The 53,410-nt window shown below is 40.7% G+C and overlaps 1 protein-coding gene across 1 annotated transcript; it reads right to left on the reverse strand.

The window, feature by feature from the left end:
* Nucleotides 1-9,007: 9,007 nt before the first annotated feature.
* On the reverse strand, nt 9,008-47,106 carry SDAD1 (SDA1 domain containing 1). The gene is made up of 22 exons (XM_066384652.1): nt 46,866-47,106; nt 43,895-43,999; nt 43,329-43,427; nt 41,470-41,580; nt 38,629-38,700; nt 38,452-38,552; nt 36,317-36,374; nt 35,626-35,700; nt 33,524-33,625; nt 32,225-32,294; nt 30,387-30,490; nt 28,812-28,869; nt 24,113-24,171; nt 22,854-22,930; nt 21,802-21,899; nt 21,621-21,697; nt 20,777-20,906; nt 18,861-18,955; nt 18,531-18,721; nt 18,343-18,427; nt 17,038-17,199; nt 9,008-12,836 (listed from the first exon to the last, which is right to left on the reverse strand). The coding sequence occupies exons 1-22, from the start codon at nt 46,953-46,955 to the stop codon at nt 12,789-12,791; spliced, it is 2,067 nt and encodes a 688-aa protein (XP_066240749.1). The 5' UTR covers nt 46,956-47,106; the 3' UTR covers nt 9,008-12,788.
* Nucleotides 47,107-53,410: the final 6,304 nt, after the last annotated feature.

Here is a 53,410-nt window from a genome sequence, read left to right on the forward strand (position 1 = left end):
GGGTTTGCCTGGTCAAGGCACAGATGGGAGTTGATGCTTCCTGCTCCTCCCCCCCTCCTCTCTAAAAATGAATAAATAAATAAAAATCTTTTTAAAAAAGAGCTAAAAAGTTACTAACATTTACGGGTGGAGTATTTTTGCTGACTGTCTCATTTGACCATCAAAACAAGCTCAAAGACAGGTTCTATTACTGCATCCCCGTTTTCCTGGCGAGGACTGTGAGGTTTATAAAGGTTAAGTAACTCACCGAAGGTCCCAGCGTCCCAGCGCCGGTGGGCCTTTGCCCTGGCTGCGGAGCCAGGCTGTCAGAATGCAAACTCCACTCACGGTCTTGAACCTGAAGAGTCCTCACTGACTCTTTGCATCTCCAATAACTGGGAGCCAGAAAACTTGTCTTGGGAAAATCACCTGACTTAGTAAGGCCAGGACGTTTTTAATGGTTAGCAGAGTTGTTGGGTAAAATAGAGTGAGTGGATAGAGGAAACTTGAAAAGTTCATTTTTACCAGGGTTTTTCTCCCTGTCAAATAGAATATGCCATCACTACCTCGGATTTTTACCCTAGTCGTATGGCCTGTGTGTCACTGGGCTAAAGTTTCACGTCTTTCTTCCTGGTCTTTGCTTAAAAATTTAAGTCAAGACCCAGGTCTTAATTTGTTTACTTGCAAGCTTGAGTAACCGTATGTACCTGCTTAAGCCATGGGTTCCTGAAGAGAAACACCAAGAGGACAAACAGATTCGCGAGTTCACACGGGTATGCTTGCATTAGAAAAAGGGGAGGAGGATTTTCAGACACTTCCAGACTGACACTAAAAAGATTAAAAGTAAAAACAAACCCAAGATTTTAAAAACAACTGTGATAAAATGTATTGAGTGAACAAATCTAGTGTGGTAAAATAGGCGTTATTCCCAATTATGCTGAGCTAAATATAATTTTATATAATCTATTTCTTGATTATTAAAAAGTTATAATATGTTACAGGACAATTTAAAACAAAGATTACAAAGGAGATCTGAAATTGCAAAACACTGAGCTGAGCAGATTTTAGAGACACGATATGCTGAGGTCATGGCTTATCTATGGACCAGAGCCTACAGTTAAAAAAATACTTTTGTGGGGAATGAAAGAAGGTAGATTATTGTATCAACACCATGGGATATAATATTAAAACCAAAAAAAAGCTGGCATCTCTTTTGTTAAGTTTTAAAGCAGTCTGGTAGTTTTAAAACACATCCATATATTCTTTAATACTCCTCCCTTCCAATGGGTAGCCTAATCCTCTCCACCTCCCAATATGGGTTATACTTAGTGACTTGCTTCTTATGAATAGAAAAAAGCAGAGGTGATGATGTTGATGTTCAAAACCAGGTCACAGAACACTGCAGCCTCCTCCTTGCACTTTCTCTTGGATTGCTCGCACTGAAGGGAAGCCATCTGCCATGTTCTGAGCACAGTAAGAAGTCCTATGAAAAAGTCCCTAATTTGAAGAACTGAGACCTCTACCAAGGGCCAGGAGAGGAACTGAGTCTTCCTACTAATATGATCACGCACCACTTAATGTTCGGTATACATTTTGAGAAATGAGTTAGGTGATTTTGTCCAGACAATAGACTATTATTCAGCACTAAAAAGAAGTGAGTGATCCCACCATGAAGACATGGAGGAAACTTAAGCACATACTAATAAGTGAAAGAAGCCACTCTGAAAAGGCTATGTACTGTTATGATTACTACTCTGTGACATTCTGGAAAAAGCCTCTTAAGGGACAGCACTCTAATACAGCCGAAATGATGAGAGCTTGTCAAAATGTAAGTACCGAATTACATTGAGCCCAGGTACAGGCTGCCACATTGTGGCCACAAACTTATTACTGTGACAAAAAAAATTTTTTTCAGAAAATTTGCAGGCAGAGCTGAATGACAACTTTGTAGCTTGGCTTTTGTGTGTGCCTGGGGGGGCTAATTAAAACTCAATCTGAAAATTCCTTATAAAGTTCCAGCAAAGCAGATTATAAAAAGCTATTATGATAAATTGTTATTCTGGTTGTATTTATGCAAATTATCAGGCAAATTAAAACTGGATTTAATACTGTAACTAGGATAATCTTAATTTGGTTTTTTAAAAAAACAAAAGGTAGCCCTGGCCGGTTGGCTCAGTGGTAGAGTGTCGGCCTGGCGTGCAGGAGTCCCGGGTTCGATTCCCGGCCAGGGCACACAGGAGAAGCACCCATCTGCTTCTCCACCCCTCCCCCTCTCCTTCCTCTCTGTCTCTCTCTTCCCCTCCCGCAGCGGAGGCTCCATTGGAGCAAAGTTGGCCCAGGTACTGAGGATGGCTCTATGGCCTCTGCCTCAGGCACTAGAATGGCTCTGGTTGCAACAGAGCAATGCCCCAAATGGGCAGAGCATCACCCCCTGGTAGGCATGCCAGGTGGATCCCGGTCGGGCACATGTGGGAGTCTGTCTGACTGCCTCCCTGTTTCCAACTTCAGAAAAATACAAAACAAAAACCCACCCAAAAAAACACAAAGGGTAATTTTAGGTAGAAAAATTGTATTTCAGTAAAATCCATTAACACACAGTTATGAATACCAGAAACTAAACTGGTTGCTGAATTTTTCAGATTTTCTTGAATGTTTTGGCTACTTCCCTCTGAACTATTGTTTTGTTTCCTCCCTATTCTTTGCCTTGAAATTATTCCCAGACCAGGGGACCCTGGAGGATCTGACTACAGTACTTCCCAAGGAGCTGCCGAGTGTGTATTTACTCATGGAAATTCTGCTAGTTTCATCCTCCAGGGCCCTGGTCACAAAACGCCCTGACTGACAGTGGGCAGGCATCTTTCTGGTCTGGTTGCACACTGAAATCCCGGGTTGTAATATCACATAACAGTTTAGAGGTTCCTCTCTGGTTTGTCGGATTCTCGTTTCTGTTTCAGTTTTTGTCTGATATTGTAACAGAATAGGTAACACACCATCCATTCCTAAGAATAACCCCCCTAGGGTGAATTCTGGCTCTTTAATAGCCCTACGCTTATATATCTATGAAATAATATCAATTTAGGATAGCCAAGATATGGCTTTTTAGAGGCTTAAATTAAGTTCTTGCATGCAACAATCGGAAATGCCAGCACTAATATTAAAATAAGTAAAATAGTTTCATTCCTGTATTTAAATGCTCTGGGCATTGTTGTTTTAAAACTGAAATATGTTAGGAGCACTCATTTAAACTTAACTAGAATGGAACTTTGGATCCTAAACTGGTTTGCTTTGTACTCTGTAGGGTCTTGCCATCTTAATTGCTGTGCTCTGTGTTCATTGTCTTCAGAGTTAAGGGCCAAGTAGCACCTCTGCTATTAGGTTTAATCAGGTTTATTTGTGTCATGCACATGTTTCTGTAATGTAATTGTCTTATTTGTATGTCAAATTATACCAAGGTCTGTGAAATAGGAGTCAGTTTCAGTCTGAAAGCTCTTGTCTGTTTCGTCTGACTGAAAGTTTTACTGTTCTATATGCACTAGAAACCCTCCGCCTCCACCATTGGGTTCTGTCCCTCCTAGACCTTGTCAAGGTCGTTTACAGTACTGGTTAATATGGAATAAGGTTTAAAGACTAGTGTCTCAGGCCCTCCTTCTAGAGAATTTCTTGTATAAATACCTTTTGTATGAACTTTGTCTTTATTTAAAATTTGGTTATGTTATGCACCAGCTTTCATGTTGTTCATATTAAAGATTCTACTGAAAAAAAACAATTAGTTAAAAATTCAAAGTATGAAAAAGATCTCACTCTTCTTTCCAGACAGTAAAACTCAAAAAAAAAGGAAGGGAAAAAAAAGAGAAATCAGGTTGTAAGGCCAGTGGATGCTGCCGTCATGGGCACACATGTTCTCATTGGATTCGGGCAGACAGTAAAGAAATAGTGGAGCCAGAAATGGTGGGCCATTCAGTTTATTAAAGTCTCATACCAGCAGATGAGCACACAGGTAAGGAAGACCGCTTCCCTCTCATTCAGAGCTCCCAAAGCCCTGACGCATTCTCCGGTTTTACAACCCGGAAAATCTCCAGTTCCTCCTGGAATGAAAGGCCCCCACCAGCCTCCGCAGAGCTCCCCAAAGTCCCTCAGCCCCAGTTCCACATCTGCACTCCTTCTCTCCCTGCAAAACCCAGGCGGAGGAAAAAATCCCTTTTCCAGCAGACCTTAGCCGTACAATGGCCCCTCCCAAGCAGGAAGGTAATTCTCAATTTGTACTCTGTTGCCCTGAGGGCAAGCACCGCAGCCTTTCACAGACTGCATACACATGGTGCTGCCTAGGCCAATGCAGAATATAAATATAAGCGAGCAAACCTAGAAAACACATTTTACAAACTTATTTGCCCAACATAGGTCATTTGAATATCTTAAAAGCCTTCTCCTGGAGACCTGGGAATTATTGTAACCCTGAGAACAATAGGAGAATTAACAACTATCCAGCCCCTATGCAGGCTGTAAAATTGGGAAGGGTCATACCTCAATGTAAAGAAAAGAAAGGGGGGGCACCTTTAAAATCTAAGCAGCTCAGTAGCCCATCCCCTCCCTTCTCCTCAGTCATCCTGAAGGCTGCCAAGGACGAATAGTCTTGACTTCTCTGCAATTGTTTTTTTTTTTTTTTTTTTTTTTTTTGTATTTTTCTGAAGCTGGAAACGGGGAGAGACAGTCAGACAGACTCCCGCATGCGCCCGACCAGGATCCACCCGGCATGCCCACCAGGGGCGACGCTCTGCCCACCAGGGGGCGATGCTCTGCCCATCCAGGGCGTCGCTCTGCCGAGACCAGAGCCACTCCAGCGCCTGGGGCAGAGGCCAAGGAGCCATCCCCAGCGCCCGGGCCATCTTTGCTCCAATGGAGCCTTGGCTGCGGGAGGGGAAGAGAGAGACAGAGAGGAAGGAGGGGGTGGGGGTGGAGAAGCAAATGGGGGCTTCTCCTATGTGCCCTGGCCGGGAATCGAACCTGGGTCCCCCGCACGCCAGGCCGACGCTCTACCGCTGAGCCAACCGGCCAGGGCCTCTGCAATTGTTAATACTGTAAAATACAAAAGTATTTCAATTTTTTTTTAAACCAGGTGGTCTAGAAAAGCATTTGATATTACTACTAGCTTAATTTAATTAATGTCTTTTAAAGTTCTTAACAGAAAATGTTTGTTTTGCCTGGGGTTACAAAAGGTTCCTGTTATCTCTGTTATAGCTTTTTAAAATGTATGTTTGCCAGTGAAAGAACCTATTGCTAAAGGTCATGAAATATGTTCATAAAACTATCAATCCAAAATTGCTAATTACTAACTTAATCCTCACTGAAAGTTAAGATTTTTGGAAATTGAGAATTCTGATTAAGTAGAAATTGTATGGTTTTAATGATAAAAGTGTATGGTTTTAATTGTATGGTGTATGGAAGTACTTTTGAAAGGAAAATAGAAAGGAACCTTGAGACATTCTTGGGGGCCTCAGGAGCTTGAGAAATTCATTCAAACTTAACAAGTAGCGCAGAAAGAGTCAATGGTCTTCTTAAGCACCAATTGCACAAACAAAAAAGGAGGAGTCAGTACTCACCCCACAAGAACAATTGTATAAGGCCATTTTTACTCTTAATTTTTTGAACATTTCCTCATCTGGACTTGCTGCAGCCAAGAGGTTTTTTAACCAGTCAAGCAATGGCCTTAGTCTCTGTGTTGTACCAGGATATATTAGCTGGCCCTGAGTGGCAGAGTGCAGTTGAATTGCTAACTTGAGGGCAAGGGTATGTTGCAATTTTGTCATCAACAAGTCTTTTTGGGATACCAGCAAGGAACGTGAAGCCTTATCATAAGTTGGCATCGGCCCCTAGGAAGCAACCCAGTTCCAGAGATTTAGAATCTGATAGTGAATCCACCTCCAGGAATGAACCCGTAAAGGAGACCTAACTCACTCCCAAGCACTCAGGGAGCACCTGATGTCACCTGCAGCGCTTTGAAGCATCTAACTGGGTGTGTGAAGTTTTGCAAAATACAGGCACACCTATGACCCCTGAAAACCTGTTTCTCTCTATACTTGATGTAGGTCAAATAAGTTTGTAAATATGATATATATGTTTGCTCGTTTATAGTTTGCATGGGGTGTGAAACAAGCTGTAAGCTGGCAAAGTCATTATAGCCTAAGGAAGTGGTTCTCAAAGTGTGTGCCAGGGCACACTGGTGCACCCTAGATTTCCAGGTGCGCCGAATGGTATTCCAGAGAAATATTTGCCTGTTGGGGACCAAAAAACCAACAGGGTTTTTGGAGTTTAGATTTTGGGGGGACAGAGGTATGGGGAATTGGCTGTAAGCTGACAGTCTGCCCAACCCCCCACCTCACTTGCCTGATTAAGTTGCAAAAGGCTGTTAAGCTGTGGTGCTGGATTGTTTACACTACCCCCCCCCCATGTACCCCAGAAAGACTGGAGGCAAGTTTCTTCTATCCTTTGTTTGGTGTAAAGTTAAGATGATATGTATGGTGGGGGTTTTCTGCACTCAACACAATTAAGAGTAAAAAGAGAGGAATTCTTCAATGTATTGATGAGGAAATGAGAGTTTACCTTTCAAATATATGCCCAAACATTGAAGAAATCGCTAGGACACATCAGGCTTATGTTTCTCGTAATCACAAGAATGAAAAAAAACATTCGCGCTGGGACCTGCTGAATTTACTAAATCTTACTAAGAATGTATCTATATATATATAAAGATACTTTTGTCATCTTTAAATTTTTTAATTCCTTTTTTACGAATTCTAAAAAGCATAACAAAAATGTTTTTTAATGTCATAATAAATTTAATTTTGTATTTATTTTGTTTAATTACCATAAAAGCACACTTGGACTTTATATTTTTTAATACTTGACTTAATTATTATAACATATTTCTCAGAAATTTGTATATAGTGTACCTACAATTATTTGTAGGATTTCAAATGCACCGCAACTTCAAACAGTTTTGAGAATCACTGGGTTAAGATAACCTTCTCGTTAAGAATTAGACTCTTCTGAATCATCCTGCTTGACATCAGAGATGCCCAAGATTTCCCTCACCTTACTCTCTGTGCTATTAAGAACCTTGGTGTTGCAGCATTACCTGAGTTCTCTACTCAAAAAGGTGGGGTTCCAAGGTGTTAGTAATGTTCTGTCTTGATCTGGGTGCAGTGATGTTTTCAACTTTTGGAAATTCAATAAATTTAAGAACACTTCATGGTACTTGTACTTTTATGAATGTTATACATCAATTAAAAAATTCAAAATTCAAAAAATATCCAATTTTTTTTCTAGAATTTTCTTACAAGCTACTGATTTCCCTTCTGCAATTTTGATTCGAGTCCTTGCTTTATCTTATCAGACGCCAACTTAAGATTTTTAGACTAAGTTCATGAATGTGCAGGCAACAACAATTATGTGAAGACTATCATTTGGTTGCAAAAAAATTTTTTTTTTTGTATTTTTCTGAAGCTGGAAACGGGGAAGAGACAGACAGACTCCCACATGCGCCCAACAGGGATCCACCCGGCACGCCCACCAGGGGGCGACGCTCTGCCCACCAGGGGGCGATGCTCTGCCCCTCCGGGGCGTGGCTCTGCTGCAACCAGAGCCACTCTAGCGCCTGGGGCAGAGGCCAAGGAGCCATCCCCAGCGCCCGGGCCATCTTTGCTCCAATGGAGCCTTGGCTTCGGGAGGGGAAGAGAGAGACAGAGAGGAAGGAGAGGGGGAGGGGTGGAGAAGCAGATGGGCGCTTCTCCTGTGTGCCCTGGCGGGGAATCGAACCCGGGACTTCTGCACGCCAGGCCGACGCTCTACCACTGAGCCAACCGGCCAGGGCCTGGTTGCAAAAATTTTGAGACATCCCAATTTCATTGACTAAAAGTGTGAAAAATGTCTTAAAATTATGATATACATTGCTTTAAAAAATAATAGCACAATATTTTCAAACTATAGTATTTACCTTAAATACTTTTTATCAGTAATTCTTTAATGGTTGGATATTCCACTTAGTAACTATATCCCAAGTGGCTTAACTATTCCATTTTAGTAATTTTCTTGCACCCACTTTTGCCACTATAAATTATGTAGCAACGACTATTTCCATACAAATAGTTTGTGATAGACAGTGCTAGTTGCCTATCCAAAATCCATTTCCCTCTCTTCCTTACTAACAGAAGCCCAGTTTTGTTGAACTGTTATGGTGTATATAAGCTGAGAGGCCAACAATCCCATTTCTTGCTTCCTTGGCTTCCCTTGTTGGTAGGACAGCCATGTAACCCAGTTCTGGCTCATGAGACCCAAGGGAAGGTTGTTACAGGGATGTTGTAAAAGCTTTTGCTTTCCTAGTAAAAGGAATATATGTGGCAATGCCCTTTCTTGTTGCCTTAAACACAGAAGAAACCTTAAACACTATGAAGATAAAGGCACTATCTCCATTTTTACAGATGAGGAGACTATGACACAGAAAAGTTGAGTAACTTGCCTATAGTCATACGACTATGCCAGAGTCAGCGTTTGAATCCAGGGTCTGGCTTCCACACACTAAAAATGGCAAAGCAGAAAAGGAGCCCAAGATTCTGAAAATATCATTGAGCTCAGAACAGCAACTGTCTTACCTCCAGATTTCTCATGCGAGACTCCAATTTGGTTAGACTGATTTTAGCAGGTTCTGTTACTTGCCCCAGAACAGCCCAAACATCTCTTGCCATATTTTGGACCATCTTCTTTGATGAGACTTTCAGACATGGGTTTGAGTCAAAGGTTTTTTAGGCTCTGGGTACATACTACAGATTATATGCCCTAAGAATCATCCTAACATATAGCACTTTCACTAACATAGGTTATTGCTGGGTAAAGAAAAGGGTTCCATCAGTAAGCAAGTGAAAGAGTGATTTAGAAGGTGAGACAACTCCTCTGGCATATCTGCACATCAGTCCTGGCCTTGCTTTACGTGCATTCCCCTCATTAAAAAAAAAAAAAAAAAATCACAAGTGAGTCTTAAGGCACCTTTATTCTCCAGCCTCAAACAAAGCTGGTTCTTATACAATGACATAAGCAAAAACATGTACACTGTAAAATATTCAGAAACTAAAGGAGAAAGAAACCCTCACGATTCCAACATCAAAGGAAACCATGCTTAATATTTGGCATATTTCTTGGACTTTTATTATTCCCTATTCTCTCACGTGTAACTGGATTATACTATAAATATTTTGTATTTTCTTCTTTTCATTTATTAGCATTTCCTATTGTGAACATTTATTTCAATGGCTACATAACATTCCACCACATGGATATACCATAGTTTAACCATTTCCACACTGAGCTTAAACTGACAAAACAATGAAAGCAGAAGGAACATTACCACATAAGGAGTGTCCTACACGAATATACGGAATTTAAATAGTACACAATTAGCTGTGCTTTCTGTTCTTGGTTTCATTTTAAACAAGTACAGACCAAAAACAGTGCAGAGAGAAAAGGTTATTTCCTTATAAAAGAGAAAGGATCCATGTCAGTAACTTACCTTCCTGCTCATATTCAGTATCTTTTAAAAATCTGGTAATACATTCTAAAAATATGTAAGCAATAATTTTTAGTTTTACTTACTTTTATACAATGAAAGAATGTCATTTAGTAGAACAGTTTTTTAAGTGCTTATCTGAAATAGTTTGAAGATGAGAGCATAGCCCTCAAGACCGGGATTGGACCCTTATAAAAAGAGACCCTGGGAAGCCAGTCACTCCTTTGCCATGTGACATTAGTGAGACCCTCATCAAACTCCAAATCTACCAGTGTCATGATTTTGGACTTTCCAGCCCCCAGAACTGTTAGAAATAAATGTTTACTGTTAAAATAGTTTAAAAAAACAGAATATACCAACTGCTTAAACTCTATACTCTGGTTAATACTGAGTTGCCATATAACAATCTACATAAATTATAACTTTTCAAAGAGTTAGAATATGAATAATGAAAACAAAATACATATTAACCACAACCTTTTAAACCATAACTCTTTCTTGTATGGTTCAATATATTTCTTACCGCTGCCCTACTCATCCTAAGCATCAGTTTGTCAGCAAACAGGCATTTTGCCCTCCTGCCAGCTGATATGCCCCTTCTTCAGGATGCCCCAACCCTAGCCTGTGACTTTTTTGATAGCTCTGTAAGTGGCTTTGTATTATAGTCATTTTGTAAGTCTATGTCCTTCATTGGATTAAAGTTTCTATAAGACACAAACGTGTTTGCAACCCACACAGCATCTAGCAGGGTGCTTTGCATATAGTGAATTTTCAGTATACATTTTTATATTTCAAACTAAATAGTTAAACCCAAAATGGATGAGGAGCAAAACAAATCTTTGTAGCAACTACAATTGTCACTTCAAGTAAATTAAGCAAAATATAAAATAAAAACTTAACATCTAAACTTTGATGAGAAAATTTACTGAATGTTTACTTTGTGGCAAATACCATGCTAACTTCTTATAAATATTAGTTCTCAAAGCAATCAGGGAGGTGGGTCATGTTTCAAGTATTTGCTGAGCACTGTGGATATAGCAGAGAACAGACTGCCTTTTGTGCTCATTTTCTAATGGAACTTGCTAAGATCACGTACATAGCACATCAGCATTCTAGATTTATAAAGTACTTCATATACATAATGAGCTTGGGCAATGTGAGTTCATCCCAGAAATAGACCCAATCAAAAATGCTGACAAAAATTTGAGACTGAAAAGCTGAAGCTGAGCCCCTGGTGACTTCTTCAAGGTAAAAGTCACCTTAAAGGTCATTTCTGCCTTTGCTAGCGGCATCCACCCCTGTGAGGACCTGATGTTTAAATTTCTAGTAAACAGAAAATATTCTCAAGAGATTTATAAAATAAGCCTGATCAGGTGGTGGCGCACTGGATAGAGCGTCAGACTGGGATGCAGAGGACCCAGGTTCAAAACCCCGAGGTCGCCAGCTTGAGCGTGGGCTCATCTGGTTTGAGCAAAGCTCACCAGCTTGAGCCCAAGGTCACTGGCTTGAGCAAGGGGTCACTCAGTCTGCTGTAGCACCCCACCCCCACCCCCAGGGTCAAGGCACACCTGAGAAAGCAATCAATGAGAAACTAAGGTGCAGCAACGAAGAATTCATGCTTATCTCTCTCCCTTCCAGTCTGTCTGTCCCTCTCTCTGTCTCTGTCACAAAAAAAAAAGAGATATGAAATAAAAGGAACCACCTAAAGATAAGATACTAGGGGATTAAAGAAATAAAACAGTGTTAAGACTGCACCTTTGTAAGCCAGATAGTTTTCTATCTTGCAGATAAATTTCAGTTAAGAGCAGAGTGAAGCCACAGCAGGGGACCACAAGTCAGGACACAGAATGGACTCCGGCCTCTTGGCATCTAAGTGGGCTGGGGAAGGCTAGCGGAAGGATGAAATTTTCAGGCACCATCACAATTCATGCAGCAAAGCTGCAGACCCTAGCTGCTATGCCATTTTGATTTTATTTGCCCCTCTCTGGAGTTAGATGCAGGAGACACTCAGTTCAAATATGCAGAAGGAAAAGAGCAGTTTCCAGTCTGAGCCGTTCAAATTTGCATCAGCCATGTTCTGTGAAGCGCTCAAGTTGCTGAGGTTAACTCTGAGGCTCCCCTCACTAGGCCAGTGCCATCTAATCATTAAACCTCTAGGTCTTCACAACTAATCCCAGCATCTTGCGGAACGGCATACAGTTTCATTCAAGTACAACTGAAGTTGAACTTAGAAAGTAAACAGAAGATACTGGGAAGAGAACAAGAAAAGTGATTTAGAGTCTGCTTTTAGAGTGGGCAATTACTTTTTACTTTAAAGTAATAGAGAGTAATTTTCTCAGCTACCACAGTATTATCGAAGAAATATGAGGCAAAAAGACCAAACTTTCCAAATGCAACAACTTGCAAACAGAGAGACTGCGCAGGCTTTCCTGTCCCCTGAGATCTCCTCAAGCACACCTAGGGCAGGGAGACCAACGCAGCCACTCAACCCATACATAAGTTTCTATCTGATGTTAGAAACATTTTTATGGACACAGGCTGAAAAAAGGCTAAGGAAACCTATCTGATTTCTTTTTTCTCTATGGAAGAGGGAGCAGCCCAAATGATAAAGACACTCCAAGATTACTATTTATACTTAAGGCAATATAGAAAGTGAGGTTTTTACCTGGCTTTCAAAAAAAAGAATTTTTAATCTTTTGGATAGACTAAAAGAGCTAAATTGTCTACTCCAAATCTATACAGCAGGGACCTGTTCTCAGCAGGTAAGCCTATTTACAAGTAAGAACCTCTTACTCTTGTAACATTGTCCTGTTTGAAGAGAATATGAAACTCCCAATCCCCTGCAGAGCTAGCCTCTAAGGCCTCCCCCGACCCACAGAAATACAGACCGATCTCTACCAGAGCGGTGCATACCCTGCACTGGAAATACACATGTACCCCAACCCCCACACCCTCCACATAGGCTGTGAATGCTTTGAATGAGGGATTACGATTATTTTTACATCTATAGACATTCAATAATTTATTCTTCGTATAGATGCTAAATGAAAATGATTTTACATCACTACTATCTACATTTCAAACATTACCCATCTCCAAAATAAAAATACCAAACCTCTACCAAATTTACTTTGGTTTTCAAAATACAGTGTTTCTGGACTTTTTAATGTAAACATTCTTGATTTATTATTATAATTTTCAGAGTAATGTCACAGATTTAGCATTCTCTTTGGAATGGAAAACTTGCTTGTCCAGGTTACTTCATTCTTTTTCTCTTTTTCAATAGTGCATCGCGTAGTGCCAACTGGAAGAAAAAATTAAATACCTAAATATGATAACTCTTGGGTACCCAATTATACTAACATGGCTTATGAAAGTGTACCAAAATGGAATCACTAAGTCAACAAATCTTCCTCAAGAACTACAAATAGTGAAACACTCCATAACGGATCGGATCTGTACCCAGGCTAGGGCCCCCTTCCTGCTAGGAAACAGGCAAAGCTCTTGACTGCTGCTCCCACCTCATGGGACAAAGGCTCAAAACAGAAGCAGCTACAGAATACAGAGATGGAGCATTACCTGTCTGCAGGGATAATACAGGCACTTCTCTGGTTATTGCAACTCTTAATATTCTAGAGTTGCAGGTGGACCACATTATCTAAATTAAAGCCAATGAGAAAACAGATTTTTTCCAATCACCTTTTCTAAGATCACATATATTCCATTAAACGTGGCACATATGGCCCTTCTACATAACTCATAACGCTATAATATATGGGAACACAGAAAAAATGCTCTCTCATTTGCAGATTTTCAAATGGGTTTGTTTAATGCAGTCAATAAACTAAGAAAAAACCCCACTGTTTTTTAAAGTGAGAGGAGAGGAGATAGAAAGATTTCTGCATGCACCCCGACCAGGATCCATCCAGCAACCCCCGTCTGGGGCCGACGCTCAGACCAACAGAGCTATCCTCAGCATGCCAACCAACTGAGCCACTGGCTGTGAGAAGAGAAGAAAGAGAGAAGGGGAGAGGGAGGGGAAGAGAAGCATGTGTCTGCTTCTCATGTGTGCTCTGACCTGTGATCGAACCTGGGACTTTCACATGCTGAGCCAACATTCTATCCACTTACCCAACTGGCCTGGGCCTGAAATTTTTACAATAATGACTAACACAATCTTTATAATCTTTATGAATTTTAAAATATGAATCTTTATAATGGATCAAATATGAAGAAATTAACTCAGAATGAAAACCCTGACAACTGTGTTTTAAGACAAGAATATTTATTCTTGTTACTAGGGGCTAATTTGTAAGTTAATTATCTTGTATTGGACGTGTGAACTTTGAGAAAGAAGGCACCCAAGAAGCACTCCCAGTGGTTATCTGGGTTAGATAGATAGTGTTTGGGCTAGATAGATAGATAGATAGATAGATAAATAAAAGAGCTTATACTGGGCCTTCCATTGCAAACTGCATTTCAGGAGAAGCCTGCACTGAACTATCTCCCTGCACTGTTTCTGCCATGTGAGCCAGCCCTTATAAAGCTTCTGGAATCCTATTTCAAACAGTAGGACTGAGGCTTTCCCCATCCAATCAGAGCTGTGCAGCTCTGATCAATCAGAACGGCTCTATTCTGACCAAGGACAGTGCCACTTGAACCAATCAAACTTTGACGATTTGGAGACCTCATTTGCATGAAGACAAACCAATCAGGGACCAGGAGTGGGGATCTGCCCACATAAACCATCTCCCCTTTGGCTCTGGAGCCCACATTCCCTTTCCACCCAACACTGAAGACTGAATCTCACTGGCTGAGCTGAAACACGGAAGATATCCTGCCAGAGCAGTGAGTGAAGTAAACCACTGTGGAGCTGAGCTGAGTGGAGCAGAACAGCGCAGTGCAAAGCAGACCAGCATGAAGCAGGGCAGAGCAGAACTTTCAGGAGCTGGGCACAGCTGTCTAGTTGGAGAGGGGCCTGGGCCCAGGGTTGCCCCACAGCCGAGCTGTTTTCACAGCCATACTGTATCACAATTGAGCTGTTTTGCACTGAATCAAGTTTCCTTCTCATAGCACCCGAAATTGGGGATTCCTGTTGGTACCAATGACCATCAGCTGACAGACGACTATGTCAGATAAATGGATGTAGTGAATTATGTATTCTAATTTGACTGGTTCCAGGCTTTAAACCCATGTTGTCCTTCCCTGACCACAGGAGCTGGGTTGAAAATGAAGAGTTTAAGATCTGAAGAAAAAGATGACTGCAGGACCAATGTTTAAAGTGAACCTATGAAACCCCTTATAAAGTTTTACATTTTCCAAAGGAAAATAAACAAAATATGAAATAAAACATTAAGAATAAACCCAAACTTAAAAAAAAGATAACCAAATCCTGGCTGGCTGGCTCAGCTGGTTGGACCATCATCCTAATATGCCAGGGTTACAAGTTCAATCCCTGGTCAGGGCACATACAAAATCAGCCAGTGAATGCATAAATAAGTGGGACAAACTGATGTTTCTCTCTTTCTCTCTCTTCTCCATTTCCTCTCCCAAAAATCAATAAATAACAATTTTAAAATAAATAAATATAAATAAAAAATGATAACCAAGGTCATTGTACACATCTTAAGTGTGCAATGTATATTATTCTACTAAATCCCAAGCACTACTCTGATTCTTAGAAACTTTTAAAGTCTCTAGCTTTTGAATTTTAACAAGATAGGTGTACATTTGAGGAGCGGGAGGTGGAAGTTGCCTGGCTCTACATCTAAATTTTTCAAATTTTGTAATTTTAAGTTATTTACTTCTTGCCTTTAGCTCATATCTGGGTCTTGGTATTACTTTGTAGATGAGCACAATAGTTAACACACTTAAAGTAGAAAAAACTAACAAGTTCATTTTAACCTAATTTGCATGGCTTAAGGAAGTATTTCTCAGACTCATCTCTCGGTCTTACTGTCTCACTTGTAAAATCAGTTTGGTCACAGTACCAGCTCATATTGCTATATGCTGACTAAATTAACAAGCTGACAAGGAACAAAGCCAGGCTTCTCTATCATGCCAAAAAAGGTATGCAAAAAACAGAGGAAGTAGGAGGTATAGGAACACCCCTGGCTAAAATTTAGCAAGATTCCACACGAACCTCATAATGAAACAAGACCTATCAACTATTACTATTTCCTCCACCATAAACTCTTACAAAGAGCTGGTGAAGGATAAACTAATGGGATCAATACATTCAACTGTGAATTTAAAGTGAATCGGGAAATTTTAATTATCAAGTGGCACTTTTCTTTTTACTTCAATTTCAACAATTTCTATTCTAAATGCTGTCACTTTACTATTTACATAATGTTGTTAAACACAGTTTGGCTCTGGCCAGTGGCTCAGTGGATTGAGTGTCAACCCTGCATATGGATGTCTTGGGTATGATTCCTAGTCAGGGCACACAGGAGAAATAACCATCTGCTTCTCCCCCTCTTCTCCCTCTTCCCCACCCACAGCCAGTGGCTCCACTGGTTCAAGCATGGCTCTGGGTGCTGAGGATAACTCCATCGAACACAACAGCCTCCGGAGCTGAAAATAGCTAGCTATTCAAGCACTAGCTCCAGGCAGGGTTGCCAAGTGGATCCTGGTCTGGGCACATGCAGGACTCTGCCTCACTATCTCCCCTCCTCTCACCTAAAAAACAACAGCAGCAAACACATTTTAAAACTACAAAGATTAGACAGTAGTCTTTAAATGGCACCTTAATTCAGTTCATACTGACTTGGCTCCCACGCAGAGCACTACCCTGGAGAGCTGGCCATTGCATTCAGGCCTGAAAGTCTTGTCCTCGACTAGCATTTTGGAACACTGGTTCAGAATCTGGGACTAGTTCACCCTTGACAGGATTCATTGGAGAGTCTTCAGAATACAGTTAGATATATTCTGGCATACCCCCAGTAGAAAAAGACATTCAAATATAAAGTTTTACTATAATGAATTACTAAAATAACCAAGTCCAGCCTAAGACCAACCATCAAAGAAGAAAATGGGTAAAATGAAATCCAAAGGCCTGTAAACACAAAGGCTTTGCAAAAGGACGCATACCAACAGCAGACCTATTTAGTTTGTGCTGCTTTACTAAAACTGTTTCTGAGGTATTATCACACGTAACTACTGCTTTTTAAAAAATTACCAGACAGGTAATAATCACTCAAAAATTCTCATTCAGTTAACTGATACTATATTTTGCATAAACGTGAAGAGAATTCTAGCAAGGGGATGATGTGCACCCTGTTACTTACAGAGGAGAGCAACAGACCCCTTGTGGGTCAGAGATGAATCTCAGCCAAGTCAGGTCTAGGGTTTACATGTCCACCTATGTACCTTGCACCTCCTTAACACTCCCCATTAGTCCTAAAATACACATAACGCAAGGTCTTTAAAAATCCATCTCAAATGGAAAGGTGACTTAGAATGACAATACTATTCTAGCCAGCCAAGGTTCACGTTGAACTCACCTGCTTCTCTCGGAAGGAACGCTTATTTTTCGAGCGCACATTATGGCTATATCGCATCATCATAAAGTTCTTCTGTTTTTTCTTCTCTTTATTTGTGGAACTGGAAAATGGATTCATTTTGGTTTTCCTCCTCACAAATTCTTTTCGGTCTGTCTTTCCAGCCTACCAGCACACACAAAAAACACTTCAGGAGTTACTGAGTCAATATGCACGTCTCCCCTGTGCCAGGTGCTCTGGAGGTGCCAAGGACACAAGATGACTGGAACACAACCCCTGCTCCCCAGCGACGCAGTCCAGGGGAAACGGACCGTGATGTACGTAACGGGGCAAGGGGAACTCGGTGGGAGAAGATCCTAATTCAGCCTGGTGCAGTCTGAGGCACTTCCTAAAAAGGGAGACCTGTGCGCTGTGTTTTGCAGGATGAAGGCACTCATGATGCGTGGAAAGGAGAGGAAGGGGTAGAGCATTTCAGAAAGTAGGAATAACAGTATATGCAAAGGTGTGGAGGAGAAAGAACATGGGTTTTTAAACTTCTCCAGACAGGCTTCAGTGCAGATGGAATGCAGAGGGTCACGTGCAGCCCACCCGGTGTGAGGCCTACTGGAGCCATGGAGACGGAGATGTGTGTGGGGTGCTACCACGCAGTACCGGTCAGAGGCTGACTCCAGCTGTCTAGCTTCTCACTAATGACCGTACACACTCCCCTGCTTTTCTGACAGCTCTGATAAATGTACTGAGCTCCCACCCCCATGAGCATGGAAGAGCGCTTTCTGTGCTCTACATGTTTTAGATGGTGGTTACATGACTGCCTAGTTGTTCAACTCATCCGACTGAATACCTCATTCCTGTGCATTTTATTCTATGTCCAGTACATCTTTATTTCAAATGTTAAAATACTACCATTCGCCTGACCTGTGGTGGCGCAGTGGATAAAGCGTCAACCTGGAAACGCTGAGGTTGCTGGTTCAAAACCCTGGGCTTGCCTAGTCAAGGCACATATGGAAGTTGATGCTTCCTGCTCCTCCCCCCTTCTCTCTCTCTCTCTCTCTCTCTCTCTCTCTCTCTCCTCTCTATAATGAATAAATAAATAAAAAAAGAAAATGTGTCAGACTGAATAAAGATGTAACTCACAGCATTCTTTTTTTTTTTTTTCATTTTTCTGAAGCTGGAAACGGGGAGAGACAGATCACAGCATTCTTTATAAAAAAAAACAAAACTACCATTCTATGCCTATACAAGGTCTCGGTCATATTTCATTTCCCTGTTTTCTGTTTAGGGGGCAAGGGAAGGGTATGCCTCACTCACCTTTGCAGTTGCTAATCTTGTCTCCTTGTCAGACTTTGGCTTTTTATGAAGGCGTTCAATGTCCCGAAGAGACAGCAACTCACCCCTGGGATGAAAGAAAAATGTAACGTGAAAGAAGGGTGGCACCCTCTCCCTGGCACTGTCACTACCCTGTGAGTTGACTGGAGACCTGGCGTGGGCTGCTGTACCTGGGATCCTCATCACTGTCCACCTCGATATATTTCCTCTTTTGAGCCTTCCCCGGGGCAGCGTCGAGCTCTTTCCTCATTTGGGCCAGCCGGATCTTCCGGAAGTCTTCCTGAGTTAGGACTCGGCTGGTGCTGACGGCGGCAGCTCTGGCCTTCCGCTCCTCCGCAGGCATGCTGTCCAGCTCCTTGGACTTCAGAGCGCACAACAAAGACTGACATGGCTACTAGCTCAAGTGACAGCTCAGTCCCCCAACGGGGCCCAGCATAAATTTCTGAAGTCTTCATAAACATCAGAATGATGCACTTATAAAAGGAAAAACGGAAACTCACAATTTCTTGCTGTTCTTCATCGGAAGAGTGGTGCACGTCAACCCACTCACCGTCGTCGTCTGCCTCGTCGCTGAGACTGGCACTTTCCCACGCATCTGTGGGAGAGAGAGCACACTGCTAGTCACCACTTTGTGCTGAGTGCTCATGGCAAATAGAGATAAGTGAAGTGGAGGTACAGTAAGGTTATGAACCTCAAACAGATCTCTACGAACCAAGGACTGAACAATATTTATTGCTAAATAAGCCGCATCAATTTAATTGATTTAAGAAATGGAAAATGAGCACTGACCAAGTATCTACCCTGAGCCAACACCTGAGGGTTTCTCTAACCCTCAGGACTCAACAAAAGAGGAACAGACTCTCCAGTTAAGTAACCTATCCTAAGCCAGTTAGAAAATGCAGACTACACTGAGATCATGAAAATCACATGACTCCAGAGGCCACATTCTTTCCACCAAACCATGTACATCAGAACTGTACTTCCACAGTGATCTTGGCTGCACAGCAAGTATCTAACTCTCCTTAGCATACTAATAAATGTTCTCAGAAACTAGTTAGAAACAGTCACTCAGAGAACTGAGGGGGAAGATTTTGGATGTTAAAAAACCTTGCAGACACCACAATAAAGGAGTATGAGAACAACCTCAATGGAGCCATAACAGTAGATACCTGAAATTTCAGTTGGTCCCACAGTCTAGAACTCAGTGGCCCAGCCCTCTGGTATGGCATGAACACAGCCACTCATGCCAAGGCCCACACGCAGTCTCCAGGCTGTTATTTGGCTATATTCCACTTTGTATCCTGTACTATAACAGCTTCCTAAATTCTTAAGTACTTTGCTCACAGTTTGCCTGGAAAGTCTCCATTGTTCTACTATTCCTCACTTATAATTCAAAATACAGCTCATGGGTTACAATCTCGCTGAGGCCTTTTTGAACCACTGAAATGGACCTGACATTTTTCTTGCCCTTTGACCCACTCCAGTCATAAATCCTGGTAATACTTTATTCTCTGCTCTTTATGAAAGGTCCTTGGGGCAGACACCATATTCACCTTTGTACTGACAGTGGCCAGCCCACAGCCAATGCTTAAGAAAGCTTTGTTGAAATCAGGAAGAAGACAGGCCTTTGACAAGCAATGTAATAAAGGCTAACCCTAGAAATCAGAATGGAGTTCAAGTATTCTTCAGCAAATTCAACAAGCACTCTTTCAACAGGAGAGTCTTAGAGGACTGGTAAGGACTAATCCTCACCACTCTTTTCCAGGCAACAAGCTAAACAGTCCTTATCTTTCCCAGGTGATAAGCATGCCCTTGATAAGGGGCATCCATCCTGAAGGACGTGAAGATACATCTCCTGCACTAGAATGCAAGCTCCCCAAGAGCAGCAATCAAGCCCATTTGCTCCCCAGCGCTTGTAACAGTGCCTTGCATGTAGTCATTGCTCAGTAAATACGTGCTGCATGAATGTACAAACAGCATAAAGATCTCAAGGTCAACACAGATATAGGAGTGATTATATCCTGAGTAAAAACAAACATTAAGTCTGACCAGGCGGTGGCACAGTGGATACAGCATTGGACCAGGACGCAGCAGACCCAGGTTCAAATCCCCAAGGTCACAGGCTTGAGCATGGGTTCATCTGGCTTGAGCGTGGGCTCACCAGCTTGAGCATGTGGTCGCTGGCTTAAGCCCAAAGGTTGCTGTCTTGAGCCCAAGGTCACTGGCTTGAGCAAGAGGTAACTCGCCCTGCTGGAGTGAGTCGAGACACATACGAGAAAGCAGTCTAAGAACAACTAAGGTGCCGCAACAAAAAATTGATGCTTCTCATCTCTCTCCCTTCCTGTCTGTCTGTCCCAATCTGTCCCCCCCTCTGTCTCTTTCTCTCTGTCACAAAAATAAATAAATAAAAATGAACCTTCATCATCTTCAGCATTCTCATCTTCTTTTTCAACTTCCAAAATCTCTGCTCCTGGGATGTAATCTTTAGCATCTAATTCTCCATATTCATGTACTCTTGCTTCTACGGAGGCCTCTGTAGGCTTACCCTAAAGGAAAGGAAATTATTATTTTTTGTTTGTTTGTTTTGGGTTTTTTTGCATTTTTCTGAAGCTGGAAACGGGGAGGCAATCAGACAGACTCCCGCATGCGCCCGACTGTGATCCACCCGGCACACCCACCAGGGGGCGATGCTCTGCCCATCGGGGGGGGGGGGGGTCGCTCTGCCGCAACCAGAGCCACTCTAGCGCCTGGGGCAGAGGCCATGGAGCCATCCCCAGCGCCCGGGCCATCTTTTGCTCCAATGGAGCCTCAGCTGCGGGAGGGGAAGAGAGAGACAGAGAGGAAGGAGAGGGGGAGGGGTGGAGAAGCAGATGGCCGCCTCTCCTGTGTGCCCTGGCCGGGATCGAACCTGGGACTTCCGCACGCCAGGCCAACGCTCTACCACTGAGCCAACCAGCCAGGGCCTAGGAAATTATTTTTAATATGGTTCTGAGACTGTAAAACATTACTCATCAAAAAGCTTTCAAGATGAAAGAGCCTGACTGGTCTATAAGACTCAGCCATCATCAAAGAGCAGGTGTCAACTACAGGATATTTAATGCAATGGCATTCAATCAACTGTACTCTGATCATAAAGAATAGAACTATGCATATCACCAATGCTCATAATGTAAGCTCAAATACTAAAACTCAAACTATAGGACATTACTCTCACCTCTGAGACCATATCCATTAGCTCATCCTAAGCATGCCTCACCTACCCGGAATTTCTTCTGTAACATCTGAGGATTCAGTGTTCGGAAGAGCTGAATCAAAGTCCTAGCAGCCATCATTACATCTGTAAAATAATGCCTTTAATTTAGAAACCCCAGAGAAAAGGGCCTATGAAGATAAAATATGGACCACTCTATATCCTCTGGTCCACAGCGACATGCAACTTACTCTTATCTTTGTGTGTTTTATACTGAGCCAGGTCTTGGAGAAGTTCTTCAGTCATGGCCAGAGGACATCGAGCTGTTATCTCTTTTATAGCATTGATCCTAGAAAATAAAAACTGAATTAAACAGCAATTTCATATGGTTCAACCTAAGGTTTCCTAAAAAAACTAAAAAGGAAGAGAAACTGGGTTTTACAGAGCTCACTGCAGCACGGTAGAGAATGTGAGGGTGCACAGTCTTAGAGGTTTTTGTTCCAGATCGTTTACTGCCATTTCCTCCACTAGTGGAAAACAGCATCTTCTTTGTAAAGTAAACAATGGCAGCATTTACTCACCAACTCTAAGGGGAGAAGGCACTAGGTCAAATAAGAAAAGCTAAAGGTCTTTAGGGCTGTTATCCCAGCAATAGTTCCATAAAAAGCAGTTCTTAATGTACTACTTAGTTACCAGGACAGGTTAGATAATTGTTAAACCAGTATTCACACTCATTAGGTATTTCTGAATGAATCAAAAGGGCTACTGAACTGTCTGGGAATTAAAGAATGGATCAATCATTTGTTCCAGGGAAAGATAAGAATTCAGAGTAGAGACAGGAAAAAAACACTTAGATTGCCAATCATTCATTTGAAACAGTAAAACTAGTAAAAAAACAAAATGTTGATTAGAAAGACAAATATCTTTTCTCTGACTCCCTCTTTGAAATTCTGACCAATAAAATAACAATATCAAGCCTCCTGAGCAGACTTAAGTATATTTTAAACTGCTTTCCCCGGGGCCACATTGCCGGCTGAAATCTTACATCTTGGTCATGTAAAGCAACCTAGTACATTAAAAACATATCCATCCCTGGCCAAGTAGCTCAGCTGGTTAAAGATTGTCCTGGTATGGCAAGGCTATACCAGGGTTTGGTCCCTGGTCAGAGCACATGCAAGAATCAACCAATGAATGCATAAACAAATGGAATAACAAACTGATGTTTTTCTCTTCCCTCAAATCAATAAATTTAAAATTACAAAAAATAAAAACACATCCAGGGCCTCCAGCCACATCTACATACCCTACTGTCATGACTTCCCCAGAGTTCTTGTCGGTCACAAAATTGTTGGCCACGGTCATGAGCAATGACTGAATGATCTGAATTGGGAATAAAAGAAGAGTGTTGTTAAACATCTGTATCTACTCAAACATGTGAGGATGAAGAACAATATAGTATTCACAGTAGGAAAACAGCATTCCACCTTCAGTTTGGGAGCTGAAAGGAATTAAGACTGAGGAAGACAGATAAAAATACTCCACTCTGGGATTTCATCTTCTTGGCTAACTTCAGGTTAAATTTTACTCTCCTTTGCCTGACCTGCAGTGGTGCAGTGGATAAAGCGTCAACATGGCACGCTGAGGTCATCAGAGCAAGGCCCAGAGCTTGCCTGGTCAAGGCACATGTGAGAAGCAACTATAAGTTGATGCTTCCTGCTCCTGTTCCCCACCCCCTTTCTCTCTCTCTCTCTCTCTCTCAAAATCAGTAAGTAAAATCTTAAAAATTTTTTTACTCTCTTTTGATGAATAGTTTTCAATATGGATTAAAAAAATTGCTTTGATCCAGGATAATCCAATCCAAATACTGTTTTAATCAAAGAAAGGAATTATCAGCTTTGAAAAACAATCACTATAAATTTGCTGATATTCTTGACTTATCATAAAACTCAGCAATTAAAATCAGAATTCTCAACAATTTGTCCAAAACAAAGTTTACTTTCTATAGTAAAATTTTTTTCAGTTTTTTAAACTGAACTTCTCTGTATATTTTCTTAAGGAGTTAATGTGGGTTCTGGTCAGTTGTCTCAGTGGTAGAGCACTGCCCAGTGTGTAAAGGTACTGGATTCTATTCCTGGTCAGGACACACAGAAGAAACGACCATCTGATTCTCTTCCCCTTCCCCTCCCCCTTCTCTCTCTTTTTCTTCTCCTCCTGCAGCCATGGTTTGATTGATTTGAGCGTGTTGGCTCCAGGTACTGAGGATGGTTCTATGGGGCCTCTGCCTCGGAGCTAACAATAGCTCAGTTGCGAGCATCAGCTCTAGATGGGCAGAGCATTAGTCCCAGACAAGGGTCGCTAGGTGGATCCTGTCGGGGTGCATGTGGGAGTCTATCTCCCCCCCACACATAAAAATAAAAAGTTAATGAGTCTTTTACTAACTTAAAAAAATGGGAGGACAGTAATCACTGTGGGAAAAGCCACCATGATATATCATATTTAATAGTAACATTGCTATGCACCATGTACTAGATCCAGATAGAAGTAAGGTTTAACAGTTCTCACCTCTGGGGGTACTAAGTGATGAGACGCTTGTGCAGCAAACAGAAGGATCTTTGTTACTTCTAAAAATGTAAGAGGTCAGAAAGGTCATAGTTGGTTTATTGCTCTGCTCTCCAAAGTACAGCAAACATGGCAAGGACATTTTAGTCTTAACGCTACTGCTGCTTACTCCACATGGAACCACCAACCCCAAAGCCTGCATGGCTCCCTTGCTTCCTTCAAGTCCCTCCGTGGTTGCTGCCTTATCAAAATGTCTTTCCTAACCACGTAATCTAAAAAAGCACCTGCCCAGCACCCTCAATTGTCTTTATTTTGCTTCCTCTTCCCTCAAAACTCATCTTCACCCGGACACATAAACAGCAGTTTCTGATCTCCCTCTAGAATGTAAGCTATGTATTGCTTCTCGGACTTTTGGATAAGGTCAAGTTTAGAATATAAGCTATATGAGCCCTGGCCGGTTGGCTCAGCGGTAGAGCGTCGGCCTAGCGTGCGGAGGAACCGGGTTCGATTCCCGGCCAGGGCACACAGGAGAAGCGCCCATTTGCTTCTCCACCCCTCTGCCGCGCTTTCCTCTCTGTCTCTCTCTTCCCCTCCCGCAGCCAAGGCTCCATTGGAGCAAAGATGGCCCGGGCGCTGGGGATGGCTCTGTGGCCTCTGCCTCAGGCGCTAGAGTGGCTCTGGTCGCAACATGGCGACGCCCAGGATGGGCAGAGCATCGCCCCCTGGTGGGCAGAGCGTCGCCCCTGGTGGGCGTGCCGGGTGGATCCCGGTCGGGCGCATGCGGGAGTCTGTCTGACTGTCTCTCCCTGTTTCCAGCTTCAGAAAAATGAAAGAAAAAAAAGAAAAAAAGAATATAAGCTATATGAAAGTAAGACTGCTGCTTCATGTTCACTGTGGAATTCTTAGTGTCTAAGGCCATGCCCAGCCTAGAAATCAACAAATAAGCAAATAAATATAAACATGCATATACACACACATTTTTCCTAAAAAAGGGCAGTATATATATAAAGAACAAGGCCTCTGGCAAAAGAAAGAAGTGAGGTAAATCCTAATTTGCCATTTATTTGTTGGGTGACTGGCCCCCTTAGCCCCTATACTTTGCAGAACTGAAGAAAGAATTAGATGAGATCATGTATGTAAAACACTTAGCACAATGCTTGGCTCCTGTTAGTCAATAAATGTTCAGTTCCTTCCTACTTTGGTCTAAGTTCAAAGGCAAAAGCAATTATCTATTCTTTCTTGCTTTCATGTTGTTTTTAATTGAGAATACATGAGGGCAATTAGAACAGTAAGATAAAATCCTAATATCTTTTACAAAATTACAGCAAAAGGTCACACTTTTCTATTAAGTAAGAGACAGGGAGACAGAGAGACAGACTCCCGCATGCACCCGGACCGGGATCCACCCAGCAAGCCCACTAGAGGGCGATACTCTGCCCATCTGGGGCCGCTGCTCCATTGCTTGGCAACGGAGCTACTTTAGTGTCTGAGACTAGGCCATGGAGCCATCCTCAGTGCCCCGGGCCAAACTGCTGGAACCATTTGAGCCATGGCTGTAGGAGGGGAAGAGGGGAAGAGAGAAAGAGAGAGAGAGAGAGAGAGAGAGAGAGAGAGAGAAAAGGGGGAGGGGCGGAGAAGCAAACAGTCACTTCTCTTGTGTGCCCTGACCAGGAATTGAACCCAGGACTTCCACACACCAGGTTAATGCTCTACTGCTGAGCCAAAAGGCCAGGGCCCAAACTTCTTTTTAAGAATTTTCCCATGAGGCCCTGGCCAGTTGGCTCAGCGGTAGAGCGTTGGCCTGGCATGCAGGAGTCCCGGGTTTGATTCCCGGCCAGGGCACACAGGAGAAGCGCTCATCTGCTTCTCCACCCCTCCCCCTCTCCTTCCTCTCTGTCTCTCTCTTCCCCTTCTGCAGCCAAGGCTCCATTGGAGCAAAGATGGCCCGGGCACTGGGGATGGCTCTGTGGCCTCTGCCTCAGGCGCTAGAATGGCTCTGGATGCAACAGAGCAACGCCCCAGATGGGGCAGAACATTGCCCCCTGGTGGGCATGCCGAGTGGATCCTGGTCGGGCGCATGCAGGAGTCTGTCTGACTGCCTCCCCGTTTCCAGCTTCGGAAAAATGAAAAAAAAAAAAGAAAAGAAAAAAAAAAGAATTTTCCCATGAGTATTTACATATTATAGTAATCCCATCTTATCTGCAGGGGGCACAGTGGATGCCTGAAACCTTGGATAGTTCCTGATCCTGTCTGTACTATGTTTTTTCCTATAGACAGCTAACCCTCGAACAACATGGGTTTGAACTTCATGAGTACACTTATATATGAACTTTTTTCAATAAATATAGTAAATGTACTTTTTCTTCTTTATGATTTTCTTTTCTTTCTTTTTTTTTAGTTTTTCTTGGACTCTTTACTGGGATTGGAACTTCATTCTTTCCTCTTTTGCAATGCAGTGATCTTATTTGTAAATCAAAAATAATAAAGCCATGTAAGTAAAACAAAGATAATATTTAATGCTTCAAACCTCTTTCCCTCAGAACCTAGGGGAACTTATGTGGCTTGTCTGCCTTCTTTCCTTTGCTCCTCCCTTCTTAAGTTTCTAAGTCACCAAGTATCATGTGGCTATGCTACTTTGCCACAAAGTTTAGGTTGGCAGTTTCAAGGATAACCTATACTTACTAGATATTGTGGATTTTCTTACATCCCAGGTGGTGGGAGATTAGAGATAGTGTGAATAAAAAGGGGAGAATCTCTCTACTCTGCAAGGGCTCTCAGCCAAAGCCCTTTCCCATGCAGGTAGAGGAAGGGAGAGCCACCTCCTCTGCCATCCTTATACATAATTTTTTATCTTATTAGCACGTGTGTGCACGGGGGGTGGGAGGAGAGGGAGAAATAAGAAGTGTCAACTCATAGTTGCGTTATTGATAGCTTCTCATACGTGCCTTGATCAGGGGGCTCCAGCCGAGCCAGGGATCCCTTGCTCAAGCCAGTGACCTTGGGCTATAAGCCAGCAACCTTTGGGTTCAAGCCAGCGACCATGGGATCATTTACATGATCCCATACTCAAGCTGGCAACCCCATGCTGAAGCCAGATGAGCCTACACTCAAGCTGGCAATCTCAGGGTTTTGAACCTAGGACCTCAGCATCCCAGGTCACTGCTCTATCCACTGCGCCACCACCAATCAGGCTATAATTTTCTTAATAACACTGTCTTTTCTCCAACTTAGTTTATGTAATATAGTATATAGGCCCTGGCCAGGTAGTTCCAATGATTAAAGTGTTGCCTCGATACACCAAAGTTGCAGGTTCGATCCCTGGTCAAGACACATATAGGAATCAACCAGTGAGAGAATAAATAAGTGAAACAACAAATAGATGTTTCTCTCTCTCTCAAATGAATAAGTAAAAAAAAAGAGTAATACAGTATATCATACATATAACATGCAAGATATGTGTTAATCAACTATGTAAGTTATTGGTAATGCTTCTGGTCAACAGGTTATTAGTAGGTAAGTTTTTGTAGGGTCAAAGTTTTACACAGATTTTCAACTGTGTGGAGCGTCAGTGCCCTTAACCCTTTCATTGTTCAAGGGTCAACTGCATACGCACCTATGATAGTTTAATTTATAAATCAGGCACAGTAAGAGGTTAACAGAACAATTATAACACAGACGGTCATAAAGTTATGTGAATGTAGTCTCCTCTCAAAAGCATCTTATTGTACTGCACTCCCCTTCTCACTTACAGAAAGTACTCTCAGTGCTCTCCATCCTGGGGGGACGTCGTGCCTTTCCCCCTCTCCCCTCCACTCTTCCCCACAGGCGTGTATCTCCTAAACTCTAAGGGTCCCCACAAGACCTGCAACTAGGGCAGCAGTGGGCAGCAGCAGCTCATCCCAGGCTAACCCCGAACCTGTCTCCCAGGTCCCCCTTTTCTCCGACTTTGTTTCTTTCCCACAGGTTTCTAGAGGCTAAAGAAGCCCTTCCTAGTCTTTTTCCTGCTGCTGCTTCTACTCCAGGCCCTGCCTTGTTTCACCATCCCTAGCTTTATAAAACACTCTCAAAATCAAACAAACAAAAAAAGGACTTTCACTTAAAAGTAGCACTTTACAGCACTTTTCCGGATCACCACCCTTGTGCTTGGGGCCATTAAGTAAAATAAGGGTTACGTGAACACAAGCACTGTGACCCCCTGACAGTTCATCTGATAGCTGAGAGCTACTAGTGACTAACGGGCGGGGAGCACACAGTGCAGGCGTGCCGAAAGAAGGCACGGCTCGTGTCTCAGGCAGGACGGGACGGGGCAACGCAAGATGCTACTCAGAAGGGTGTGCAATTTAAACTTATAAATGTTTATTTCTGGAATTTTCCACTTAATATTTTTGAATCTTGAATAAATGAAACTGTGGAAAGCAAAACTACAGATAATGGAGGGGTACTGTAAAAAAAAAAGACTTGCTTTGAGAAACCAATTTATTGATCCATCCTCCCCACCCCCAATAATTATTTTTTAAAGTTGATGAGCGGAACAATTAACCCATGGCAGATTCTGGAAATAAAATAAAAAGGTTTCTCTTCCTTTCTGTGAAAAAGAATACATTTCACTCCTACCTGTCTTTACTAATTTCAGAACAAAAAACTCTGGCTGGTTATTTTAACCCCAAGGCCACCGAAGGAACACGGCAGGTGGTAGGCTTACCTCTCTGGTGGGGCTGCAGAAACCTTTGCACAAAGGGATAGAAGTTGAAGAGAAAAAGCTGTGGGAAAAACAATGCACTGACTTTAATATTTATGTAACTAAAGCTATATGTTCATTTTCCCAAATGCAATTATATCACCAAGTTCAACTATCTGGGAATCATTTATTACTCCCCCCCCCCCAATAGCATTCACACCCCAGAATAATTCAATGTGCTATATTAACTAAGAAAAGGAAGGCTATGCTGCTATCCTTATTATGTCAAGGAAGAAAAAACAGTTTATTTTGTATGCAGAATAAAACAAAGGAGACAAAGGCAACCAAAATGCAACATTCTACTTTTAAAATTGGTGTGGCAGCAGAATTAATTTTTTAGTCTTCGAGATAAAGAGACTCATAGAAAGAAAAGGCACTGATATTAAGGCTCCAAAGCAAGAAACAGAACAGTAATTTAAATCTGAATAGCATCGAGTATAGTCACCAATAAAATGCCACCATTCTGGTTTTATTATTAGATACCAGACCAACCACTTTGGAGGAATTACGCTGAGCTCTATTTTAGAGAAAAAACACCACCATTCTAGAGGCTACCTAATGAAGGTGACATGGCTCCAGTTATCAAAGCAATTGCAATTTTGAACTTCAAGAGAAACTTTAGAGATGGACTGGTCTTTTTCAAAGTTCATCATGGGAAAATAAATTTATTTTTCTATTTTAGCCACAGAGCAAAACCAAAGCCAGAGAAGTAACAGGGAAGGCTTAGGCTCAATATAAGGATGGAGGTTCGATTTTAGTCAGTTGTAAAACTCTGGTATTTTCCATCAAACCACATTTAAATTACAAATCATTTCTTTAAGCGAGAGAGAGAGCAAGAACCAGAGACAGATAGGAAGGGAGAGAGATGTGAAGCATCAATTCGTAGCTGCAGCACCTTAGTTGTTCATTGATTGCTTTCACATGTGTGCCTTGACCAGGGGGCTCCAGATGAGCCAGTGACCCCTTGCTGAAGCCAGTGATCTTGGGCTCAAGCCTGTGACCTTACGCTTGAAGCCAGCAGCCTTTGGGCTCAAGCCAGCAACCCCGCACTCAAGCTGGCGATCTCGGGGCCTCGAACCTGGATTCTTAGTGTCCTAGGTTGACACTCTATCCACTGCGCCACCATTAGGCACAAACTACTCTATTAAAAAAATTTTTTTAACTTTTATTTTGTTTAAGAAAGCTATGAAGAAATAAACTGTAAAACAGTAATGTCAATAAATATATGTAGGTTATGTTGGCTCAGAAAAGTGTGTATGTGAAATAAAGTTGAATAAAAAGAAAGTAGAAAAAGAGAACACAAAATAGTCTGCCCATAAACTGCATATATACACAATTTAACATCCATATTAACTGATAAAACAAAATGATGAAAACATATCTTCACAGAAAAAGATTTTATTCTTTTCTAAATTATACTGATGTAAATATTTTGGAGAAATAAAATTAAGTTACTCATCTACCTTAGTGGCTTTCATTTTACCAAGAATAGGTCTACATATTTCTAACATCCACCAAAAGAAACAATGTAATTCAAACCTCGTGAATTCCCACCAATCTGGAGATGAGGTTCATGAGCATCATCTTCACTTCAAACCTCTCCTTAGAGCTCTCTAGCTGCTTTAGCAGTTTTTCTGCAAAATCTAGAAAAGAAAGTATCAGAAGTACACCGTGGGGCCATGGTGTGTACATTAACAGATGAAGAGAAAGGCAGTGGTTAGACCAGCGACTCTGGCATGGCTGTGCCTGAAATCACTCTGCTGACCCAGGATGTTAAAACAGCAGCATGACAAAAGGTGAGAAGACCACACACAGGTCAATACCGTCTCAGCAGTGCCCAAAGTTAAGGAAGGAGTCCCAAGATTTTTAGCATCAACAGTTTGAGCGACTGTTTAATAGGTGCTTCATTTAGCATTTCTACAACTGCAGCTTCTCAACTTGTGGTCCCAGCAGCAGCTGGTCCACATGGTGGCTTATTAGAAATACAGAATCTCAGCCCCCACCTCAGGCCTACTGAATCAATCTGCACTTTAGCAGGGTGCTCAGTTGATATGTACCTTAAAGTCTGAGAAACACTGACCTAGAGAAGAAGCCGGCAAACGCTGCTGTACATTAGAGTACACAGAGCATTTAAAAGTCCCAATGTGCAGCTCTAGTTGGTTAGCTCTGTTGGTTAGAGCGTCGCCCCGATACACCAAGGTTGTGGGTTTGATCTCCAGTCAGGGTACATACAGTAATCAACCAATGAATGCATATATAGGATATAGGTGGGACAACAAATCAATGTTTCCCTTTCCCTCCTTTCCTCTCTCTCTATGATCCATAATAAAAAAAAGTCTCAATACCAACTAACTAGCCTCTGGAAATAACAGGATCCAAACACCAGTTTAGTTCATAAATTTTCTAAGTGATTCCAATTTGTATTCCAGTTTGAGAATTAGTGTTCTAGAACTGGTTTCCACAGAGCAGTTTAAAAAAATAAAAGGACCGCCTGACCAGGCGGTGGCGCAGTGGATAGAGCGTTGGACTGGGATGCCAAGAACCCAGGTTCGAGACCCTGAGGTCACCAGCTTGAGTGTGGGCTCATCTGGTTTGAGCAAAGCTCACCAGCTTGGACCCAAGGTCGCTGGCTCAAGCAAGGGGTTACACGGTCTGCTCAAGGCCTGTGGTCAAGGCACATGTGAGAAGGCAATCAATGAAAAACTTAAGGTGTCAAAAAACCCTGATGATTGATGCTTCTCATCTCTCCGTTCCTGTCTGCCTGTCCCTGTCTATCCCTCTCGCTGACTCTATCTCTGTCCCTGTATAAAACACACACACACACACACACACATACACACACAAACTAAGCTTCTAAAAAAATAAAAGGACCAACAAAAGATTGCCAATTTTTCATTTGTTCGAGCTCAAGTTCCTACCACTATTGTGCTGTTAAAGATAAAAATTTTAGCCTGACCTGTGGTGGCACAGTGGATAGAGCGTTGACCTGGAATGCTGAAGTTGCTGATTCAAAACACTGAGCTTGCCGGGTCAGGGCACATACAGCAAGCAATCAGTGAACTAAAGTGAAGCAACAATGAGTTGATGCTTCTCATTCTTCACCCCTCCCTCTCCTCTCTGTAAAATCAATAAATAAAACCTTAAAAAAAAATTTTTTCAGAGAGAGCTGTTCTTTCATATTTTTCTCATTTTGAGATGAACTCAGATTTACTACTTCAGAACATAATTCTCTAGGCTACAGCCAACTAGTAAGAACTAAGTATTTACTGATTGTCTATTAAGCACCAGGGATCTTAAATTTCCTGGTAACTCTGAATGTAGAAAACTAAACAGGGAGATCAGACTAACAAGAACTTGAGAAGTCATAATTATAGTACCTTGGGGATCATGAATCAAGTGAATAGCTGAAAAGTTAAACACCTCTGGTTTTTTCTTCTTCTTTTGTTTCTGAAAGAAAGGGAGAGGAAAAATATTTACCTTCTGAATTACAGTAATGAGGCCGTGGGGTTAAATGTGCTAAAACCTGTTACCAAGTCCACCACAGTATTTAAAAAGAAAACACAAATCTTTGTTCCAAAAACCTTTCTTTCAACTAGAAATACAGATGGTTTTTGTCTTTTAAGAATCACCTATTAGCACCTATAAAACTTAAAGGAATTTGGAAAGAGAAACATTAAAATCTACATAAGGCCTGACCAGGTGGTGACACAGTGGTTGGAGGGTCAGACCAGGATGCAGAGGACCCAGGTTCGAAACCCTGAGGTCACCACCTTGAGCGCAGGGTTATGCGGCTTGAGCACAGGCTCACCAGCTTGAGTGCAGGGTTGCTGGGTTGAATGTGACATCATAGACATGACCCCATGGTCACTGGCTCGAGCCCAAAGGTCACTGGCTTGAAGCCCAAGGTCGCTGGCTTGAGCCCAAGGTTGATGGCTTGAGCAAGGGGTCACTTGCTCTGCTGTAGCCCCCCCCCCCCAGTCAAGGCACATATGAAAAAGCAATCAATGAGCAACTAAGTAGCCACAACAAAGAACTGATGGTTCTCATCTCTATTCCTTCCTGTCTGTCCCTCTCTCTCTCTGTCACACACATACACACACACACACACACACACACACACACACACACACCCCAAAACACCCACATAAGGGTCAAAGTAATGATTTTCAGAATAATCATTACAAAATATTAAATGTACTTTATTGGTTTATTCTTCTGAGAAGACATGCATACCCTAATAAAGGGCATCACAATCAGAACAAGTGAAAAGTAAATTTAAACAAATTAATTCATTCAGGCACAGCTAGAGCTGAAAACATTTATTCATGTGAAAATCAGCACTTAGCCTGGCCTGTGGTGGCACAGTTGATAGAGCATCCACCTGGAACTGCTGAGGTCCTGGGTTTGAAACCCTGTGCTTACCGGGTTAATGCACATACACAGCAAGCAATGGACAACTAAAAGGAAGCACCTGTGAATTGATACTTCTCACTCCCCACATGCTGGAATATCAATAAATATAAATAAATTGAAAAAATAAAAATCAGTGCTTAAAAATTCATTACACATTTCTAAGTCTTTCAAAAATGTAATTTATTTCAAATTCTTAAAAGCTTTTAACGGAAATCTTTTCTACATTCTGATTCCAACCCTCATTCCCCAGGTACAAGTCTCACCTTGAGCACTTTCATAGCCTTTTCCAACTTTTTCTTGTGTTTGGAGCTTTTCTTCCCTGTGGCATACTGTACTAGCAGGTCTCTTGCTGTTGGTCCTTCATCCTAAAGAAAGACTACTTTGTAAAACTGTAAATAAGAAAGATTTGCGTGGAGGCAAACAGTAATCATTTCAACCATTTCTTTGTATTTGTACTCTTTGCACATAGCCATTAAAAATGAACGTGACTTCGCCCTGGCCGGTTGGCTCAGCGGTAGAGCGTCGGCCTAGCGTGCGGAGGACCCGGGTTCGATTCCCGGCCAGGGCACATAGGAGAAGCGTCCATTTGCTTCTCCACCCCTCCGCCGCGCCTTCCTCTCTGTCTCTCTCTTCCCCTCCCGCAGCCAAGGCTCCATTGGAGCAAAGATGGCCCGGGCGCTGGGGATGGCTCTGTGGCCTCTGCCCCAGGCGCTAGAGTGGCTCTGGTCGCAACATGGCGACGCCCAGGATGGGCAGAGCATCGCCCCCTGGTGGGCAGAGCGTCGCCCCATGGTGGGCGTGCCGGGTGGATCCCGGTCGGGCGCATGCGGGAGTCTGTCTGACTGTCTCTCCCTGTTTCCAGCTTTAGAAAAATGAAAAAAAAAAAAAAAAAAAAAAAAAAAAAAAAAAAAAAAAAAAAAAAAAAAAAAATGAACGTGACTTCTAAAATTAAAAAAAATATTTTCCCATGTGCATAGGCACATATGAACACTTTCACTGCAGCACTGATTTTTATTTTTGACTTTTCCTTTTAATTTTTACTGCAGTATAATATATTGACAGAATGCAACTTCATTTTTATTTAAAAAAAATGGGAACAAATACCAACAAGAAAATGCTTAAACTATAATACATTCATATTCAGAAATATCACGTGGAGATTAAAAGCATAAGGTCAACCTATATATCCTAACAAAATATGATATAAGTAGATTGGTACATCTATATATATCGATACAAAGAAAGCAAGCTGTAGAACAGTATGTATGTTATTTACATGTTTTAAAAATCTATGCATACAAAATTATATACATATATACATAAATATATAAATGCAAAGGGAAATAAAATGGTTATTTGTAAAGAAAAAAATATAGAAGTAGAAATAAAACAAGGTCAAGAAAACTTGTTTTATCTATAGTATCTGAAATGTTTTACAATAAAAATGTATTGTTCATACACCATTTAAAAAGATAAAACGAATTATAAGATATTATTATATATTCCAGTAATCTTGTTATCAAGATGCTAAAATGGGAAGGAAAATATTTTCTCCTTTTATATTTTAATTAGAAAATTTTTAATAAAGAAATTTCATAACCTCATATATCTTGATTTTTTCCTTTAATTAAAAGATAGCACAATATTACTCCTCTCCATTCCCCCGCTCTGAACTTCAATGTCATCGACACTCACCTCAAAAATGTTGGCAGCAATTTACATTCTAAGTTTATATAGTGAGATATAGGTATTACTTTGGAACTAAGAACAAGGCTGAAGGAATGTAGGTTTTATTAGTTACTTTATCTTACTAAAAGTGACAAATTCTAAACAATAAAATCTCGGGCCCTGGCCAGTTGGCTCAGCGGTAGTGCGTCAGCCCAGCGTGTAGATGTTCTGGGTTCAATTCTTCATCAGGGCACACAGGAGAAGCGCCCATCTGCTTCTCCACCTCTCCTCCTCTTGCTTCTCTCTCTATCTCTCTACCCCTCCTGCAGCCATGGCTCAATTGGAGCGAGTTGGCCCCAAGCACTGAGGATGGCTCCATGGCCTCCACCTGAGGTGCTAAGAAAAGCTCAGTTAAAGCAACAAAGCAATGGCCCCAGATGGGCAGAGCATCACCCCTAGTGGGCTTGCTGGGTGGATCCCAGTTGGGGCACACGCAGGAGTCTGTCTCTGCCTCCCCTCCCCTCCTCTCACGGAAGTAAAAAAAAAAAAATCTCAGCATGGCAGAATACAATCAAGGATAAAGGTAACATGCAAGCTTCTTTCTAACTTAAGCAGTCATAGATTTTACAATTTGTACTGAGTGCAATAATGACATCTATTAACAGTACAATTCAGAGGCATCTATGGTTAAACTAACCTCAGATTCTGAGTCACTGTCTTGTTTCTCCTCTTCATCTTTCCCAAGGAAGAATGTCAAAGCAGCAACTAATATCTAAAGACCAATGAGAACAAAGTCAATTACTCATCCTACCTTACCACAAAGAATAAATACTTCAGTTTACACTTTGTACATGTGTATGCACTAGAACCTGAAGAAAAATATAAAAAAGTGATGGGGTTGGGTTCACTTCTTTAATTTAAACAGAATGTTTTTACAATGTTACTTGTCCTACAAATATATAATTTTTAAAAATCTTTAAATAAAAACATCTAGGCTCTACATAGTTATCCACCAAGTATACTGTCATGAATGTCCACATCCCTGACACTGCAGTCTATCTAGTAAAAAGTCAAATATATCCTTAAATTTCATTCAGTTGTGTCTGAACCCAATAAAAGAATAATCAAGAATTATAGGAGAAACATAAAATAAATGCTAAGGCTATTGTTTAACACATACCATTTTTAAAAACTCATGATAATTTTGTTTGACTCCTCTAACGCACAGATTGATGAGCTGGAAAAGCAGCCTAAACACAGAGGGCATCAGTAACATGACCCCACATTTGCACATTCCCCATTCCCTTTTCCTCATATACCACCACCTACACCCTCTATCTGAGAGGCAGACCGCTCAGACGTACCTTCACAGCCCTACAGGCACTCACCTTGGTGACCTTGGAGAAACATGCAGTTGTGATCACATTGACAGTTTTGGCATCATTCCTGGGGAAAGACAAATGAGTATTTTATTTTATTTTATTTTTTTAATGAGACAGAGACAGAGAGAAGGACATATAGAAACAGACAAACAGGAAGGGAGAGAGATGAGAAGCATCAATTCTTCATTGCGGCATCTTAGTTGTTCATTGATTACATTCTCATATGTGCCTTGATGGGGTGGGGTGGGGGGCTATAGCCGAGCCAGTGACCCCTTGCTCAAGCCAGTGACCCTGGGCTCAAGCAAGTAACCATGGGGTCATGTCTACAATTCCACACTCAGGCTGGCGACCTTAGGCTTAAGCTGGCAAGGCCGCACTCAAGCTGGATGAGCCAGCGCTCAACCTGGCAACCTCAGGGTTTCCAACCTGGGTCCTCTGCAACCCAGGCTGACGCTCTATTCACTGTGCCACCTCCTGGTTAGGCACAAATAAGTATTTTAAAGTAAATTTTCATTCTACTGTATTTGACAGCACAGACAATGGCACAAAATAATATAAGAAATATTTCTGCCATGTTAGAATTCATAGCTGTAATCTTATAAAATGTCTTAGGTTGTTACCTAGTCAATCACAGTTTGACTATTTAATTTAATTAAGTTAAATTTAATTAAGTTTTAGCTAATCTTACTTCAAAAAGTTACACAGCCATTAAGGTGCACTTATGAAGAATTTTAATGACATAGGGAACTACTGAGGGGAAGTGAAACAATAAACACAGTATAGAAAATTATTAACATAGCAAAATTCTAACAGTGAAAATTCATGCTAAAGAAAAGACAGAAGGAATTACCATAAACTAACAACAATGATTGGCTCTGGGTGATGGATCTATCTTCCTATATATATTTTTTTTTTAGCAAGAGAGACAGAGAAAGAGAGAGACAGAGAGAGGGACAGACAGGAAGGGAGATGAGAAGCATCAATTCTTTGTTGCAGCACTTTAGTTGTTCATTGATTGTTTTCTCATATGTGATTTGATGGGGGGGGGGGGGCAATGGGGATTTCAGCTAAGCCAATGACCCCTTGCTCAAGCCAGAGACTACTGGGTCATGTCTATGATCCCATGTTCAAGCCGGTGACCCTGCACTCAAGCTGGTGAGCCTGTACTCAAGCCAGCAACCTCAGGGTTTAGAACCTGGGTCCTCAGCATCCCAGGCTGACACCCTATCCACTGCGCCACCGCCTGGTCAGGCTCAATACTTTAAAAATTTTTTCTAGTTTCACCGAATTCTCAGTTGCAATGAATATTACTACTTTTATAGTTGGAAAAAAAAAGCCTGATCAGGCGGTGGCACAGTGGATAGAGCGTCGGACTGGGATGCCAAGGACCCAGGTTCGAGACCCTGAGGTCACCAGCTTGAGCGCGGGCTCATCTGATTTGAGCAAAAGCTCACCAGCTTGGAACCAAGGTTGCTGGCTCGTGCAAGGGGTTACTCCGTCTGCTGAAGGCCCACGGTCAAGGCACATATGAGTAAGCAATCAATGAACAACTAAGGTGTCGCAATGTGCAACGAAAAACTAATGATTGATGCTTCTCATCTCTCCGTTCCATTCTGTCTATCCCTATCTATCCCTCTCTCTGACTCTCTCTCTCTGTCTCTGTAAAAAAAAAAAAAAGAAATAAAGAAAGAAAAGCAAAAGACATGAATTGGAGGCACTGTACCAAAGTACATAAAACATGGTATTTTATAAAAACAGGATAAATTAACTTGAAAATCTTCAGCATGGCAAATTAAAAAGAGCAGAGGCTTCAGAATCAGACTGACCTGGGTTTGAATTTCAGCTCTGAACTTAAACTCTATGAACATCAATTTCATTATCTGTCAAATGAGAGTAATTCCAGATAAGTTGCATTACTTTGTTCTGAAGAACAAACAGGTAATATAAAGTATATGTGCTGAACAAATGTAGCCAGTGCTGCTGTCAGGTATCTGGATGGCCTCTGTATTGTCACTTCCATCTTAATAGATGACAGATGTATATTAAAGAGCTCAAGATCAAGAACAATATTTGTGTATGTGCTCTGTGGTAATTACAAAGAAACAAAAGATTCTATTTCTCAAGAGACAAATATATATTACCAGATGTTTCTTCTGTAGAGTTCAATCATGACATCCAAAGACATCTTTGCTGCAGTTGCATTGTTGTCTCGTAACATGGTGTACATGAAATTCTGCAACACCTAGAGGAGAGGAGCAAGCGGCCTTAATACCCTGGAGGTACAACGCTGCAAACATGGATAACAAAAGGGTACTTACTACATTCACTTTATTGTTCTTATGCTTCGCATTTATATTCTTGATATCAGTCACGATATGTGTGTATAAAGTCTAAGGAAAAGAAAACATATGCACATTAACCAACATTTCAAACTTTGCTTAATCTGGAGAAAAGTACAAATGTACAGGAGGATTTAATATTAACTACTTTTCATTTTATCACAGAAGAGACAAAAATTAAAACCAAAAGCAGCAGCTAAAATGCAAAAGGAAAACTGCTCTGAAAAGGTTACCCATGAAGTTACCATATAACCCAGTAATTCCACTCTTAGCTATATACCCAAGAGAAATGAAAATATATTTTCTCACCAACGCTCACACAAATATTCATAGCAGCATTATCCATAATAGCCAGATAATGAAAAGAAACCAAATGGCCATTAAAACTGATGAAAGAATAAACAAACCTCAGTATAACTATACAATGAAATAGTATTTGGTGATAAAAAGGAAGGAGGAAATACTGATACATGTTACACATGGGTAAACCTTGAAAACATATGATAAAAAGCCAGATACAAAAAACTACAACCCTCACAATGCAGATCAGTTGGCTACGATATGTCAAGGTTGCAGGTCCACTTCCTGGTCAGGGCACATACAAGAATCAACCAATGAATGCATAAATAAGTGGAAGAACAAATTTCTATTTCTCTCTATATATATCTACCTTTCTTCTCTCTCTAAAATCAGTTTAAAAATGTTTAAAAAGTTATATACTGTACGAGTCCATTTATACAAAATATCTAGAGCTGGCAAATCTGTAAAGACCAAAGGTAGATGGGTGGTTGCCTAGGGATGGGAGAGATAGGGGATGGGGAGTGACTGCTAATGGGAATGGGGTTTCTTTTGAGGGCAATAAAAATGCTCTAAAATTGATTGCTGTGAGTTGCAAATTCTGTGAATATAAAAAAACCACTGAACTGTACACTAAATGGATGGATTGTGTGTGAATTATATCTCAATAACATTGCTATTTTTAAAGAAAGGAAAGGTGCTCCATTTACTGACAACTCCACGCAAGATGACACTGGCAATACAAGTATCACTGGTACCCAAAATATGCTTGCCTGGACAACGCTCATCCCACAAGTTAGACCAACAAGTACGATGGCTAAAATCAAAAGGTGGCAGTCTCTAAACACTTTGAAAAAAAAATCATTAAGTTAATGAATAAGAACTTAAGTTTTTCTTTCTTAAATTTCTTTCATAAACCTTCAGCTTCTGACCTTACTTATATAAGCAAATACAAAGCCATAGGAAAATAGTAATAACAAGATAGATTAGTTTCTCGGGGGCTAAGCTATGAGTGTCCAGTCCATGCTCTGGATTTTAATCAGTACAGTGCAGTGGAAAAAAGGTTGGGTTCTGGAGAAAGACTGCCTGAGTTTATATTCTTGCGCCACTAAGAATCAGTGTGACTCTGGGCACGTTACACTACCTCATCTGTAAAATACTACTATTACTACGATTACTACTAATAGTAAATCTCATATTGTTTTGTGAGTAACAAAAATACTTAAAAGCTCTGAGAATGGTATCTGGCAAAAAGTAAGCATTCAATAAATGTTTATCTATTACTATCATATTGTATGCACACAACGGTCAATTTTTTTCCTATTAAAACTATTCTTAACTGTATAATAATATGAAGCATCAAGAATTCACTCTACTGAAGTGAAGGCAAAAATTAATGAATGGGACTACATCAGACTAAGAAGTTTTTGCTCAGCAAGAGAAACTGATAACAAAATAAACAGAAAGCCAACTAAATGGGAAATGATATTTTCAAACAACAGCTAAGGGCCTAATATCCAAAATATACAAAGAACTCATAAAACTCAACAACAAACAAACAAACAATCCAATAAAAAAATGGGAAGAGGATATGAATAGACACTTCTCCCAGGAAGAAATACAAATGGCCAACAGATATATGAAAAGATGCTCATCTTCTTTAGCTATTAGAGAAATGCAAATCAAAATGGCAATGAGATACCACCTCACACCTGTTCAATTAGCTGTTATTAGCAAGACAGGTAATAGCAAATGTTGGAGAGGCTGTGGAGAAAAAGGAACCCTCATACACTGTTGGTGGGAATGTAAAGTAGTACAACCATTATGGAAGAAAGTATGGTGGTTCCTCAAAAAACTGAAAATAGAACTACCTTATGACCCAGCAATCCCTCTACTGGGTATATATCCCAAAAACTCAGAAACATGGATACGTAAAGACACATGCAGCCCCATGTTTATTTCAGCATTGTTCACAGTGGCCAGGACATGGAAACAACCAAAAAGCCCATCAATAGATGACTGGATAAAGAAGATGTGGCACATATACACTATGGAATACTACTCAGCCATAAGAAATGATGACATCGGATCATTTACAGGAAAATGGTGGGATCTTGATAACATGATACGAAGCGAAATAAGTAAATCAGAAAAAACCAGGAACTGTATTATTCCATACATAGGTGGGACATAATAGTGAAACTAAGAGACATTGATAAGAGTGTGGTGGTTACGGGGGGGAGGGGGGAATGGGCGAGGGAAAGGGGGTGGGGAGGGGCACAAAGAAAACTAGATAGAAGGTGACAGAGGACAATCTGACTTTGGGTGATGGGTATGCAACATAATTGAACGACAAGATAACCTGGACTTGTTATCTTTGAATATATGTATCCTGATTTATTGATGTCACCCCATTAAAAAAATAAAATTATTAAAAAAAAAAAAAAAAGAATTCACTCTACTAATCTTATGTCACTGCAAGAAAAACGGGATATATGAAAAAAAAGCAATACTGCTCTTTACCTTTCGCAGAAGCTTATCATGGCAACGCAGAAGTTCAAAGAAGAGTTCCAGCAAACTTGATGGATTGAGAAGATTCTTATTTCTCAGCAAGATCAAAGCTTTGCAAAATGTCTCAGGAAGGAAAAGAAAACATATTATAAGATAATGATAAAGTTAAGAAGGTAATATAACCGATACACTGTGGCTACTTTACACAGGGAGGTCAACAGAACCCCCGGCTATCAATGAATCCACAAAGATAAAAAGGTGGTGTAACAATAATATCATACACTAAACAAGAATAATCAATCAGAATTTGTGACTTTAGAAGGCATTCTTTAGGAAGTATTAATACCAAGAATGGCTCAGCAGTAGCTGAAGCCCTCTTGTTTACTACCAACTTTTCTGAGTACCCTTATTGCCCCAGTTTTTCTCTATTAGTCTTCTCTACTAGATGGAACAAATAATCCTTGGAGAATACTTGATTCCAAGCCTTGGAGCAGAAAAAACATTACGAAAGGGTTTGTAACTATATATTTCTGCCAGAACACAAGGATGCTTTCAAAAACATCAGGGGCACTGCTGAAAAGAGAAGTTCCCACTGGCTGGTTTGGTGGTGACAGTTTGAACACAAAGTAGTAAAAATAATAATGCTTTAATAAGAAATTAATAAAAAGTATAGGTAAAGGTAGTTATAATGTCAAAGAAAGAATAACATAAAAATTTATTTTACTAATTTTATTAAGTAATAAGTTAATATATATACACAGACATTTTTTTTTCTTCCACTAAGAAATACAGTCTGTTTCTGTCTGTATAAGCAGGAAAAAGTGAAGAAAAACATGGGAATGATTAAAAAAAGTCCTGGAAAAATAGCAAATACACTAGGTTTTGTAGAAAGTCCTGAGGCTGGTAGGATTGGTGGCCATCACAATAGCCAATTAAAAACAGGATCCAGCAGTGTGCTCTAAATCAGTAGTTTTCAACCGCCAGTCCGCCAGAAAGGTCAGGCCAGTCCGTGAGAGAGTCAACCACCCTGATGCTATATGAAGTGGTGGTTGAAAAACATTGCCCTAGAACAGAACCCAGTTCTTTAGTGATTTGTCTGGGGTGTGCTCTTTTCTAGAAGAGAAGCAAGACAGCTGGATAGGGCAGAGAAAAGAAAGGCTGGGCAAGGAGGTGTCCCTGGCTGGAGACCAGCTTTAGTCTGATCACAGAGAAGTCCTGGAGCACATAATGCACCTGGGACCCACCTTGAGGGAAGGGGCTGGGCTTTCATACCACTGGCTTGATCAGGTACCAGCCGAGGGGCAAGGGCAACCTCCCAGGTGCTAGGTCTCCCACTGTGCTGAGGACAGTGCTCCAGAGAAAGGACAGCCATTAAGTAAGGGAAATGGGTGCCCTGGTTTGGCAAAGGAGATCTAGGCCAGGACCCAATGTCAACTAGTGAAGTGACAATATTTAAATGTTCAAACTGGCTATTTAATGGATAAATGTATTAAATTAAGCATTATGAAAACCATGAATTGTAATTAGGTTCTTCATGCACATGAGATTTAAATGACTAGAAGAAACCTCCTATTCAAAAGAGGAGAAAGAACATACTGACAGGGTTAGCATACTGGAAGAACAGAAAGATCAGCAGAAAAGACAATCAGATTAAAAAATAAATACATAGACAGGAAGCATATCAAGTAGGGGCTTACAGGCCATGATAAGTGTGAGTTTTACTCTAAGTATAAATAAGAAGCCACAGAAGGATTTTAAGGGATGACACATTCTGTTTAAATTTTAAAAAGATGTTTAGTTGAGAGGCTATTTTTATTTAAACACATACACACAAACACAGCACAAGTTATCAATCCAAATACTGGTCCTACCATTCGAAGATCTGGATCCAAGACACTGTGATTGTAGGAGAGAAGATCTTTCAACTCTTGAGGAAAGTTACTTAAATGTTCTGGGTAGCAGTGAGCAATCTGTAACAAAGCAAAGACTCTTCTGAAGTCTCTTTCTCTCCTATAATTCAGACGCACATATTTCAGACGTTCTGCAAAAGGAGAGTAAAGGCTATTCCATAGAGGTAGACAGTTTCAAATCACGTCTTTTTCTTCTACATGACAATTTTATGACCTTTTCATATTCCCTCTAGTCTTTATAAAATATGGGTAACATGATTTAGAATCTAATTTTATAATGAATTTAATGGAAAAACCCCCAAAAACAAATAGTTTGAAAGTTTTGCTGTTCTGTGAAAAGCTTCAGCACAATCTTCTAACTCACCATACAGAGAAAATAAAATTTGTAAAAAGGGAAAATTAAAAAGGAAATGTTTTTAATGAAGCTACCATTCCCAAATGGAATGAAGTTGGCTATTACTGGAAAAATATTCTGCCAACTGTGTGTAACAACTGGTCTTTGTTTTATACAGAAGTTACCTTCTTACCTGTGCCATAAACATCACCAGCTCTGCCAGTTCTTTGCTGGGTTTATTTGGTTGCAATTTGAAAACCTCCACATTGGATTTGTAGTGATTATACTGCTGTAGAAACTGGAAAAAAATAAAATTTAAATTGGTCACCTTTTATTATAGACTTGTTCAGTCATATATGACCGAAAAATTACTTAGTAAAAGTCTTTGACAGTGGCATGGAGAAAAAGGTGTGACAAAAGTATGCAGAAACACTTTCTTTTCTTTATAGGAAATCTTCAAAATAAGTTTTGAAAACTATGCACATCATAGATAATCTAAAGATCCTTTCCTTTATCATTAGAAATTTAGGTGGTGTGGGGTAAACAGTGAAGCCAAGAGTCAAAAGTTTAGACTCTGGCCCTATTTTGATATTGAGTACCCAAATGACCCCTAATACAGTGTCTATGTATACAGAGAACGCATCCATGTCAGAAAATGTAAATTATGTATTTTTTCAAGTACATGAGGCCTTCCAGTCAAAAGTCCCTTCTCTTCCAAGTGAGAGGAGGGGAAGCAGAGAGACAGACTCCTGCATGCACTCCGACTGGGATCCAGCCGGCAACCCCCATCTGGGGCCAATGCTCTATCCATCTGGGGCCATGCTCACAACCAAGCTTTTCTAGTGCCTGAGGCGGAGGCTCCACAGAGCCATCCTCAGTGCCTGGGGCTGATATGCTCAAACCAAAACTGAGCCATGGCTGCAGGTGAGGAAGAGAGGGAAAGTGAGAAAGAGTGAGAGAGAGAGAGAGAGAGAGAGAGAGAGAGAGAGAAGGAAGGGGGGGTGGAGAAGTAGATGGTTGCTTCTCCTGTGTGCCCTTACCAGGACTCAAGCCTGGGACATCCACAGGTCAGACCCACGCTCTATCACTGAGCCAACCAGCCAGGGTCCCCTTCTTCTTTTAAATACTAATTAAAATTTTATCCTGCAGTTATAAATAGGATGTGTCAACAGATAAAAGCAACAGACACACAAATAATGATAATAGCTTCTAATTACTCAGCATTTGATATGTGTTAAGCTCACTGTGTACATTATCTCATTTAATTATGTTTAATCTTAACAACTGAACAATCTAATGTTGAAACACCAGACAAGCATCCTTAGACCACAGCTCTAAGGAGCATATGTGTATATGAGTGTGAGAGTGAGAGAGAGTGAGAGACAGACAAGACACTATGAGAAAAAATATTTCTTAATATCATATTATAAGCCCTAACTGGTCTAGTGAACTCCAAATTCATGTATTCAACTACTTGTCTGATATCTGTTTGGATGTCTACCAGACATTTTAACTTAGCATGGTTAAAAAACATAACTCTTGGTTTCCCCAACAAAACTGGTAGGCCTTCAGCTTTCTTCAAGAGTAGGACCCAAGATAGAGACCTGCATGCAGCCCCCTACATGCTTCAGATAACCCCTATGGCTCCTAGCTCCCTAATGCCACTGACAGGAGTGAGGACAGTACCCCAGAACTCAGTGTGCTCCTGGCAAGATCCTTATCCCACTTGTTCCCCAATCCCACCCCAGCCCAGCCACCACTCTCTGCTTTGTGATGATCAGGGCCTATTCTCATCCAGTTTTGCTTTTTTCAGTCTTACTACTATATGTCTGGCATCACTAGAACATAAGTCTAGGAGAAGACTCTCATATCTGTCTAATTTATCATTGTACCTACCCCCAGTGCCTAGAATTATTCTCACACACAGTAGGTACAATATGTGTGGATCTGCATATATATTCATTAAATGAATGAAAGAGCAATTCTTGGTGGTAAAAATTATCTCTTTCTTACATATTAAAACAGGCTCAGTGATTACTACTCTCCAGTAACACAAATGGTCAACAGTAGTGCCAGAATTCAGTTAGTTTGAAACCAATGCTCTAAAATACAGCACAATACAGACTCTCAACTTTGTCAAGGGTTGTGTGTAACGCTTTACACACCTTAAGAGTCTCGCCTATATTACTTCACTTATTTGTTCCTTACTCTTTATTTTCCTTGGTAAGGTACTCTATACTGGTGATCTAAAAAAATGACACCACTATTTGTTAAAAAGCATTCAATTAAATATTTCCAAGTGAAAAGTTGGGGGAAGAGGAAAATGAGAAGAGCGATCAAAGATGATTGTGTTAGCCCTTGAACAACACGATCTAGTGAGGAAAAAGTACAATTACAGCAAATGCCTAGCATACACCTCGATAATGCCTGTTAGACAAATGGGTGTCAGAAGAACACATCTGCCAGATTAATATATTAAAATCACCACTTTCATTTTGTCGCTTCTTGGCTCAAACACCCTTAATGTTCAAAATTTGTATGAGATCAGTATACAAAGTCCCTGACAAATCTGGACCTCACCTATTTTTCAACCTCATCTTTTATCGAAGCAAATTCTGACACTGAGGTCAGGTAAGGTTCCGATGAGACTGAATACTGGTTTGAGGAGATATAGGTCTCCTGTGTCTGTCCCTTATACTTGCGAATGTCACCTCCTTCCCAACACAGCCCACCGCAGAGCGCGGGCTCTCGGGAACAGAATGTGGGGCAGAAGCATCCTAACAGACGATTCATCAAGTGTTACCAGTTAATTCAAGTTAGGAATTTCTGAAAAAAGGCTGAGAAATCTACATGGAGGTTGAAGATTGGGAGCAGGCCATTTGTCTCTTCACTTCTGTGAGTCGGGAGCCAAACTCTAAAGCAAAACAAGATCCTTAAGCTTCCATGGCAGCGGGGTCTGCAGAGCAGGCAGAAAAACCCAAAGGGGCAGCAGATTTCCAAGAGGTGGGGAACGAAACCTAAGGTATGTCCCTTCCCCTACCCCTTCTCTCTTCCCGAGAAACCCCAGAACCTAACAGAACACGCGGCCACCCAGGATCCCAACTCCACTCCACGCCTCCCAGCCCCACTGCTCGGCCTCGAGCGCCGCCGCGCCGCAGTCTCACCTCCTCCACGTAGGCAGGCGGATCCCGCTTGATCAGATTCTGCAACTGCGGCAGGTTGCTGGGCAGCTTGTTGTTGTTTCTGTTGGACATATTGGCTCCTGACTTGCTCCGTCGTGAACAGTTTTAGAAAAAGCTACACCGCTGGCATCTACTAACCGTCCCAGCTGCGGCTGGGAATCGTGCTTCCGAGTACGACCGGAAACAGCACATGGAACGCTCAGCTGGCGGCGCCATGTTGATCCCTAAAGCGAACTAGACTACGGGAGCCTTGGAGTGTCAAACTTATTTTCACTGCCGAAATGGTCTCTGGTGGTTTTTACGGTAATTTTATTTCTCGGTCAACAGCAGCTACTACCTGTCGTTTCTGAGATATTCTGAACCCCTACCCGTTAATTTGTTTCATCATCCCGACACACTTCTGTGAAACAGATGAAGATTACTAGTTTGTTTGGTTTTTTAATCGCACAGCCTAAAATCAAAAGCTACAAATATCCATGGAGAGTAGATAGTACTATGGTATCTATCTATCTATCTATCTATCTATCTATCTATCTATCTATCTATCTATTTACTTATTTCAGAGAAGGAAATAAAGAACAACAAGAGGGGTAAATTAGTTTTTTTGTATAATCTTAAATAACTTTTTTGTTTTGTTTTGGGTTGTTTGAACTCAACGCGACCCAGAAAAGGGAATAAATGGTGTGGACTGGATAAAAGGTGGTATATTGATTGTTTTAAAATGCAAATTAATTTGTACTTAAATGTCAGTCAATGTTATAACTTTTGTAATACTCTTCAGCCAGAGTTTTAAATTCACATCCCAGTAATCCAAAGACAATACATTTATACAATCTCACAGTGCAAAATTATATGGTGAATGAATGTATGAGATAGGGTGTTGGTAATACAAAAACACACTTGACAGGCACTGTTCCAGGCACTTGGTATAGTAACTCAATCCTCAGAACAGCCCTCTGAAATAGGTATAATAATTATCTACACTGTATAGATGAGGAAAGTCTCAGATAAATTGACTGCTTAAATTCATAGCTGGTGAGAAAGCAGAGATTTCAATCCAGGCAGTCTTGGTTGTAACTAGATAAGAAAGGCAGAAAGTAGCCTGACAGCTGTCAGCTGGTGACTAATTTGGCATTAGTAGGTGGACAGTGGTGTTCTCCTGCTCAAAATAATCAATTTCACAACTTCTGTCAAGGTCATCTGTGACAGCTGAAAACAAGACAACTCTAATCACATCCGAACACACACAAAATCAAGAACCTGTGCAGACCAGGATTAGTTTTTCAGTGGCATTTGAAAAATGACTTCTGCCCTAGCTGGATAGCTCAGTCCATTAGAGCATTGTCCTGAAGCACAGAGGTTACTGGTTTTATCCTTAGTCAGGGCACATACTGGAATAGATCTATGTTCCTGTCTCTTTCTCTCCCTCCATCTCTCTCTAAAAATCAATAAAAATAAACAACAAAAAAGAAAAATGACTTCTAGTACTTAATAATTTAATTAGGTACTTGTATAGTTACTAGGAAATGTAAGCATGGCCCTGGCTGGGTAGCTCAGTTGCTTAGAGGGTCATTCCTGTACACTAAAGTTGCGGGTTCAATCCCTGGTCAGGGCACATACAAGAATAAACCAATGGATGTATAAATAAGTGGAATAACATCAATGTTTCTCTCCCTCTTGAAATTCAATTTAAAAAAATGTAAGCAATAAATCTTTTTTTTAAACCTACTCATAGATTAATTTTAAAAATATTGGTTAGGTTGTATTAGGGAAAAAGCATTCTCAAAAACAAATTATGTTTAAATTATTTAATATAATCTTATCAAAAGTATAAGCTAATGTACTATGAATATTCATCTTGAGTCACCAAAATGTGACTTGTGATTAAAACACTCAGGTTATGTCACAAGCTTTTATTAACAATCTAATATCAGGCACTAGGGCAGGTCACAGGAGTACAAAAATAAATAAGGCATGGGTATTTGCCCTCAAGAAACTCACAGAGCCCTGGCCGGTTGGCTCAGTGGTAGAGCATCGGCCTGGCGTGCAGGAGTCCCGGGTTCGATTCCTGGCCAGGGAACACAGGAGAAGCGCCCATCTGCTTCTCCACTCCTCCCCCTCTCCTTCCTCTCTGTCTCTCTCTTCCCCTCCCGCAGCAAAGACTCCATTGGAGCAAAGTTGGCCCAGGCGCTGAGGATGGCTCTGTGGCCTCTGCCTCAGGCGCTAGAATGGCTCTGGTTGCAACAGAGCGATGCCCCAGATGGGCAAAGCATCGCCCCCTGGTGGGCATACCGGGTGGATCCCGGTCGGGCCCATGCAGGAGTCTGTTTGACTGCTTCCCCGTTTCCAACTTCAGAAAAATTAAAATAAAAATAAATAAAATTATATATATAAAAAAGAAACTCACAGATAAGTAAGGGAGACAAATAAGTAAACACCTTTAAAGTGAATGAGGGTATTCTCACAATAGATCAGTGGAAGCAATACAGAGGACAAACCAGCCTAGAGGATTCAGAATGCTTCAGTTTTTGGTAGTATTTGATCAAAATCCCGAAAGATGAGTTGTTCTGCTGGAGAGAAAGACAGGCTCTCTAAAGAAAGAAAATAGTGTGTATAAAAGTAAAAAGACTTGAAAAGTCCAGTGGATTTAAGCGATGGGCAGAATTTTGGTGTGACTGCAGGTTGAAAAGGGATTGTACAGCAGAAAAGGAGATGAGGAAAATGAGTTGGGTGAGATTATGCAGTCCAGATGATGAAAGACTTTACAAGCTAATCTAAAGAGGGCATATAAATCAGCTCATTTTACCTCAAAACATTCTGAAGACAGGATTTTTCTTTTTGATGAAAAAATGGAAGCTGAGAGTGACTAACTGAATACAGTCAGCCTTTCGTGTCTATGTGTTCCTTATCCCCGGATTCAACCAACTGAAGATGGAAAATATTTGGGGAAAAAATGTTGCATTGTTGCTAATATGTACTATGTAGCTAACTACATATGATGGTTGCATCTTTATTGATATGTACTTTTTTTTTCTTGTCATTATTCCCTAAGCAATACAGTATAATAACAATTTACATAGCATTCACGTAAATTTAAAGTTTACAAGAGGGACCCTGGTCAGGTGGTTCAGTTGGTTAGAGTGTGGTTCCAACATGCCCAAGTTGCAGGTTTCAACCCTTGTCAGAGAACATACAAAAGTGAACCAATGACTGCATGAATAAATGGAACAGCAAATCGATGTTTCTCTCTCACTCTCTCCCCCTCCCTTCTTCTTGCTCTAAAAATCAATAAGTAAAAATAATAAAGTATAGCCTGACCAGGTGGTGGTACAGTGGAATGCAGAGGACCTGGGTTTGAAACCCTGAGGTCACCGGCTTAAGCATGAGCTCATCCAGCTTGAGTGCAGGGTCACAAACCTGAGTGTGGGTTTGTAGACATGACCCTATGGTCGCTGGCTTGAGCCCAAAGGTCGTTGGCTTGAGCAAGGGGTCACTGGCTTGGCTGGAGCCCCCCAGTCAAGGCACATATGAAAAAGCAATCAATGAACAGCTAAGGTGTTGCAACAAAGAATTGATGCTTCTCATCTCTCTTCCTGTCTGTCCCTATCTCTGTCTCTCTCTCTGTCTGTCTCTCTCTCTATATATATATATATACACACACACACATATATATACATATGTATGTATATATATATACACACATACACACATATACATACAGGAGGATGTGTGTAGGTTACTACGCCATTTTATATAAAGGATTTGAGTGCTTGTAGATTTTGGTGGAGGTCCTGGAACTAATTCCCTGCAGATACCAAGGGACAACTGTATGTATTTAAAGTGACTAACTGAATATGCACTTTAAAATGTTAAATAATGGCTATATCATATGTAACGTGCTGTACAATACATATATTTAATGTATATTAGTAAGATCAATGTCATACTCATTTCTTTATTTAGTCTGGAATTGGGAAATGAAATTTTCATCTTTTTCTGATCCCCAAATGATTTTTAACCTGAAATAAATTTTTATGGAGAATATATCCTTTATACCTTTGCAAAAGAGACCCTATTATAATTGTAAAATGGATCATACTATCTAGATTCAAATGGACTTAAATTTTCTTCATGAAAGAGCCTAGACTAGATGGTTTAATTGTTTATTGTCTGTCTTTCTGCACTAGATTATGAGTTTATTCAGGGTTTTGCTTTGTTCATTGCTCTATCCTCTGCATTTGGAGCAATGCATGGGAAATAGTAGGTGATCAGTTATATTTGTTGAATGAATGAATGAACAATCTCTAGTCTCTTTCAATCCTTCAATTGTATGACTTACTAAAGTAAGAAATTAAAATATCTTAGACATCCACAGTTGAAATTTACTTGAAAATCAGTAAGTAGCTAACACATGAATTCTAGTTATTGTCTCTCTCACTAGAAACCAATGATATTGATTATGTTCAGAAAAGCCAGGCATGCATCAATAGTTTTCTAATAAAAATATATTGTTTACCTGAAACATATATACTCTTATTGATCAATGTTATCCCACTAAACTTAATTTCTAAATAAAAATATACAGGGGGTCCTTGGGTTACAACACACTTCTGTTCTTATGATAGTGACATAACCGAATTTTGGTGTAATTGAAACACACCCTAGCCTAACACAAATGGAATTTTGGCTTTTAACAGTTCAAAATGGCATAGGTAAGTGTACAGGGGGACATCAACTCCCTCACTTATATGCCTGTTAGTAAGGTGACCAATTGTCCTCCTTTAGGAGGACAGCCCTTCTTTTGTAAGTTCTGTCCTCCCTCGAAAAATGTCCTCCCACATTTTGTCCTTTTTGATATTGGAAAAGTAATCTGTAAATGTCCATATTCGATCAATGTAGAGTCAATCCATTGCGTGTGATGTGATGTATTTGTATTTGACATGACTATTTGTCAAGGATCAGTACAGTGTGGCAAGACGCGGTTATGAGACATATGCGCTCCACACGGGAGACCTTGGCTTTGTGTACTTTTTACCGAAACATGACATGGCACATACGACATTGTAGACTCATGATTATTTCTTTCTCAGTGAATATTCAATCATAGACAGGTAAGCACAATTCACGTAAAATTCAATATGAAGGATATTTCTTGTTCAGATATTTCTAATATATTGTTACAAGATGATACATTGACAATAAATATTCATTAATTATTAAAAATTAATAGGCATAGGCATGTAAGCATTACAATATAAAATATTACAAATGTTTTTATTGTGCATTTATATTATAGTGTATTATTGTTGCAATGTTAAAATGTTTCTTTTATTTATGATATTGTTTTCTTCAATTTATTTTTGTCCTCCTTTTTACTGTAAAAAAGTTGGTCACCTTACGTTTAGTGTATATTCTTCCATTGCAACCAAACTAGTTCGCCCATGTAGTCTGTATGTAGGATACTAACAGCATAAGCTGAAACACTCACGTCTCAATTTTTTTAAGTTTCTATGGGAGTGAGCATTGTAAACCCGAAACATCATATGTTGAGAATTTTGTAACACGAGGACGCCCATATATATCAATATATTGTTTTTAGAAACTGTCAGTGTAGCCACTGGAGGGAGCTCATGCTTTTCTTTTTAATAAGAAAATTACATCATTTTACAAAAGGACCACACAAATTTGACAGGAAACTGGCATCAGAAGAAAATTCAAGGCTAGTTTAATTTTTATTGTTCTTTCTCCACCTTCCCCCTCTTTCTAGCTACATATGAGTTTTGCCCCCATTCTACCTATCCTTTCCTCTTTGTGGGCAGTGAGAACTATTGGATCTGGCTTTGGACAGATCTATCAGCCCAAGCTCATCAGGGACTAATTCCATCTTCTTTCTTCGATTCTTTTTTTCCTCTTAAACCATTATAGCCAAGTTCTTGAAGTCAAAATGTTTCTTAAGAACCATTTAATGGTTTCATTTTTTATATCTTTACACTTAAAACCTCGAAACATGAAAATATTCTGGTTGGTTTTGAAAGACTTTTTATTAATTTTGTGAATAAAGAGGGGGATAACTAGCTCCTTTGTTGACCACTGCAGAGTGTGTTATTATTTAATCTCCTTAATGGGTAACAGAAACAAAAGCTTGCCCTTATCCTTTGCCAGCTTTCTTGGGGGCACTAGATGAACCTGATGCCATTCACTGCTTTGTTCTGTAAGATCTGCTGTTACTACAGGAATAATTTAGACTGTGTAATGACCATTGACGTGATTGAGTTTGGGTGTTCCTGACTTCTACTGTCATAGGAACCTATTAGGAAAATTCCCATCACGGGACCCAGTATCTTCTAATACCGCTACGTAATTTTTCTAATGGGAAATGTAATAGGTTATGGCTAGTATTTTTAAATTTTATTTCTAATTCCAGTATATAAGGATTTGTTGATCCCTTTTCAGAATACAAGTGACAATAGGGGACAGACATGTAATGTGTGTAAATTACCTATTTTTTTCTTAGCTTATGAATCACA

This window comes from Saccopteryx leptura, chromosome 5 (genome assembly GCF_036850995.1).
Source record: "Saccopteryx leptura isolate mSacLep1 chromosome 5, mSacLep1_pri_phased_curated, whole genome shotgun sequence".
In the NCBI taxonomy this organism is placed as follows: domain Eukaryota; kingdom Metazoa; phylum Chordata; class Mammalia; order Chiroptera; family Emballonuridae; genus Saccopteryx; species Saccopteryx leptura.

Coding starts and splice junctions, on each gene's coding strand:
- SDAD1 (XM_066384652.1), bottom strand. CDS start 46,955: ATGTCCAACAGAAACAACAACAAGCTGCCCAGCAACCTGCCGCAGTTG. Junction 35,701..36,316: donor GTTTCTCCAAGGTCACCAAG/GTGAGTGCCTGT, acceptor ATTGGTCTTTAG/ATATTAGTTGCTGCTTTGAC. Junction 21,698..21,801: donor TAAAACACACAAAGATAAGA/GTAAGTTGCATG, acceptor ATTATTTTACAG/ATGTAATGATGGCTGCTAGG.